Consider the following 72,089-nt stretch of genomic DNA (forward strand, 5'->3'; position numbering starts at 1 on the left):
AAAAAAAAAAAAGTTATAACTCTCATTTTAAAAATGTTTAACCCGAGGGCTAGGGGTAGAGGACGAGGGCGGGGACGTTGGCGTCCAACTACTGCAGGGGTCAGAGGCCGTGGTCCTGGGCGGGGTGAGACACCACCTGCTGATGAGGGAGCAGGGGAACGCCGCAGAGCTACACTCCCTAGGTTCATGTCTGAAGTTACTGGGACTCGTGGTAGAGCACTGTTGAGGCCAGAACAGTGCGAACAGGTGATGTCGTGGATTGCTGACAATGCTTCGAGCAATTTGTCCACCACCAGTCAGTCTTCCACGCAGTCCACCCATGTCACCGAAATCCCCACTCCTCCAGCTCCTGCACCTCAGCCTCCTCCCCCCCAGTCTGCCCCCTCCCAGGAAAATTTGCCATTTGAACCGGCATACTCTGAGGAACTGTTTTCTGGACCCTTCCCACAGTCACAAACCACTTGTCCGGTTGCTGCTGAGCAATTTTCCGATGCCCAGGTTTTCCACCAGTCACAGTCTGTGGGTGATGATGACCTTCTTGACGTAGTGGAAGTGTGTAAAGAGGTGTCCGACGATGAGGAGACACGGTTGTCAGACAGTGGGGAAGTTGTTGTCAGGGCAGGAAGTCCGAGGGGGGAGCAGACTGAGGGATCGGAGGATGATGAGGTGACAGACCCAAGCTGGGTTGAGAGGCCGGGTGAACACAGTGCTTCTGAGACGGAGGAGAGTCCTCGACCAGAACAGGTTGGAAGAGGCAGTGGTGGGGCCAGACGGAGAGGCAGGGCCAGAGCTGGTGCATCAGCGCCAAATGTGTCAACTAGTGAAGCTCCCGTGGCGAGGGCTCTTGCGGCGAGGGCTAGATCTTCAGAAGTCTGGAGGTTCTTTAAGTAAACACCGGATGACCGACGGACTGTGGTGTGCAACATTTGCCAAACCAGGCTCAGCAGGGGTTCCACCACTACTAGCTTAACTACCACCAGTATGCGCAGGCATATGAATGCTAAACACCCCACTCAGTGGCAACAAGCCCGTTCACCTCCGGCCGTGCACACCACTGCTCCTTCCCCTGTGTCAGCTGCTAGTCAGCCCCCTGCCCAGGACCCTGCCACAAAAACCCCATCGTCGCCTCCACGATCCTCCACAGCATCCACCAGCGTTCAGCTCTCCATACCCCAGACGCTGGAGCGGAAACGCAAATATAGTGCAACCCACCCGCACGCCTAAGCCCTTAATGTGCACATCTCCAGATTGCTTAGCCTGGAGATGCTGCCCTATAGGCTAGTAGAGACCGAGGCCTTTTGCAACCTCATGGCGGCGGCCGCCCCTCGGTATTCGGTCCCCAGCCGCCACTACTTTTCCCGATGTGCCGTCCCAGCCCTGCACCAGCACGTGTCAGACAACATCATCCGTGCCCTGACCAACGCCGTTTCTGACAAGGTCCACCTGACCACGGACACGTGGACGAGTGCTGCCGGGCAGGGCCACTATATATCGCTGACGGCACATTGGGTTAACTTGGTGGAGGCTGGGACCGAGTCTGACCCTGGGGCTGCTCATATACTGCCGACGCCGAGGATTGCGGGGCCTACCTCGGTCCAGGTGTTTCAGGCCTACTATGCCTCCTCCTCCTCCCACCCCTCCTCCACCTCTTCCTCCGAACTACCATCCGTGGGCACGGCGCCATCAGTCGGTAGCTCTAGGCACAGCAGCAGTGCCGTCGCTAAGCGACAGCAGGCGGTGCTCAAACTGCTGAGCCTAGGCGACAAAAGGCACACCGCCGAAGAGCTATTACAGGGCATCACGGCGCAGACTGATCTGTGGCTGGCACCGCTGAACCTCAAGCCGGGAATGGTTGTGTGTGACAACGGCCGTAACCTGGTGGCGGCTCTGCAACTCGGCAGACTGACACATGTGCCATGCCTGGCCCATGTGTTAAATCTGATAGTTCAGCGTTTCCTCAAGACATACCCCAATCTGTCTGATTTGCTCACGAAGGTGCGCCGCATCTGTGCGCATTTCAGGAAGTCCAGCCCAGATGCTGCCACTCTCAGGGCAGCGCAGCGCCGCCTCCAACTGCCCACTCACCGACTGTTGTGCGACGTGCCCACGAGGTGGAATTCAACACTGACCATGTTATCCAGAGTTTACCAGCAGCGCAGAGCGATTGTAGACTGCCAGATGTCAACTTCCACCAGAACTGGTAGTCAGGTCAGTCAGCTTCCTCAAGTCTACAATGAGGAGTGGACGTGGATGTCTGATATCTGTCAGGTGCTGAGTAACTTTGAGGAGTCAACACAGATGGTCAGTGGCGATGCCGCCATCATCAGCCTCACCATCCCGCTGCTTGGCCTGTTGAAAAACTCTCTGGTCAGCATGAAGTCGGAAGCTTTGCGCTCGTCACAAGAGACAGGGGAAGAATATTCCCTTGTTGATAGCCAAAGCACCCTCAGGTCTGTTTCTCAGCGCATATCGGAGGAGGTGGAGGTGGAGGAGGATGAGGAGGAAGAGGAGGAGAATGTTGGCGAGACACAAGAGGGGACCATTGTTGAGTCCTTCACTGTTCAGCGTGTATGGGCAGAAGAAGAGGAGTTGGAGGAGTTGGAGGAGGAGGAAATGGACAGTCAGGCCAGTGAGGGGAGTGAATTCTTACGCGTTGGTACTCTGGCGCATATGGCAGATTTCATGCTAGGCTGCCTATCCCGTGACCCTCGCGTTCAAAGAATTTATTCCAGCACCGATTACTGGGTGTTCACTCTCCTGGACCCACGGTACAAGCAAAATCTTCCCACTCTCATCCCTGCAGAGGAAAGGAGTGTGAGAATGCATGAATACCAGCAGGCCCTGGTGCACAAGCTGAAACAGTATTTCCCTTCTGACAGCGCTAGCGGCAGAGTGCGTAGTTCTGCGGGACAAGTAGCGAGGGAGAGTAGGCGAGCAGGCAGCTTGTCCAGCACTGGCAAGGGTACGCTTTACAAGGCTTTTGCCAGCTTTATGTCACCCCAGCAAGACACTGTCACCTGTCCCCAGTCTCGGCAGAGTAGGGCTGATCTTTACAGAAAGATGGTGAGGGAGTACGTAGCTGACCATACCATCGTCCTAAATGATCACACAGCTCCCTACAACTACTGGGTTTCAAAGCTGGACATGTGGCACGAACTGGCGCTGTACGCCTTGGAGGTTCTTGCCTGCCCTGCCGCTAGCGTCTTGTCCGAGCGGGTTTTCAGTGCAGCTGGTGGCATCATCACCGATAAGCGTACACGCCTGTCGACTGACAGCGCTGACAGGCTGACGCTTATTAAAATGAATAAAGGCTGGATTTCTCAGAATTTCCAATCTCCACCAGGTGAAGGAAGCTCAACCTGAATAATTGATCCACTCCTCCTCCTCCTCATTTTCCTCCTTCTCCTCCTCTTTGTACAGTAAAGCAGAGGAAAATGGCTATTTTTTGACAGGGCCCACTGGCTCTTGCTATAGTACTTCATGCATTTAATTTTTCTGGAGGGCCACCTACCCGGTCCTCTGTTTGAAACAATTTTTGTGAGTGCCACATACAGGCACTCAATCTATTCCATTTTTCTGGAGGGCCACCTACCCGGTCCTCTGTTTTAAAAAATTTTTGGGACTGCCACATACAGGCACTCAATCTATTCCATTTTACTGGAGGGCCACCTACCTGCTCCTCTGGTTTGAAAAATTTTTGGGACTGCCACATACAGGCACTCAATCTATTCCATTTTACTGCAGGGCCACCTACCTGCTCCTCTGGTTTGAAACATTTTTGGGACTGCCACATACAGGCACTCAATCTATTCCATTTTACTGGAGGGCCACCTACCTGCTCCTCTGGTTTGAAAAATTTTTGGGACTGCCACATACAGGCACTCAATCTATTCCATTTTACTGCAGGGCCACCTACCTGCTCCTCTGGTTTGAAACATTTTTGGGACTGCCACATACAGGCACTCAATCTATTCCATTTTACTGGAGGGCCACCTACCTGCTCCTCTGGTTTGAAAAATTTTTGGGACTGCCACATACAGGCACTATCCAAATTAAATTGTCTCCATAGCAGCCTCCACACGTTGTCTCCATTGCTACCTCCAAAAGTCGTCCATATAGCTGCCTCCATACATCGTCCCTTTATCAAACGAGGTGTGTCAGGCAGAAATTTGGGTTGTTTTCATGGATTCCACATCAAAGTTGTTAACTTTGTCGCCACCCTGCTGTGTTATCCACAAAATATACTGGCAAACTTTTACCATTTAGGGATATTATTTCAGCGCTTCTTGCGCATCTGTTTACATTCCCCTCACCCGGCATATCCTAAACTTATAAGAACGCTACTACACTTGATCTTATACAAAAGGTTCTTAGAAGTGCTGTTTGGGGAGTAGCCTAGAGACAGGGGCTTGGATTGGCGAAAGCTCGCCTGGCAGCGGAGCGCCAGCTCCATGCGCATCATGCGCTTCTTGCGCATCTGTTTACATTCCCCTCACCCGCCATATCCCAAACTTATAAGAACGCTACTACACTTAACTTGGTGCAGGCTGGGACCGAGTCTGACCCTGGGGCTGGTCATATACTGCCGACGCAGAGAATTGCGGGGCTTACCTCGGTCCAGGTCTCAAAGGCCTACTATACCTCCTCCCACCCCTCCTCCACCTCCTCCTCCGAACTACCATCCGTGGGCACGGCGCCATCAGTCGGTAGCTCTAGGCACAGCAGCAGTGCCGTCGCTAAGCGACAGCAGGCGGTGCTGAAACTGCTGAGCCTAGGCGATAAAAGGCACACCGCCCAAGAGCTATTACAGGGCATTCCACATCAAAGTTGTTAACTTTGTCGCCACCCTGCTGTGTAATCCACAAAATATACTTGCAAACTTTTACCATTTAGGGATATTATTTCAGCGCTTCTTGCGCATCTGTTTACATTCCCCTCACCCGCCATATCCTAAACTTATAAGAACGCTACTACACTTGATCTTATACAAAAGGTTCTTAGAAGTGCTGTTTGGGGAGTAGCCTAGAGACAGGGGCTTGGATTGGCGAAAGCTCGCCTGGCTGCAGAGCGCCAGCTCCATCCCAAGATCCAACTAACATAGTTGCAGCACCTTTAATCTACTACTAGTTCACTGCCTCCATAATAATAATAATAATAATCTTTATTTATATAGCGTCATCATATTCTGTAGCGCTTTACAAATCATAGGAAACAAATACAAATGTAATGTAACAGAGCACAACATTTGTATGGAACAACAGGAGTGAGGTCCCTGCTCGCCAGAGCTTACGGTTTATGAAGATGATGGGGTAACACGAGGTAAAAGAATATTTAATGGTCAAGCCATTCTTCTTAGGGAATAGAAAAAAATATAATAAATGGAATTGCTGACGCTTGAACCACTCAGCCGTCATCTTATATACCAGGTCCAGGGTGAATGGGACTGCAGAGAAGTCTGGTGCCTGTTGGTTGCTGGATAACAGATGGGAGGACGACACAGGACGGGTTAGTAGAAGAGTTAAAACTTCATGCAGTTAATGAGTGTTATAGGCTTGCCTAAAGAAATGGGTTTTAAGAGCACGTTTGAAACTTTGGAGGTTAGGTATTAGTCTGATAGTCCGGGGCAGAGCATTCCATAGAATTGGTGCAGCTCTAGAGAAGTCTTGGAGACGCGAGTGGGAGGTCCGCACTAGGGTAGAGGTTAATCTAAGATCACTGGCGGATCTAAGAGCACGGGTTGGGCGATAGACTGAGATAAGAGAGGAGAGGTAGGGGGGTGCAGCATTATACAGAGCTTTATGGATGAGGGTTATTATTATTTTAAACTGTATTCGAAAGGAGACTGGCAGCCAGTGCAGCGACTGGCATGAACTGTAAGCATACATGGTCCCCTTATCAAACGAGCTGTGTCAGGCAGAATTTTGGGTTGTTTTCATGGCTTCCATGTTAACTTTGTCGCCACCCTGCTGTGTAATCCACAAAATATACTGGCAAACTTTTATCATGTACCGATATTATTTGAGCGCTTCTTGCTCACCTCCTTTGGTTCCTCTCTGACACCCATTGGTTTGAAGCCTGAGTCCATTTAGGGTATGTCGCCATGACACTCTCTAGCCTGCTGCCGCTGCCTCTGCATGCCGTCCCCTATAGTGTCAGGGTCAATTATTGGATGTTTTAGATGCTATCTAGCTTCATTCTGTCACTCTGTCATGGCCATGCTGTTGCCCATAATTTTGGCATAATGGTGCGATTAGGCAGCCTCAGAGGCATCCATGCATGCTGCCCCTGCTGTTTCCTGTCCATTTCCGTGGTGTTTCCATCCTTTTCTGAGGTTCCCAGGTGTTTGGCCAAGCTTCCCTGTGCAGAGCCTTGGTCCCCTTGAAAAATGCTCGAGTCTCCCATTGACTTCAATGGGGTTCGTTATTCGAGACGAGCACTCGAGCATCGGGAAAAGTTCGTCTCGAATAACGAGTACCCGAGCATTTTAGTGTTCGCTCATCTCTAATCCCCATACATGTGTTGCTCCCCTTTTTTCACGTGATCCCCTTCACTCCGGGATCGGCTTTCACCATTTCCCCTTAATCACCATGCACACCTAAAATACCTCCTTTCACACATTTTTCCTCATTCTCACACACGACATTTTACACGGCTGGTCTTCACACAACCCAGCCCACTCCACTAGCATCTTCATACACACCCTCTGGGTGCCTGTCACCTTTTCTTCCCCTTCTTGGTCCCATTTCCCACATAGCGTTTTCCCTTTGCTCAGGGTTGCACCATTACCGTGCATACCCTCTTCTCCCCCTGTGCTGTTTTTGGTCTCGTTGACAGATCCCCCTAAACTAAATATCTTTTCCATCTGAGTTTCAGAAGGACATTTGCCATTACAACAATGCTGCCCTCATGTTTGGCCGGACTGCACCCTACAGTACCTATATGCTGACATCACGACCCACCGAATGATGGAGGATTTGAAACATTTGACTCTGAACCCAGCTTGGCTCCTCTTTTCACATTGGTCCGGACTAGGATCTGCATGGACCCAAAGAAATAAACTTTAAATACTTTATTATTTTTATTATTTTTATTATTATTTTCATTTAATCAAATTTTTTATATATATTTTTTTTTTTTTTTTTTTTTTTTTCATTTGGTTTGGGATTTTATAGGAGACAGTTGTGGTCTTTGTATTAGTCCTTGTATATATTCACATTTGGATACCCCTCCGGAGATGCATATTTGATATTGACTTTTGATTCAGTGCCAGCCCTTAGGAGGCCTTGTATTTATCACGTTTCCTCAGTTACCATCAATGTTTCGTCCTCTGTACCACCATTCCTTTGCCCTGGCACACCTGTCGATTACGACTTTGCTGTGCTAGCACGCGATTATTGTGCGTTTGCATGGGCTCAAATTTACTGGCCCACCTAATTATTTTCCAGCGTGATTACTACCCGCCCACCCACCATTGTGTTACCATCTTGTCCACTCTTGCACTTGTCCGGTGTATAGTCTTTGCAGCAGGTTACAGGGAGTCGGTTTAAGTCATCCCGGTCTGCCTATTATTACGTCGCATTAGACTTATCCTTTGCTCGTATTTCATTTCATGTTCATTACATTTCATGTGCGGCTGTCAATTGTGTAAATCTTTTGGACTTTTTTTCATATAGACAGGCACATTTAGGAGCCAGCACTAGCACTTTAATGCACTAGTTCACCACTGTTTGTGCACGTGTGTAAATACACTATGAATTTTGGCTTAATGAATCATGTACTTCATTCATTCTAATTATCAAATTACTTAAGCTTTGGCGCCTGCCTTTTACGTATTCTGCACGTCTTAAAAGTTTTTTTCATCCTGTATTGTTTTAAACACCATAATCGCCGGATTGGCAGTTGCGCCGCACTGTCTGGTCAGTCTGTTATTATGTGTAATCAATTCGGTTCTCGACAGTCTTTATTTAGGCATAACTAATTTCATTTAATTTTCAATAATGTATATCTATATAATAAATCTTGAGTGCATACTCAAGGAATAGTATCCAGGGACCACTGTATATCTCCTCCGTATTTTCGTCTATTATTGTGATTACAGGCGCCATACCTCTCACTTATGTGTCTGATTTTCTAGTTACGTGGATCCACGTCTCTGGGACAGCACGAACACATCGTGTATTGTGCACCCAGGGTCTTTGTTGTTTAGAGCTGAGGACGCGTCTTTTCACAATTACTGAGTTTGATTTATATTTGTACTTAAGCTCGTCTCATGGAGATACTTACCTTCTATCATGCTCTCCATGATGAACCACCTGTCATAACCTTGTTCCCTACTATAGTCGATTGCGGTACATTTTTCTTGCTTATTCTTGTTGTTTTTTTCTGGCCGATTCCGATCATGTGATTCAGTCCGTCCACGTGACTTCTCACGTGATCGGAACACTTCCGCATATGCGCGGTACATTGTTGGGCACGCCGACTCCCGCCTCCTGCTAGCATCGACATCACTGGTCAGTGTATATGACCAATCATGCACCTCAACTTTCTATGACGAGGTGGGCGGGCTTTTCACGCTGGATATTTAACAGGACATCGACAACCTAAACACCACTTACCCCTGAGGAAGTCACCAGTCAGGTGACGATACGCGTGGGGTCTGCTCCGCATCCCTCCCCGTCTGACCAGGTCTGCCTGCAGCACTGGTCCTCATCTTTCTACACAGATAGGTATCGTTCATGCACTGCCCTATTTAGTGGCACTGCATTCCTACACAGGCAGCCTTGTCCTGAACTCCAGGTATTTTATATACCCAGTTCCACTTGGTTATTTGATTTTTATCAGATATTATACTGTTGATTGTTATGTAGATACCTGGTGTCATTTTGTACATCTTTTCATATACATTTTCATTCTGGTCTGGACGTGGGAGGGACCATAGGGCTCATTGACCCTTGGCAGCTAGATACACCTCAGTGTGTATCTTTTTAAGTGTTTTTAATAATTTTTTCCTTGTCCTGTTTACATGTGTGATTATTTTCTAATAAAATATTTTGTTACATATTATTAGTCCTTTGTACGTATCCCATCTTTTCTCTCCATGTTGTTACATATTGCATCCAGGGATACGTGGACTACAGGCTCTGACGCCTTTTTCCAGTAGTGCCCGCTCACTTTTTGTTATATACATGTAAAGGATGCCTACTGTCTACGGTGATGGTAGAACCGTCTCTATTCTAGGTGTAGAGAATGTCCCCTATCTATGGTGATGGTAGAACCTCATCTAGGTGTAGAGGATGTCACCTTTCTATGATGATGGTAGAACCTCCTCTCCTCTAGGTGTAGAGGATGCCCCCTGTCTATCATGATGGTAGAACCGTCTCTCCTCTAGGTGTAGAGGATGCCCCCTGTCTATCATGATGGTAGAACCGTCTCTCCTCTAGGTGTAGAGGATGCCCCCTGTCTATCATGATGGTAGAACCGTCTCTCCTCTAGGTGTAGAGGATGCCCCCTGTCTATGGTGATGGTAGAACTGCCTCTCCTCTATGTGTAGAGGATGCCCCCTGTCTATGGTGATGGTAGAACCATCTCTCCTCTAGGTGTAGTGGATACCCCCTGTCTATGGTGATGGTAGAACCGTCTCTCCTCTAGGTGTAGAGGATGCCCCCTGTCTATGTTGATGGTAGAACCTCCTCTCCTCTAGGTGTAGAGGATGCCCCTTTCTATGGTGATGGCAGAACCTCCTCTCCTCTAGGTGTAGAGGATTCCCCCTATCTATGGTGATGGTAGAACCTCCACTCCTCTAGGTGTAGAGGATGCCCCCTGTCTATGGTGATGGCAGAACCTCCTCTCCTCTAGGTGTAGAGGATTCCCCCTATCTATGGTGATGGTAGAACCATCTATCCTCTAGGTGTAGTGGATGCCCCCTGTCTGCGGTGATGGTAGAACCATCTCTCCTCTAGGTGTAGAGGATGCCCCCTGTCTATCATGATGGTAGAACCGTCTCTCCTCTAGGTGTAGAGGATGCCCCCTGTCTATCATGATGGTAGAACCGTCTCTCCTCTAGGTGTAGAGGATGCCCCCTGTCTATCATGATGGTAGAACCGTCTCTCCTCTAGGTGTAGAGGATGCCCCCTGTCTATGGTGATGGTAGAACTGCCTCTCCTCTATGTGTAGAGGATGCCCCCTGTCTATGGTGATGGTAGAACCATCTCTCCTCTAGGTGTAGTGGATACCCCCTGTCTATGGTGATGGTAGAACCGTCTCTCCTCTAGGTGTAGAGGATGCCCCCTGTCTATGGCGATGGTAGAGCACGCCCGGCTCTTCAGGAATTTAAAGGCCCAGCCTCCTCCTTATTTGTGCTGGCATCAAGGCTCTGCTAAATAGCCAGGTGACTCCCAGCATCCCCAGCCGGATCTTCATGTCCTGTTACTGAAGAGAAAGCCCTCTGTGTTCCCCGGCGTTTTCAAACGCCTCCGTGGATTCTGTGATTCCCGTGTTCTGTGTTGTTTCTGTGTCCTGTGGCGGTCCTGGTGTCCTGTGGCGATCCTGTTATCCTGTGGCGGTCCTGTTATCCTGTGGTGGTCCTGGTATCCTGTGGCGGTCCTGGTATCTTGTGGCGGTCCTGTTATCCTGTGGCGGTCCTGTTATCCTGTGGCGGTCCGGTAATCCAGTAGCCATCTGAGGTTCTGCCAGCCATCCGAGGTCCTGCCTTCCCGTGGTCCTGCCTTCCTGTCGTCCTGCCTTCCCGTGGTCCCTGTGTCCCTACCTTCGCTGCCACCACGGGCCAAGTCGCACCCGCAGAGCGACCTGGTGACTCCCCGCCGCAGCTAGACCATCCCGCTTTGCGGCGGGCTCTGGCGAAGTCCAGGAGTTCACTTAGACTCCACTCCCGGATTGCGGCTAGTGTTGTTATCCCCCGCGGTGGTCCAGGGAGTCCACTGACTATCCCTTGTGACATGTAGGTAAGCTGATGCTTGTCTTGTTTAGGCCCAGAAATAAGCAGTTTCGCCCATTCGGCGCTCATGTGCCCAGGCACTTGGTTAGTAGCATAACTATTCACGTGCCTTGCATGCTTCACCGAGGATCACTGGCACATGTGCACTGTATCTTCATTGTGCACGGCTGTCCGCTTTGCGGTGCGGCCATGCAAAATGAAGATGCAGTGCGCAAGCGCCAGTGATCCCGAGAACTCGGTGACGTCACCGGCTCTCGCGGGGTGGCAGAACTCTCAAGCATGTGAGGCACGTGAATAGTTATGCTACTAACCAAGCGCCAAGCCGCCTTCCTTGTAAAATTATCCAGCCCCTTCCTGTGTCCCCTGCCGGATCTTTGTGCCTCGTGCCTAAGCGAAAAACTGTTTGATACCCTGTGCGTTTATACTGATTTCCCGTTGTGACTCCGCTTCATTCCTGACTTTGCTCCTCTGTTGCCTGCCCTGACCTTCTGCTTTGCTATTGACTTCGATCCCATGCTGCCTGTCCTGACCTCCTGCCTGACCCCAACTATGATTCTGCTCTATGACTTTGTACTTCGCCTTGGCCACCACCGCGAGCAAAGTCGCACCTGTGGAGTGACCTGTTGGTGTCCCATCGCAGCAAGACAAACCCGCTTTGCAGTGAGCCCTGGTGAAAACTGGGTGCCACTTAGATTTCGCTCCCAGGTGTCGCCTAACATCACCGCTCGTGGTGGTACAGTGGGTCCACTTACCGCTGACAACAATCCTGACAACAATTTGACATAATGGAGAAGAATCAGTATTTCTTACATGTTTCTCTCCTCTCTACAGGGTCCTAGCTCCTACACCTCTCCTACTCTCTAACTGGATCCTTACCAAACACTATGGGGCTCATTTACTAAGGGTCGCGGTGCACACTTTTGTCGGACTTTGCACCATTTTCAGGGATTACACGGCTTGCACAGGTATCCTTTTTTGGCACAGCTGTGCTGCTTCCATGTGAGACAAATCAGGGGGCGGGGCATCTGACAATCCGACTCATTCGGACTGAGGACAGGATTTAACGTTCAAATTGTGTTGCAACCAATGCACTTACATGCACCCGGAAGAAGAAGGTGAACTCCGGGGACCTGAGCGGGGAAACGACACATTCAGGATATCGGGTGCACAATCTTAATGAATCGCGGCACAGCGCATTATACACGGACAATGCACTTTCGGGGAACTCCGCAGACAGGTAAATGTGTCCCTATATGTCTCAATGGTAGCTGCTACGGATGGCTGAAAGTGTCAAACCTTAGCTCCTTTGAACTTCTCCATTTGTACAATACAGCAAGGGAAAGATGCAGGACCGAAGCTAAAAAAAATGATGGAACTCAGCTCATCACCGAGGGGTCTGTATAAGAATCACTCAAAGATTGTTGCAATTTCATAAGAAATATGAATGCAGCTCGGAATTTAGCTTGAACAAAATTTACCACTAAAATCCATCCTGATATCCAGGGACATTACCCATAGATCCAGGCACCAGGACTGCGGTATCTTCTTATATTTGTTATCCATGGCCTCCTTCCTTCTAATATCAACTTTTAGAATTATGTTACTGAAAGGCTCTGGGTGTGTCTTCAGAGCCCCTCTGTGCTGCAGACATTCTGAAGGCGCACTTCCCCCTCTCACTGTGTGCTCCCTGCTGTAAAGATTAGAGGAAGTGCAGGGGGAGGGTAAGACTGAGATCTGCTGCTGCACAGTGTAACAGTTGGTGAATCATGAGCGCAGAAGGCTTCTGTAACATCCCCATAGTTAGCATAATTATAAAAGTTGATGTTAGAAGGAAGGAGGCCATGGATAACACATATAAGAAGATACCACAGTCCCGGTGCCTGGATCTGGGAGTAAGGTCCCTGGTTTATAGGGATGGTTTCAGATTTTCTTTAAGTATTTCTACATTCACTCAACTTTTTGCACTTTATGGCTCAACTTCAGTGACCAACAATGTATTGTGATGTTCTGTTACAGAAATAAAACGCTGAGAGCATCAGCAGATTATAAACCAGGGAGAAAAACATTATAATAATGCAATAAAAATAGATGTCATGTTATTATTCCCCTGTGTTACCACTTCCCATAGAGAAGAATAGACAGAAGACATTATATATACTGCTCTCTGTGTCTGACCTGGTACACAGCAGGTGGGTGACCCCACACCCTGCTTCAGGTATGTACCTCTATCACCTATCACCTATAATAAACTATTTCAGCCTTTCTGTTGTTGTGGAGTTATCTGAGGGTTAGACCATATTCCATGGTAGTCACCCTTAAAGGAACTTGTCACCAGAATTTACCCAATTAAACTCCCAGCCCCCTCAGGTAGAGGTGAAATGTCCCTTCCCTTCCCTCCTTTATGTAAAATTTATTTTAAAAAAATAAAGAAATCCTGACCTAGAAATGATCTCCTTGAAAATGTGCCGAGAGGAGTCACTTCACACTGCCATGTGTTCAGTTCTGTAGCACATAGAAACATGCAGCTGGTGTCATAGTAAAGATACGAATCTCATCTTTCAGGTCCCGTCAGCATCCTGTGTTTCTGTGATAGAACCAGAGATACAGACAGTATTTAAAAAGGCAGCAATTGGATTTCTATACGCAGCTCTGTATCTCCAGTTCTGTAGCGGACAGAACCAGAAGCCTGATGTCATCTAAAAGATGTGATTCATATCTTTAATATGTTTAAAGGGGCCATAGAAGTGAAGATAGGGGCATGTGAAGCCTCTAAACCGGACTGGACTCATTGTCACATGACTTTTATGTCACATATATGAGGGACATGTAGTTTGGTAAGTCCTCGCAGGATTTGAGCACAACAGTAGAAGAGGCTTAGGTTGGGTGCACAAACTAGAGGCAAGTGGAAGATGGGATCAGTGTGAATGTACCTGTAAGGTCATGATGATCCCTACAGATCTTGACCTCATTTCAGAATGTGACCTTTTCCGTGTTCATGGGGTTGAAATGCGTCTCGTTACTTTGGTTCCTCCTTGTCTCGATCCCTGGTTCTGTCGCCCTGGTTGTCTTCTCTCTGTAGACTTCTCCTGATTGTGACTCTTCTGGTGAGAATAAGCTGCTGTCATGCGATAATAATTTGCGTTATATCTACAGAATAAGAACATTGTATTTATGAAAAACCAATCGTCCGTTCCCATAGTTTTCCAGCTTTTACCATTTTCCGATCGATCTGATAGTCCGGCGTTGGCTCTCAGCCTTCTCACCATCATCTACCTGCTTGGTCTCCTCCTGAACGTTCTGATTGTTACTCTCATCTTCCTGGATAAGCAGCTGCACGCTCCCATGTATCTGTTCCTCTGTAACCTGGCCGTCATGGACACGTGCTTCACATCGACCATCATCCCCAAACTCCTACACATCCTCTCATCTGGAAACCACAAAGTGTCCTTCAGACAATGCTTCACCCAGGTCTACTTCTTCTTCATGTTTGTTGGGATAGAAGACCTTCTCCTGTTCACCATGGCCTATGACCGCTACGTTGCGATCTGTAAGCCTCTGCACTATCACTCCATACTCAGTAAGAAAGTCTGCGCGGTCTATATTGTTACTATTTGGCTTTATGCTGCCGTAAACTCTGTTTTTATTACGTCTCTGGCCATGAAGATGTCCTTCTGTAATTCCACCACAATTCACCAATTCTACTGCGATGCGAAAGCCTTGACCAAGATCTCCTGCGCCGGGAGAGAAATCTTCTACCTGGTGATTTATTCCGAGTCGTTTCTTTTTGGTCTTTGCCCCTTTTTATGCAGTTTGACGTCTTATGTAAAAATCTTACAGGTTATATTTCATATAAGATCTGAAGATGGGAGGAGGAAGGCCTTCTCCACCTGCTCGTCCCACCTCATAGTCATCGCCCTCTACTACAGCTCCGCCGCCTCCGCATACTTACTGCCGTCCTATAAGAACTCGGATTTTCTGGACCAGGTCTTCATGCTGTTATATACAACAGTCAGCCCCATGCTAAACCCTCTGATTTATAGTCTCCGAAATAAAGAAGTGAAGACGGCGGTGATGAGATTATTACAATTAAAACATAAAACATAAGGAGAAAAATCCCCGTAATTTAACTTTGTGTTGACTTTAGATATAAATTTCAGAATGAAGTAATTAAAAAAAACTTTATTGACCCTCAAATATTTACAGCAAACACAGGGGGAAAATCATAAAGTTTGGATTTTGAAACATCTTAAAATTCTCCCCCAACGGAGCTCCGGAGCCGGCTACGGACCTAATACCAGGTCTAACCTGGCGGAGTTCTTGTCATCATTATTCCCATTAGACACAATGGGGCTCATTTACTTACCCGGTCCAGTCACGATCCTGCAGCGCGTTGTCCAACGAGGATTCGGGTTCTGCCGGGATTCACTGAGGTCGTGCGCCCGATATCCAGCAGGTGCCGCTGCTGCGCCGGGGTCCACCGGAGTTCACCTGCTTCTTCCTGGTGCATGTAAGTGCTGATCTTGCAACACAAAACGTTTTTTTAAATTCTGCGGTTTTTCCAAATCTGTTGGGTTGTCCGCTGGCCACACCCCCCGAATTCTGTTGCATGAAGGCTGGTGCCGATGCGCCACAATCCGCGCAAAACGGAAATATTCGGGAAACCCGTCGAAAGTGCGTCGTTCAGACCCTTAGTAAATGAGCCCCATACAGTATGTATATATATATACAGGAATGGCTGTATATCAGTCAGTGTTGATAATGTATAATGTTAGTGCTGGGATCCTGAGCACCCAGAAATCTCTCCGCACATAGACCTGTGCCGGTTTACCATAAAAGCCCCCCCCACAACCCCCAATATGCAGGGCCCTCCCATCCGGCTGATTCTCGGATGGATCCAAGTAATGAAAGACCAGACATGGAGACAGGGCCGGTTCTAGACAAAGTGGGGCCCTGGGCAAAACTAAAAGTGGGGCCCCAAAATAAAACTATTTTATGACCAGTCACAGTGAGTTAGAGGCTCCTTTAGTCTGGTAAAACAAACTGTAATATGGGAGAATTTTATAGGAGATAGATAGATGATAGGGAGATTGATGGGCAGCACAGAGGCTCAGCGGTTAGCACTACAGCCTTGCAGCGCTGGTCAACATCTGCAAAGAGTTTCTATGTTCTCTGTGTGTTTGCCAGGGTTTCCTCCAGGTCCTCCGGTTTCCTCCCACACTCCAAAAAAATTACTGGTAGGTTGAATAGATTGTGAACCCCATTGGGGACAGGGATAGATATGACAAGTTCTGTGCAGCGCTACGATATCTGTGTGCGCTATATAAATAAAGGAATTATCAATTATAATTATTATGTTATAAGATGAATATGAAAGATGAGAGAGATTTCTAGATGCAGAATATAAAGTAGATGATATATACAGGAGATGGATGAGAGATAAATACAGTAGAAGAGAAATAGATAAAAAAATAGATAGAGAAAAAGTGAGATACATAAAGGGTCAGATTATAGGAGATAGATAACTAGACAGATAGGGGCAGATTTACTTACCCGGCCCATTCGCGATCCAGTGGCGCCTTTTCTGCTCTGGATTCGGGTCCGGCCGGGATTCACTAAGGTAGTTCCTCCGCCGTCCACCAGGTGGCGCTGCTGAGCTGAAAAGCATCTGAACGCGCCGGAATGCACCGAGCTGGACCAGGTGAAGGTAAGCGCTTCCCAAGTGACACATTTTCGGTTTTTAAATGCGGCGGTTTTTCCTAATACGTCGGGTTTTCGTTCGGCCACGCCCCCCGATTTCCGTTGCGCGCATGCCGGCGCCGATGCGCCACAATCCGACCGCGTGCGCCAAAATCCCGGGGCAATTCAGGTACAATCGGCGCAAATCGGAAATATTCAGGTAACACGTCGGGAAAACGCAAATCGGGCCCTTGGTAAATGACCCCCATAGATGAGAAGCTTTTTCACCTGGGAAGACAACCAAGGGGTATTAACCCTTTCACCACTCGGCATTTCTGGATATTTTATCGCGTTATTGACCAGAGCAATTTTTTACAATTTTGAGGTTTATAAATAAAATCAAAATTACAGCAAAAAGAATTAAAGTAAACCCAAAAACCACACATTTTCCGAAAGCAGACACTTGCCCCATTTTCAAAATTGCGTTAAAGAGTTTATAGACATAGGCGCCTTCATGCAATTTTGATTCAAACTGAAAAATTTTATTAAAAATACTTAAAATTTGACTTTGATGGCAAAAAATGCGCTCCGAACAGAAAATATTTCCCTTCACATCTCCTAAATGTAATAGATGGACATGTGTAGAGCTCACAAATGTCCCATATTGATCTGTTCACTAATACTGTAATAACTAGATATCTGCTTTTCAGCTACAAATTTTAAGACACAACCTGCAAAATATAGAAATAAAACAAAATAAAAAGTAACCTATAGAATAGAAAGCAGACAACCAGGCGATGCATTTGGCAATTAACATTTAAAATTTCCTCTAAAATATGTACAAATCCAGATACTTATATAAAGAGAATATACTTTCCTGAAACAGTAAGATGTGAGGAGATCGTACAGACCCCACATGTGGATATTCACCAAAATATGCAGCAAGGGGAACGTTACATCCACAGGGGACACCAAACATTGTATGTTCCCTTACACAATGGTCACCCAAATAATTCACTATGGGGCAGATTTACTTACCCGGTCCATTCGCGATCCAGCGGCGCGTTCTCTGCGCTGGATTCGGGTCCGGCCGGGATTTATGATGGTAGTTCCTCCGCCGTCCACCATCTGAACGCACCGGAATGCACCGAGCTGGACCAGGTGAAGGTAAGCGCTTCCCAAACGACACTTTTTCGGTTTTTAAATGCAGCGGTTTTCCCGAATACGTCGGGTTTTCGTTCGGCCACGCCCCCCCCGATTTCCGTCGCGCGCATGCCGGCGCCGATGCACCACAATCCGATCGCGTGCGCCAAAATCCCAGGGAAATTAAGGTACAATCGGCGCTAATCGGAAATATTCGGGTAACACGTCGGGAAAACGTGAATCGGGCCCTTAGTAAATGACCCCCTATATATCCATAGCTAATGAGATAATAAAATTTAGATGTGCGCCAATGTATCATCCGCACAATAACAGAACCCTCCACGCTCCATAAGAATCTGAGTGAGAACTTCATAACATAGGTGTAAGTAATGGAGGATGGTGGGAAATAAAAACAACATGTGGGTGTGTTTTTGGTGTTACATATAACTTTATGGACACGTTCTGGATCACCACATTAATATGTAGCGACATCAGGCGAAGAGGATCGAATGTTCCTCGTATCAGTCAATTTTTGCAAAAAAAAATAAATACTATCACAAAATAAAAGGCAATAAGAGAGAAAGTGTGCTCTTAGATAGTTCTGCATAGAGAAGGGCTAAAAACATGAATATTAGTTGATATTATCCCTTCTCAGAATGTAAAGTGAATATTTCCATTATCTGTGAGGTGCAGCGGCTCCTGTGTGCAGCAAATTCTCCCTGTATCCTGATGGCTAAGAATATGGAGGGGGCTACACATCAGGGGGCTGTATCTCTGGCTCTGTGACACATAGAACCTCACTTCTTTTTTCCTATGAAAGGAGAGAGTCTCCTCTTTTATATGAATATGTGTTTCTATGTGCCAGGAAAACGGAGATATTAACTGTTAAACTGCCGTTGGGAGATATATACAAATGGCACCTGATATTCTCACTTTAAACCTGAATATCTCTAAATCCCTGGCACCTAGAAACACAATTCAAGATTCATTTGAAAGAAGAGATTCTCCTCTTTCAGCTGGGCAATTGCCCACTTTGCCTACCCATAGCGCCGGCCCTGCAATAGACACAGCAAACAAATATGTGAAGACATAAAATTACCGTATATACTTGAGTATAAGCCGACCCGAGTATAAGCCGAGACCCCTAATTTTACCACAAAAACCTGGTAAAGCATATTGACTCGAGTATAAGCCAAGGGTGGGAAATGCATTGGTCACAGCCCCTTCCCCCAGGTATATAGCCAGAAAGCCCCCAGAAGTATATAGCCAGCAGCCCCCCAGTATATAGCCAGACAGCCCCCAGTAGTATAGAGCCAGCAGCCCCCCAGTATATATCCAGCCAGTCCCTGCCCCACAGTATATACCCTGCCAGCCCCTGTGCCCCAGTATACAGCCTGCCAGCCCCTGTGCGCAAGTATATAGCCTGCCAGCCCCAGTATATAGCCTGCCAGCCCCTGTGCCCCAGTATATAGCCTGCCAGCCCCAGTATATAGCCTGCCAGCCCCTGTGCCACAGTATATAGCCTGCCAGCCCCTGTGCCCCAGTATATAGCCTGCCAGCCCCTGTGCCCCAGTATATAGCCTGCCAGCCCCAGTATATAGCCTGCCAGCCCCTGTTCCCCAGTATATAGCCTGCCAGCCCCTGTGCCCCAGTATATAGCCTGCCAGCCCCTGTGCCCCAGTATATAGCCTGCCAGCCCCTGTGCCCCAGTATACAGCCTGCCAGCCCCTGTGCCCCAGTATACAGCCTGCCAGCCCCTGTGCCCCATGAAATACAGCCTGCCAGCCCCTGTGCCCCATGAAATACAGCCTGCCAGCCCCTGTGCCCCGGTATATAGCCTGCCAGCCCCTGTGCCCCGGTCAATAGCCTGCCAGCCCCTGTGCCCCGTTATGGAGCCGGACCCCCGCCCCATTGATGTAAAAAGCGCTGACGTCAGCCGTAGCCACTGACATCACGGCTGCCGGCACACACAATACTATTGCAGCAATGGCGGCGGCTGATGTCAGTGCCTGTGACATTGCACGGACCTGCCGCTGACCGACGGATGGCACAGAAGACCCGAACGGGCCCCCGGAAAGGTGAGTTTTGATTTCTTTTCTTTTTTTTTGTATACATTTTTTGTTTGACTCGAGTATATATTTTTACATCTGTTGCAGGGATAAACACAATGAGGGGGGGGGGGGTTATTAACCTGTCCATGACAGAAGTCTGTTGTAGTTTGCACCACATTTATAAAGGGTTTTAGACAGTTTTCTGTCTCTCCTACGACTAGCTCTACAAAGGGGCGTGGCCTGAGGGAAGGGCGTGGCCTCGCGCCAAAAAAGGTTTGTGCCCCAGAAATACCGCTGACGTAAAGTAAGCCAACTAATAGGAGGTGCAGAGTAGGACTTATACCAGGACACATTTATCATCCAGCATTGGACACTTTTTATAAATCTGCCCCAATATTGATAACAGGTTCTTCCAGGTTAGGAACGTTGATCATATTATGGAGAATTTCACGTCTGTTCCTACAGAGTTTTATATTTTGCCATTTTCCTATACGGCTGATAGTCGGCCATTTCTCTCCGGCCTGTTCTCTGTGATCTACCTGCTTGGTCTCCTCATGAATGTGCTGATTGTTACTCTCATCTATGTGGATAAGCAGCTGCACAGCCCCATGTATCTGTTCCTCTGTAACTTGTCCCTCGTAGATCTGTGTTACACAACAACCATATGAGAAGACAAGTACTAGGAGTAACATATATATATATATACATATACAGGCAGTCCCCGGGTTACATACAAGATAGGGACATAGGTTTGTTCTTAAGTTGAATTTGTATGTAAGATGAAACTGTATATTTTGTAATTGTAGATCCAGACAGAATAATTATTTGGCCCCAGTGACAATTGGATTTTCAACATTTTTTGCTGTAATTGGACCAAGGATTATCAATAAAGCTTCATTACAGACACATTACAGCTGCTCATTGCAGCTGGAGACTAAGGTAATGTATCCAGAGAGGTCACCAGAGGTCAGAGGGGTCTGTCTGTAACTAGGGGTTGTCTGTAAGTCGGGTGTCCTTAAGTAGGGGACCGCCTGTACCAGAACAAGTACCATAAACCATAAATTATATTCGGGGGTCTGGCACAGACTTTGCACTGGGGCTCAGCAGCTTCATGTTCCTGCACGACCCCCATGTCAGAATAAATGATGGGACCCTAATTATAAAGCCACAACTTAATTTTTCTGTATTACAGAGATGTGTCTGCTGGACACAATGGGGGTTATCAACTAAGGGTCCACGGACCACAAATATTCGGGTCTTCCTGAATATTTCCGTTTTGGGCCGTTTTACGCCGAACCAACCCAGGTTTTTGCCGCACGTGATCGTATTGTGTCGCATCGGCGCCGGCATGCACACGGCAGATATTGGGGGGGGGGGGCGTGGCCGTCGGACAAACCAACGGATTCGGACAAACTGCGGAATTTCAAAAACGAAATGTGTCCCAAGATCAAGCACTCACATGTACCGGGAAGAAGAAGGTGAACTCCGGCGGACCTCGGCGCAGCAGCGACACATGCAGGAACTCGGGCGCATGAGCTTAGTGAATCGTGCCGGACCCAAATCCATGTCGGACAATGCACCGCGGGATCGCGACAGGACCGGGTAAGTAAATATGCCCCATTATACCGAGCCGCCCCGTAATACTCCATTGCACTGGGAAGCTGGAGAAAAATTCTGAATGTAGTACTAATTTTTCTTACAAGATTTTGGGGGGAAAATATATGGTCAGTGGTGGTCACTTAAAAAGACGGTCAGAGACAGAGAAAGTCAGAGACGGTCAGAGACAGAGAGACAGAGAGAGTCAGAGACAGACAGTGAGTCAGAGACAGAGAGACACAGAGACGGTCAGAGACAGACAGTCAGTCAGAGACACAGAGATACAGAGAAAGTCAGAGACGGTCAGAGACAGACAGTCAGTCAGAGACAGAGAGACACAGAGAGAGTCAGAGAGAGAGAGAAACATCTAAAATATTTTTCGCTAAACCATAAGAGCAGCGATTTCTTATCCCGGGAAGCGCCAGGATTTATACATAAAATTTGGAGATTTTCTATGATACGTTGAGGTTTATGTGTGACACATTTCAAGTCAGAGGACATTCTATTGCTACCATTTTGGGAACGTTTTCATCCCTTTTATTGTATTTTGGGACGTGTTGTTATTTAGTTTCAGATTTTGTTGATTTAGTGATATGTTTTTCTCTAGTGAAAGGCGCTGATTGGGGCCCATTCGCGATCCAGCGGCGCGTTCCCTGCACAGGATTCGGGTCCGGACGGGATTTATGAAGGTAGTTCCTCCGCCGTCCACCAGGTGGCGCTGCTGCGCTGAAAAGCATCCGAATGCCCTGAAATTCACCGAGCCGGACCAAGTGAAGGTAAGCGCTTCCCAAGCGACACATTTTCGGTTTTTAAATGCGGCGGTTTTTCCGAATACGTCGGGTTTTCGTTCGGCCACGCCCCCCAATTTCCGCCGTGCGCATGCCGGCGCCGATGCGCCACAATCTGATCATGTGTGCCAAAATCAGGGGAAATCGGCGCAAATCGGAAATATTTGGGTAACACGCCGGGAAAACGCGAATCGGGCCCTTAGTAAATGACTCCCATTGTGTTTAATTATTTTTACTTATACCCCCGGCAGGCTGCAGTACAGATCACTCACTGATACTGACCGAACGAAAACCCAACGAATTCGGAAAAACCGCCGCATTTTAAAAAAAAAAAAGTGTCGCGGGACTCGCACTTACCTTCACCAGGTATAGGCCGGTGTACTTCAGTGCATTCCAACGGCCTCCGGGAACTTCAGCGCAGCAGCGCCACCTGGTGGACGTCAGAGGAACTACCTTAGTGAATCCCGTCCGGACCCGAATCCACCGCAGAGAACGCGCCGCTGGATCGCGAATGGACCGCGTAAGTAAATCTGCCCCAATGTGTCCGACTGACCCTTAGTAAATGAACCCCAATGACTATAAATACTTAAGGGTTAAATAGTGCATTTAAAAGCTTCTCACAGATTAAAGCACAAAAATGTCCCTTACAGAAAGGCCAATGTACAACTATTAGGGGTCCGGGGGCATCTGAGTCCCTACTCTTTGAGCTGAGCCCACAGGGGCGCTACATCGCATTCACTATAGTGTCCATATAGGCACCAAACACAAAGCAATACAATGGTATCAAAAATATCACAGCTAAAGTAAATACATTAAGGTCTATTGATAATAGAACACCCGACTTACAGACGACCCCTAGTTACACACGGACCTCTGGATATTGGTAATTTCCTGTACTTTAGTCCTAGGCTACAATAATCAGCTGTAACAGTTATCACAGGTGCCTGTAATTAAGATTTATTGTTACTCCTGGTTCTTATGACAATCCAACATTTTTAAAATCCAATGAAAAATCAAAAAAAAATTTGACTGGGGTTATAATTAGAGATGAGCGAACACTAAAATGCTCGGGTACTCGTTATTCGAGACGAACTTTTCCCGATGCTCGAGTGCTCGTCTCGAATAACGAACCCCATTGAAGTCAATGGGAGACTCGAGCATTTTTCAAGGGGACCAAGGCTCTGCACAGGGAAGCTTGGCCAAACACCTGGGAACCTCAGAAAAGGATGGAAACACCACGGAAATGGACAGGAAACAGCAGGGGCAGCATGCATGGATGCCTCTGAGGCTGCCTAATCGCACCATTATGCCAAAACTATGGGCAACAGCATGGCCATGACAGAGTGACAGAATGAAGCTAGATAGCATCTAAAACATCCAATAATTGACCCTGACACTATAGGGGACGGCATGCAGAGGCAGCGGCAGCAGGCTAGAGAGTGGCATGGCGACATACCCTAATTGGACTCAGGCTTCAAACCAATGGGTGGCAGAGAGGAACCAAAGGAGGTGAGCAAGAAGCGCTCAAATAATATCGGTACATGATAAAAGTTTGCCAGTATATTTTGTGGATTACACAGCAGGGTGGCGACAAAGTTAACATGGAAGCCATGAAAACAACCCCAAATTCTGCCTGACACAGCTCGTTTGATAAGGGGACCATGTATGCTTACAGTTCATGCCAGTCGCTGCACTTGCTGCCAGTCTCCTTTCGAATAGTTTAAAATAATAATAACCCTCATCCATAAAGCTCTGTATAATGCTGCACCCCCCTACCTCTCCTCTCTTATCTCAGTCTATCGCCCAACCCGTGCTCTTAGATCCGCCAGTGATCTTAGATTAACCTCTACCCTAGTGCGGACCTCCCACTCGCGTCTCCAAGACTTCTCTAGAGCTGCACCAATTCTATGGAATGCTCTGCCCCGGACTATCAGACTAATACCTAACCTCCAAAGTTTCAAACGTGCTCTTAAAACCCATTTCTTTAGGCAAGCCTATAACACTCATTAACTGCATGAAGTTTTAACTCTTCTACTAACCCGTCCTGTGTCGTCCTCCCATCTGTTATCCAGCAACCAACAGGCACCAGACTTCTCTGCAGTCCCATTCACCCTGGACCTGGTATATAAGATGACGGCTGAGTGTTTCAAGCGACAGCAATTCCATTTATTATATTTTTTTCTATTCCCTAAGAAGAATGGCTTGACCATTAAATATTCTTTTACCTCGTGTTACCCCATCATCTTCATAAACCGTAAGCTCTGGCGAGCAGGGACCTCACTCCTGTTGTTCCATACAAATGTTGTGCTCTGTTACATTACATTTGTATTTGTTTCCTATGATTTGTAAAGCGCTGCAGAATATGATGACGCTATATAAATAAAGATTATTATTATTATGGAGGCAGTGAACTAGTAGTAGATTAAAGGTGCTGCAACTATGTTAGTTGGATCTTGTGATGGAGCTGGCGCTCCGCTGCCAGGCGAGCTTTCGCCAATCCAAGCCCCTGTCTCTAGGCTACTCCCCAAACAGCACTTCTAAGAACCTTTTGTATAAGATCAAGTGTAGTAGCGTTCTTATAAGTTTAGGATATGCCGGGTGAGGGGAATGTAAACAGATGCGCAAGAAGCGCTGAAATAATATCCCTAAATGGTAAAAGTTTGCCAGTATATTTTGTGGATTACACAGCAGGGTGGCGACAAAGTTAACAACTTTGATGTGGAATGCCCTGTAATAGCTCTTGGGCGGTGTGCCTTTTATCGCCTAGGCTCAGCAGTTTCAGCACCGCCTGCTGTCGCTTAGCGACGGCACTGCTGCTGTGCCTAGAGCTACCGACTGATGGCGCCATGCCCACGGATGGTAATTCGGAGGAGGAGGAGGTGGAGGAGGGGTGGGAGGAGGTATAGTAGGCCTTTGAGACCTGGACCGAGGTAGGCCCCGCAATTCTCTGCGTCGCCAGTATATGAGCAGCCCCAGGGTCAGACTCGGTCCCAGCCTGCACCAAGTTAAGTGTAGTAGCGTTCTTATAAGTTTGGGATATGGCGGGTGAGGGGAATGTAAACAGATGCGCAAGAAGCGCATGATGCGCATGGAGCTGGCGCTCCGCTGCCAGGCGAGCTTTCGCCAATCCAAGCCCCTGTCTCTAGGCTACTCCCCAAACAGCACTTCTAAGAACCTTTTGTATAAGATCAAGTGTAGTAGCGTTCTTATAAGTTTAGGATATGCCGGGTGAGGGGAATGTAAACAGATGCGCAAGAAGCGCTGAAATAATATCCCTAAATGGTAAAAGTTTGCCAGTATATTTTGTGGATAACACAGCAGGGTGGCGACAAAGTTAACAACTTTGATGTGGAATCCATGAAAACAACCCAAATTTCTGCCTGACACACCTCGTTTGATAAAGGGACGATGTATGGAGGCAGCTATATGGACGACTTTTGGAGGTAGCAATGGAGACAACGTGTGGAGGCTGCTATGGAGACAATTTAATTTGGATAGTGCCTGTATGTGGCAGTCCCAAACATTTTTCAAACCAGAGGAGCAGGTAGGTGGCCCTCCAGTAAAATGGAATAGATTGAGTGCCTGTATGTGGCAGTCCCAAAAATTGTTCAAACCAGAGGAGCAGGTAGGTGGCCCTGCAGTAAAATGGAATAGATTGAGTGCCTGTATGTGGCAGTCCCAAAAATTGTTCAAACCAGAGGAGCAGGTAGGTGGCCCTGCAGTAAAATGGAATAGATTGAGTGCCTGTATGTGGCAGTCCCAAAAATGTTTCAAACCAGAGGAGCAGGTAGGTGGCCCTCCAGTAAAATGGAATAGATTGAGTGCCTGTATGTGGCAGTCCCAAAAATTGTTCAAACCAGAGGAGCAGGTAGGTGGCCCTGCAGTAAAATGGAATAGATTGAGTGCCTGTATGTGGCAGTCCCAAAAATGTTTCAAACCAGAGGAGCAGGTAGGTGGCCCTCCAGTAAAATGGAATAGATTGAGTGCCTGTATGTGGCAGTCCCAAAAATTTTTTAAAACAGAGGACCGGGTAGGTGGCCCTCCAGAAAAATGGAATAGATTGAGTGCCTGTATGTGGCAGTCCCAAAAATTTTTTAAAACAGAGGACCGGGTAGGTGGCCCTCCAGAAAAATGGAATAGATTGAGTGCCTGTATGTGGCACTCACAAAAATTGTTTCAAACAGAGGACCGGGTAGGTGGCCCTCCAGAAAAATTAAATGCATGAAGTACTATAGCAAGAGCCAGTGGGCCCTGTCAAAAAATAGCCATTTTCCTCTGCTTTACTGTACAAAGAGGAGGAGAAGGAGGAAAATGAGGAGGAGGAGTGGATCAATTATTCAGGTTGAGCTTCCTTCACCTGGTGGAGATTGGAAATTCTGAGAAATCCAGCCTTTATTCATTTTAATAAGCGTCAGCCTGTCAGCGCTGTCAGTCGACAGGCGTGTACGCTTATCGGTGATGATGCCACCAGCTGCACTGAAAACCCGCTCGGACAAGACGCTAGCGGCAGGGCAGGCAAGAACCTCCAAGGCGTACAGCGCCAGTTCGTGCCACATGTCCAGCTTTGAAACCCAGTAGTTGTAGGGAGCTGTGTGATCATTTAGGACGATGGTATGGTCAGCTACGTACTCCCTCACCATCTTTCTGTAAAGATCAGCCCTACTCTGCCGAGACTGGGGACAGGTGACAGTGTCTTGCTGGGGTGACATAAAGCTGGCAAAAGCCTTGTAAAGCGTACCCTTGCCAGTGCTGGACAAGCTGCCTGCTCGCCTACTCTCCCTCGCTACTTGTCCCGCAGAACTACGCACTCTGCCGCTAGCGCTGTCAGAAGGGAAATACTGTTTCAGCTTGTGCACCAGGGCCTGCTGGTATTCATGCATTCTCACACTCCTTTCCTCTGCAGGGATGAGAGTGGAAAGATTTTGCTTGTACCGTGGGTCCAGGAGAGTGAACACCCAGTAATCGGTGCTGGAATAAATTCTTTGAACGCGAGGGTCACGGGATAGGCAGCCTAGCATGAAATCTGCCATATGCGCCAGAGTACCAACGCGTAAGAATTCACTCCCCTCACTGGCCTGACTGTCCATTTCCTCCTCCTCCAACTCCTCCAACTCCTCTTCTTCTGCCCATACACGCTGAACAGTGAAGGACTCAACAATGGTCCCCTCTTGTGTCTCGCCAACATTCTCCTCCTCTTCCTCCTCATCCTCCTCCACCTCCACCTCCTCCGATATGCGCTGAGAAACAGACCTCAGGGTGCTTTGGCTATCAACAAGGGAATATTCTTCCCCCGTCTCTTGTGACGAGCGCAAAGCTTCCGACTTCATGCTGACCAGAGAGTTTTTCAACAGGCCAAGCAGCGGGATGGTGAGGCTGATGATGGCGGCATCGCCACTGACCATCTGTGTTGACTCCTCAAAGTTACTCAGCACCTGACAGATATCAGACATCCACGTCCACTCCTCATTGTAGACTTGAGGAAGCTGACTGACCTGACTACCAGTTCTGGTGGAAGTTGACATCTGGCAGTCTACAATCGCTCTGCGCTGCTGGTAAACTCTGGATAACATGGTTAATGTTGAATTCCACCTCGTGGGCACGTCGCACAACAGTCGGTGAGCGGGCAGTTGGAGGCGGCGCTGCGCTGCCCTGAGAGTGGCAGCATCTGGGCTGGACTTCCTGAAATGCGCACAGATGCGGCGCACCTTCGTGAGCAAATCAGACAGATTGGGGTATGTCTTGAGGAAACGCTGCACTATCAGATTTAACACATGGGCCAGGCATGGCACATGTGTCAGTCTGCCGAGTTGCAGAGCCGCCACCAGGTTACGGCCGTTGTCACACACAACCATTCCCGGCTTGAGGTTCAGCGGTGCCAGCCACAGATCAGTCTGCGCCGTGATGCCCTGTAATAGCTCTTGGGCGGTGTGCCTTTTGTCGCCTAGGCTCAGCAGTTTGAGCACCGCCTGCTGTCGCTTAGCGACGGCACTGCTGCTGTGCCTAGAGCTACCGACTGATGGCGCCGTGCCCACGGATGGTAGTTCGGAGGAGGAGGTGGAGGAGGGGTGGGAGGAGGAGGAGGCATAGTAGGCCTGAAACACCTGGACCGAGGTAGGCCCCGCAATCCTCGGCGTCGGCAGTATATGAGCAGCCCCAGGGTCAGACTCGGTCCCAGCCTCCACCAAGTTAACCCAATGTGCCGTCAGCGATATATAGTGGCCCTGCCCGGCAGCACTCGTCCACGTGTCCGTGGTCAGGTGGACCTTGTCAGAAACGGCGTTGGTCAGGGCACGGACGATGTTGTCTGACACGTGCTGGTGCAGGGCTGGGACGGCACATCGGGAAAAGTAGTGGCGGCTGGGGACCGAATACCGAGGGGCGGCCGCCGCCATGAGGTTGCGAAAGGCCTCGGTCTCTACTAGCCTATAGGGCAGCATCTCCAGGCTAAGCAATCTGGAGATGTGCACATTAAGGGCTTGGGCGTGCGGGTGGGTTGCACTATATTTGCGTTTCCGCTCCAGCGTCTGGGGTATGGAGAGCTGAACGCTGGTGGATGCTGTGGAGGATCGTGGAGGCGACGATGGGGTTTTTGTGCCAGGGTCCTGGGCAGGGGGCTGACTAGCAGCTGACACAGGGGAAGGAGCAGTGGTGTGCACGGCCGGAGGTGAACGGGATTGTTGCCACTGAGTGGGGTGCTTAGCATTCATATGCCTGCGCATACTGGTGGTAGTTAAGCTAGTAGTGGTGGAACCCCTGCTGAGCCTGGTTTGGCAAATGTTGCACACCACAGTCCGTCGGTCATCCGGTGTTTCCTTAAAGAACCTCCACACTTCTGAAGATCTAGCCCTCGCCGCAAGAGCCCTCACCACGGGAGCTTCACTAGTTGACAGTGGCGCTGATGCACCAGCTCTGGCCCTGCCTCTCCGTCTGGCCCCACCACTGCCTCTTCCAACCTGTTCAGGTCGAGGACTCTCCTCCGTCTCAGAAGCACTGTGTTCACCCGGCCTCTCAACCCAGCTTGGGTCTGTCACCTCATCATCCTCCGATCCCTCAGTCTGCTCCCCCCTCGGACTTCCTGCCCTGACAACAACTTCCCCACTGTCTGACAACCGTGTCTCCTCATCGTCGGACACCTCTTTACACACTTCCACTACGTCAAGAAGGTCATCATCACCCACAGACTGTGACTGGTGGAAAACCTGGGCATCGGAAAATTGCTCAGCAGCAACCGGACAAGTGGTTTGTGACTGTGGGAAGGGTCCAGAAAACAGTTCCTCAGAGTATGCCGGTTCAAATGGCAAATTTTCCTGGGAGGGGGCAGACTGGGGGGGAGGAGGCTGAGGTGCAGGAGCTGGAGGAGTGGGGATTTCGGTGACATGGGTGGACTGCGTGGAAGACTGACTGGTGGTGGACAAATTGCTCGAAGCATTGTCAGCAATCCACGACATCACCTGTTCGCACTGTTCTGGCCTCAACAGTGCTCTACCACGAGTCCCAGTAACTTCAGACATGAACCTAGGGAGTGTAGCTCTGCGGCGTTCCCCTGCTCCCTCATCAGCAGGTGGTGTCTCACCCCGCCCAGGACCACGGCCTCTGACCCCTGCAGTAGTTGGACGCCCACGTCCCCGCCCTCGTCCTCTACCCCTAGCCCTCGGGTTAAACATTTTTAAAATGAGAGTTATAACTTTTTTTTTTTTTTTTACTTCTTTTTGTTTTTTTTTGTGTTTTTTTGTGTTTTTTTTTTTTTTGTGTTTTTTGTTTTTTTTTGAGTTTTTAAAACCAAACAATCCTATCCTATTGCTATGGCTATTTTCTAGCCAAGTATCAAAGGAAGCACACTACTATGCCAGATGAGATGACACTGAGTTAGTGCCTAATAGAAATCCAACCCCTACTGAATTTTGCCACTTCGGCCTTTGCTATGGATATGTGCGCCACTAAGCGCAGAACACAGCGGTCGCAAGTCTCACTACAAATTGCTCAGAATTGGCAAGTACATGCACTGCAGAAACTACAGCCACCAGCAGATCAACCAGAAATCAAATATATAGAACGCTACTGTAGGCTTCAAGAAGCTGTTTGTATTCTCCTATGGCTATTTTCTAGCCAAGTATCAAAGGAAGCACACTACTATGCCAGATGAGATGACACTGAGTTATTGCCTAATAGAAATCCAACCCCTACTGAATTTTCCCACTTCGGCCTTTGCTATGGATATGTGCGCCACTAAGCGCAGAACACAGCGGTCGCAAGTCTCACTACAAATTGCTCAGAATTGGCAAGTACATGCACTGCAGAAACTACAGCCACCAGCAGATCAACCAGAAATCAAATATATAGAACGCTACTGTAGGCTTCAAGAAGCTATTTGTATTCTCCTATGGCTATTTTCTAGCCAAGTATCAAAGGAAGCGCACTACTATGCCAGATGAGATGACACCGAGTTATTGCCTAATAGAAATCCAACCCCTACTGAATTTTGCCACTTCGGTCTTTGCTATGGATATGTGTGCCACTAAGAGCTAAACACAACGGTAGCAAGTCCCCCTGCTAATTCCTCACAAAATGGTAATAGATGCAAATTAAAATAAAAAAAGTAGAACGTTATTGTAGCCCTAAGAAGGGCTGTTGGGTTCTTTGAGAATCACTCCTGCCTAACAGTAAGCTAATAGAACACCCTAACGCTTTCCCTGACCAGCAGCAGCTCTCTCCCTAGCGGCATCCAGAGACAGAATGATCCGAGCAGCGCGGCCAGCGGCTAGTCTATCCCAGGGTCACCTGATCTGGCCAGCCAACCACTGCTATCGACGTGTAAGGGTACCACGTCATGCTGGGTGGAGTGCAGAGTCTCCTGGCTTGTGATTGGCTCTGTTTCTGGCCGCCAAAAAGCAAAACGGCGGGAGCTGCCATTTTCTCGAGCGGGCGAAGTATTCGTCCGAGTAACGAGCAGTTTCGAGTACCCTAATGCTCGACCGAGCATCAAGCTCGGACGAGCATGTTCGCTCATCTCTAGTTATAATAATAAAGTAAACGGTTCCAACTTACATACAAATTCAACTTAAGAACAAACCTGCATAACTTATCTTGTAAGTAACCCGGGGACTGCCTGTAGTCCTGAAGCCGGACATTGACAGGTCTCCTGTCAGGATCAGGGGTAGAGGACCCATTGGAGCACCACGAGCGATGACATAAGCCGACACCAGATTCTAAGTCGCACCCGGTTTTCACCAGAGCCCCCGCAAAGCATGTTGGACTTGTAGCGGCGTGGTACCACCAGGTCATTCCACAGGTGTGGCCACACCCAAGAACAGAGTCGCAAGACAGAATCGTGGTCGGGAACGGGCAGGAACGGAATCGAGGTCACAACGCACAGAGCAAGGAGTACAGGATTCCCATGGGCATGGACGCACAAATATCTGAGACGTATCCGTTTTACCATTTATGGGGCAGATTTACTTACCCGGTCCATTCGCGATCCAGCGCCGCGTTCTCTGTGGTGGATTCGGGTCCGGCCGGGATTCACTAAGGCAGTTCCTCCGATGTCCACCAGGTGGCGCTGCTGCGCTGAAGTTCCCCGAGGCCCGCCGGAATGCACTGAAGTACACCGGCCTATTCCTAGTGAAGGTAAGCGCGTGTAGAGTGACACTTCTTTTTTTAAATGCGGCAGTTTTACCATATCCGTCGGGTTTTCGTTCGGCCACGCCCCCCCCATTTCCGTTGCGTGCATGCCAGCGCCGATGCGCCACAATCCGATCGCGTGCACCAAAATCCTGGGGCAATTCAGGGAAAATCAACGCAAATCGGAAATATTCGGGTAACACCTCGGGCCCTTAGTAAATGACCCCCTATGTTTTAATTTGCCACTTTTTTGTTCAATGATTGTTTCAATAAATGTAATTGTCTTCATTTAATCCCTAATCTGGAGTAATTTCAACAAAATATCACCAATTGAGATCCTCCTATATGAATTGGCTTATTAGCGCCCCCTAAATTTTTTCCTCTTCGTACCTCGGGGGCTGGTGCTCATTGGTGCGCTGGCCCTTTAAATCTCAGACAGCCGGCGTGCATGCGCCCTAGGAGGCAGGGACGCATGCGCTGGAACGAGGAGACCGTCGCTGGAACGTGGCAAGGTGAGAGAAGCTGCCGGGCTCCGGGGCACAGGGGGGCACACGGGTGCGCCTGGGACATATATCTTGTGTATCTGTACACGTCTGAAAATTGATCAAATGTTTTGAGGAAAAAAAGAAACAAAGAATTATCTACAACTCATTCCTCAAATTGTAACATTTTACTCTTACCTTGTATGAGGTGCACGGCTCGTTATATCACACAGGTGCGCGGCTCGTTATATCACACAGGTGCACGGCTCGTTATATCACACAGGTGCACGGCTCGTTATATCACACAGGTGCGCGGCTCGTTATATATCACACAGGTGCGCGGCTCATTATATCACACAGGTGCGCGGCTCGTTATATAACACAGCTCTGATTACTCTCTGTGATACTAAGGAGCCGCGCACCTGTGTGATATAACGAGCCGTGCACAAGTGTGAAATCACATGACCAGGGATATATAACGAGCCGTGCACCTGTGTGACATCACATGACCAGGGATATAACAAGCTGTGCACCTGTGTGACATCACATGACCAGGGATATAACGAGCAGTGCACCTGTGTGACATAACATGACCAGGGATATAACAAGCCTTGCACCTGTGTGACATCACATGACTAGGGATATATAACAAGCAGTGCACCTGTGTGACATCACATGACAAGGGATATAATGAGCCGTGCACCTGTGTGACATCACATGACCAGGGATATAATGAGCCGTGCACCTGTGTGACATCACATGACCAGGGATATAATGAGCCGTGCACCTCTGTGACATCACATGACCAGGGATATAATGAGCCGTGCACCTGTGTGACCATGGTCCCATTTCTGTCCACTGGAAGTAACATAGAAGCTTCTATAGCAGGACAACAAGCAGAGATCTAGAGAACAGTGAGGAATTGATACAGAAAGTGTATTGGAAAATTGTAGAACTATTTATAATACAACATAAGTTGCTGAAATGGGAACACCCCTTTAAGTGTATCATTTACAGCTGCATTCTCTATAAAATAACTAAAAAACAACAAGTATCTCTATCAAATATCAGGAAAATCCGGACTAAATGTAAAATTACAATATTGTACAAAAAAACTGTCCAAGATCTGCAGAGAATAATAAGATTATATCCCAGGGAATCCTAATAATCCTCATAATGAAGACACAATGTAAATAGATGTTATAATTATTCCCTATGGGACTGTCTCGTGATAGAATAGACGGAGCAGTGACATTATAAATCCTGCTCCTTCCTCTATGACAGACGTCGGGTGTGTGATGGGATCTCCTCCTGTGCACACCTCTGGTTCCGGTCCAGTCCCAGCACTTGTTCTGGTCTCATGCAGGAGCCTGTAAGGAAAATGTTACATATATATGAACATTTACATTGTATTTTATTATGAACCTAAATATTTTATTACTTTTCAGTATAATCAGTTCTAAGACATTATCACCTGCTGATTCCATCTTGTAACTACTATGGGAGGAAGTGGTTTTCTACATGTCCTTTCCTTTCTTAGGTTTCATTCTGTTCTCAGTAGTCTGAACACGGCTTTACTCCTTTCTTCCTCCACACCGGTCTGTCTCCTGCTGATGCTGCTCAGGGCTGCAAACAAATAAAGTTATCTGAGATGGACTGAATTTTTCTCCACTCACACCCCTCCCCCGCTGGTCTGATTTTGTCTGGTTGTAAGGGATCTTGTCCAATCACCTTCTGGGTCGAGACCTTGACATCTCACAAAGGCTTTCCTGCCTCTCCCCTGTGATCGCTACACATCTTATTTTAAGCTTTCTGGCTTTTGTTTTAACTTCTGTATTTTGGGTTCCTTGACCCTTTGCCTGTTTTCTGACCTTTAATTTTTTTGATTCTGTACTGCATTGTCCTCTTGGTTCTGACCTGTATTTGCTGACTGTTCTTCTATGTTTGTATTGTCCACTCTTTGTCTCAGTGTTAGCAGAGAAAAGGAACAACAACCAGTAGTCAACTACTGCTTAGAGTTGGTTGGGCAATTAGGTAGGGACAACTGTGAAGGGGATTTGGCCTTAGGGCGTCCTGTCCTTGTTTGTTCTCTAGTTACTTGTTATGTCGGTGCCTGCGTTTTCCTTCATTTGCATTAATAGGTTGTGGAAACACTGACTGCTCCGGTGGTTTCCTTTGTTCTAGTGAGGGGCTGTCTCTCTGCCGAATGACTCTGGACCAGCAACAGTAAACCCCGTATGACTGTGAGTACCATCCCCTACCACCGGGGGCAGGACTTCCTCCTCATTATAAATATCCTGCACACAGTTCATTCTTTGTTGGTCAAATTCTTTGCAAACTTATTTTCTGCTTTGTTGTATTTGCTACTTCTGATCTCTTGGTATTTTATTCTTGGCTTTGTTTAGTGACTTCTTTTAAATATTCGTTTTTGATTCTGTTTCTTGTATGTTCTTTCAATGACCCGAAATTACTACCCATTATTGTGTTTTTCCCTTTATTTGTTATGTGTGTGCACAGTAGCATAATAGGGATTGTCTTAGTGGTTGACCTGTATCATTAGGATACGCAGAGCCAAGTAGGCAGGGCTGTTGGATGGCTGGAGTTTGGGGCTCACTGTCCTGTTTGACTCTTGACTCCTATTACAATTCTCATTTAATATTCACAAGGGAATTTGAACATATTGGGGAAATTAACCTACCCGTCCTGCGCGATCCCCGATCCGTACTGTCCGAAGAGGATGAACTCTGCCGCGATTCATGAAGACCGTGCGCCCAATTTCCTGCATGTGTCGCTTCCCCGCTCAGGTCCACCGGAGTTCCCCTTCTTCTTCCTGGTGCATCTAAGTGCATTGTCCGTGTATAATGCGCTGTGCGGGGAGTCACTAAGATCCTGCGCCCAATATCCTGCATGTGTCACTTCCCCGCTCAGGTCCCCGGAGTTCACCTTCTTCTTCCTGGTGCATGTAAGTGCATTGTCCGTGTATAATGTGCTGTGCGGGGAGTCACTAAGATCATGCGCCCGATATCCTGCATGTGTCTCTTCCCCGCTCAGGTCCCTGGAGTTCACCTTCTTCTTCTTGGTGCATGTAAGTGCATTGTCCGTGTATAATGTGCTGTGCGGGGAGTCACTAAGATCATGCGCCCGATATCCTGCATGTGTCTCTTCCCCGCTCAGGTCCCTGGAGTTCACCTTCTTCTTCTTGGTGCATGTAAGTGCATTGTCTGTGTATAATGTGCTGTGCAGTAGTCACTAAGATCGTGCGCCCGATATCCTGCATGTGTCGCTTCCCTGCTCAGGTCCCAGGAGTTCACCTTCTTCTTCCTGGTGCATGTAAGTGCATTGTCTGTGTATAATGTGCTGGGGGTATTATTGGGGGTCATTTACTAAGGGCCCGATTCGCGTTTTCCCGACGTGTTACCCGAATATTTCCGATTTGCGCCGATTGTACCTGAATTGCCCCGGGATTGTGGCGCACGCGATCGGATTGTGGCGCATCGGCGCCGGTATGCGCGCAACGGAAATCGGGGGGCGTGGCCGAACAAAAACCCGACGTATTCGGAAAAACCGCCGCATTTAAAAACCGAAAAAGTGTAGCTTACCAAGCGCTTACCTTCACCTGGTCCAGCTCGGTGCATTCCGGCGCGTTGAGATGCTTTTAAGCGCAGCAGCGCCACCTGGTGGACGGCAGAGGAACTACCTTCATAAATCCCGTCCGGACCCGAATCCTGTGCAGAGAACGCGCCGCTGGATCGCGAATGGGCCGGGTAAGTAAATCTGCCCCATTGTGTTTTTCCCTTTATTTGTTATGTGTGTGCACAGTATCATAATAGGGATTGTCTTAGTGGTTGACCTGTATCATTAGGATACGCAGAGCCAAGTAGGCAGGGCTGTTGGATGGCTGGAGTTTGGGGCTCAATGTCCTGTTTGACTCTTGACTCCTATTACAATTCTCATTTAATATTCACAAGGGAATTTGAACATATTGGGGAAATTAACTTACCCGTCCTGCGCGATCCCCGATCCGTACTGTCCGAAGAGGATGAACTCTGCCGCGATTCATGAAGACCGTGCGCCCAATTTCCTGCATGTGTCGCTTCCCCGCTCAGGTCCCTGGAGTTCACCATCTTCTTCCTGGTGCATGTAAGTGCATTGTCTGTGTATAATGTGCTGTGCGGGGGAGTCACTAAGATCATGCACCCGATATCCTGCATGTGTCGCTTCCCCGCTCAGGTTCCCGGAGTTCACCTTCTTCTTCCTGGTGCATGTAAGTGCATTGTCCATGTATAATGGGCTGTGCGGGGAGTCACTAAGATCCTGCACCCTATATCCTGCATGTGTCGCTTCCCCGCTCAGGTCTCAGGAGTTCACCTTCTTCTTCCTGGTGCATGTAAGTGCATTGTCCGTGTATAATGTGCTGTGCGGGGAGTCACTAAGATCCTGCATCCGATATCCTGCATGTGTCGCTTCCCCGCTCAGGTCCCAGGAATTCACCTTCTTCTTCCTGGTGCATGTAAGTGCATTGTCCGTGTATAATGCGCTGTGCGGGGAGTCACTTAGATCCTGCGACCGATATCCTGCATGTATCGCTTCCCCGCTCAGGTCCCCGGAGTTCACCTTCTTCTTCCTGGTGCATGTAAGTGCATTGTCCGTGTATAATGCGCTGTGCGGGGAGTCAGTAAGATCATGCGCCCGATATCCTGCATGTGTCGCTTCCCCGCTCAGGTCCCCGGAGTTCACCTTCTTCTTCCTGGTGCATGTAAGTGCATTGTCCGTGTATAATGTGCTGTGCGGGGAGTCACTTAGATCCTGCGACCGATATCCTGCATGTGTGGCTTCCCCGCTCAGGTCCCCGGAGTTCACCTTCTTCTTCCTGGTGCATGTAAGTGCATTGTCCGTGTATAATGTGCTGTGCGGGGAGTCACTAAGATCCTGCGCCCGATATCCTGCATGTGTCCCTTCCCCGCTCAGGTCCCCGGAGTTCACCTTCTTCTTCCTGGTGCATGTAAGTGCATTGTCCTTGTATAATAAGATCCTGTGCCCGATATCCTGCATGTGTCGCTTCCCCGCTCAGGTCCCAGGAGTTCACCTTCTTCTTCCTGGTGCATGAAAGTGCTTGGCTTGCGACACAATATTTAAGTTAAATTCTGCGGTATGTCCGATTTGTGTTCACCGATTTGTGTCGCATGAAAACCGGCGAGATTGCGCCAAAATCCGGTCGCGTGCACCAATAAACCCTTTTAAATCCCTGTCCCAGTGGTGCAAAACAGAAATCATCGGGATGTCCGACGAAATTTCGGTCCGTGGGGCCCTTAGTAAATGGGCCCCATTATCTGTCGATTCACTTGACTAAATTGCAGCACTTCTGTTCTTCTTAAAATTGAACAAAGACCACAGTACAGAAGTTATAGTGCAGAATAAGTGACAGAAATCGTATATAAGAGACTGGTTAAACGTTAAATAAATTTGGGGGTTTTTTTGTCTATGAATCTATATAATGGTAAGAACATGGGTTTGGTAACATATGAGGTACAGTATGGGGCATAGATATACAGGATGATAGAAAATCATGAATAAGTCCAGTTATGGATTTACAATTATGTTTTCATAATTTTTGGATATTTTGAATCATATTTAATAAATTCAGGTGAAATGATATTGTTTTTTCTAGCTTCGGGGATATTGCACTATGGAGAACTTCACGTCTGTTCCTACAGATTTTAACATTTTGCCATTTTCCTATACGGCTGGTAGTCGGCCATTTCTCTCCGGCCTGTTCTCTGTGATCTACCTGCTTGGTCTCCTCATGAATGTGCTGATTGTTACTCTCATCTATGTGGATAAGAAGCTGCACAGCCCCATGTATCTGTTCCTCTTTAACTTGTCCCTCGTAGATCTGTGTTACACAACAACCATCATCCCAAAACTCCTACACATCCTCTCATCTGGAAATCCAAAAGTGTCCTTCAGACAATGCTTCACCCAGGTCTACTTCTTCTTCTTGGCAGCTGGGACAGAAGACCTTCTCCTGTTCACCATGGCCTATGACCGCTACGTTGCGATCTGTAAGCCTCTGCACTATCACTCCATACTCAGTAAGAAAGTCTGCACGGTCTATATGGTCACTATAGGGTTTTGCGCCGCTTTAAACTCCTCTCTGATTACAGTCCCGACCATGAAGATGTCCTTCTGTAATTCCACCACAATTCACCATTTCTATTGCGATGCGAAAGCCTTGACCAAGATCTCCTGCGCCGGGAGAGAAATCTTCTACCTGGTGATTTATTTTGAATTATTTTTTTTCGGCCTTTGCCCATTTTTATGCAGTTTTTGGTCCTATGTGAAGATATTACAGGTTATATTTCACATTCATTCTGGAGATGGAAGGAAAAAGGCCTTCTCCACCTGCTCGTCCCACCTCATCGTCATCATGCTCTACTACAGCACAGCAGCATTGGTCTATTTATTACCTCCTTCCAAATACTCCGATATCCTGGACCAGGTCTTCACCTTGTTATATGCCACGGTCACCCCAATGCTAAACCCTCTGATTTACAGTCTTAGAAATAAAGAAGTGAAGACGGCGGTGAAGAGATTATTGTGGTCAAAGTCTTAGACGTAGAACTTTAATCATCCACTTGCCGTAACATCGGTCATCAATGGAAGATCTACTGTCCCCGGTCTCATCCCCACAAGTGAAATTCTTCGTCTCCATTCAATAGATTTCACATATTGTTAACTTCTTGAGACAAATCCATTAACTTGTCCTACTTTATAGCTTTGAGAATTGTTCTGGGAAAAATAACATCCAAGAATTAGCACATACTGTACCCACAAGATAACCATGCAGCCGAGATCACTTCTGTCTTGTAATTTTTGTAACAGACAGTGGGGGTCATTTACTAAGGGCCCGATTCACGTTTTCCCGACATGTTACCCGAATATTTCCGATTTGCGCCGATTTCCCCTGTATTGCCCCGGGATTTTGGCGCACACGATCGGATTGTGGCGCATCGGCGCCGGCATGCGCGCGACGGAAATTGGGGGGCGTGGCCGAACAAAAACCCGACGTATTCGGAAAAACCGCCGCATTTAAAAACCGAAAATGTGTCGCTTGGGACGCGCTTACCTTCACTTGGTCCAGCTCGGTGTATTGAAGTGCTTTCAGATGCTTTTCAGCGCAGCAGCCCCACCTGGTGGACGGCGGAGGAACTACCGTCATAAATCCCGGCCGGACCCGAATCCAGCGCAGAGAAGGCGCCGCTGGATCGCGGATGGGCCGGGTAAGTAAATCTGCTCCACTGTTCCCACGTAATGGTTTGGGGTTAGGCTTATTCCAAGGGCGTTATCCAAGTGTCCCAATCAGTTATCACCCTTTCACCCGTTACAGGGGCATAAGGCCACGCCCGCTCAGAGAAGTATTGTAGTAGGTGACAGCTCTCTTAATTGGGTGAAAGTAGGCACATGCAAAGCAACATGGGTCAAAAAATTAGAGACAGTCCACAATCAGGGCAGGCAGCAGGCAGGTAAAATCCAAAATGCCAGCCATAGGTCAGAGCGGGGAGAAAGCAGACATAATCCAAGGTATCAAAGAAAAAAAAGACAGTGAACAAAAGAAATCACGCTCACCCAATATCCTAGCCAACATGTAGCCGGTGCAAGGACTTCTGAGCCGAGGTCAGTGTTGCAGAGAAAAAACAAGGGTTTTGTCCAGTTTCCAGGCATGAAATCCAAGGTACATGAAATCAAAGTCGGATCAAGATGGGGTTGTAAATAGAACAGAGCCGCAATTAGGTTCCTACAAATATTTCGGTCCACAGATGCTACAACAATAAAAATCCTCAGACCAAAACTCTTAATAATCCAAGAACAAAAACATTTGGTTGGGTCAAACATGAGTCAACTTCAACACATCTAGTGTATCCTTCTGAGATATGGACAGCCAGAGGGTTAGTTGATTGGCTGAAGATCTTGTATGTAGGGACAGACAGTATTCCAAAGAACTGTTGGATCTGATGCTCTTCAGAAGTTGGTCTTGTGTTCTCCAAAGTTGTCCAAAGCTGTTACTGTTTGCATTTGACCACTTCTTTAGTACAGTTGATCGTGGTCCATTGTTGGGAGTCAGGAGAGACCAGGTGACACTGGAGGCTATGGTGGGGGTGGTTATGGAGATTGTGTCACCGAACTGGAGACAGAGTGGGCAATGGCAGGGGACGACTGCTACTCTGAGGCTTCTAGGCCTTGCTTGGTATGAGTAAGAGTCTCAGACTTGAAGAAGAAGTTTCAGACTTTGATCTCCCAAACACTCTTCCAGACCTTCAAAGGGTCCACTAAAGTTCTTGAATTTGCACAAAAGATTACTCCATGCAAAATTGTGACCGCAGGTTTAAGATTGCCACTCCCAATATGGCCTTTTAAGGGTCGGTCTTTGAAGCTTTGGGACAGGGTAAACCTGATCAAAACTGACCTGCTTCTGTTGCACACTAATGTGGGAAAAATATTCATGGAACATCTCTGGCATTTCTAGATCAGTACAGGATAGGTAAGGACATGTATCTACACAGTGGGGCAAATTTACTTACCCGGTTCTGTCGCGATCCAGCGGCGCGTTCTCCAACGAGGATTCGGGTCTTCTGGCGATTCACTAAAGTCGTGCGCCCGATGTCCACCAGGTGTCGCTGCTTACCTCTCCGCATACCTGCTCCCATCCCGGCTGGCCAGCGTGCGCTTTCTCGCTCCCTAGGGCGCTTGCGCCGGCACTCGCAGATTTAAAGGGCCAGCGCACCTCTGATTGGCACTGGCCACTTCCGGGTTGCCCTTATAAGCCGGCTTCTCCCAGCAACTGCCGCCAGATCTTGTGACCCTAGCCTATAAGAAAGCTTCCTTCTGTGTTCCTTGTTCCTGCTCTGATCTCCTGTTGTGACCACGGACCTGACCCTGACTTTGCTCCTTCGCTGCCAGCCTTAACCTCCTGCTCCGTTCCCGAGCTTGCATGTGTGCCACCTGCCTCGACCATCTGCCTGTTCCTGACCACAAGACTGCCCAGTGATACCTCGACCATGGCTGCCACAGCCAGCAAGTCACACCTGTGGAACCACCTGGCATCACGCTGCAGCAAGACCATTCTGCTTTGCGGCAGGCTATGGTGAAGACCAGGTGCTACTTAGATTCCAGTCCCAGGTGTCGGCTTGTGTCATTGTCCGTGGTGGTCCAGGGGGTTCACTAACCCAAAAGCCTTACAGTAAGATCCGGCCATGGACCCCGCCCAGGTACTGCTTCCGAAACTGGCTGATCTTACTACCGTTGTGGACCAGCAGTCCCATCAGATTGCTTTGCAGGGAACAGCTAGGACAGGTCACCACCACGCTGCAACAGTTGCTTGTCATTCCTGCAACTTCTCCTGCAACCCCGACTTGTCTTCCTGCCGCTGAACCTAGGCTAAGACTGTCTATGCCCGACAAGGATGATGGGGACCTCAAGCTGTGCAGGGGCTTTATTACTCAGTGCTCCTTGCACATAGAACTCATTCCGTTTCAGTTTGTCACTGAGCGATCCAAGGTGGCATTCATTGTCAGTCTCCTCACAGGGAAGGCCCTGGCCTGGGCTACTTCTCTGTGGGACAGAGGCAATCCGGTCACGGCTATGCACACGGCTTTCCTGGCGGAATTCAGGGCTGTGTTTGAAGTCTCAGCTGAGACTGCGCTGCTGAACCTGTGCCAAGGGGTCTCATCTGTTGGAGAGTATGCTGTTCAGTTCCACACCCTGGCCACTAAACTCTCCTGGAATGATGCGGCTCTGTCAGAAACCTTTAAGAAAGGACTTTCGCCTCAAGTTGACACATTTCGCGATCGTGACCTGCTATCATCCCTGAGTGGCCTCATCAAACTCGCCACTCGCATTCATGTGCATTTTTTTGGAGTGTGCCGAGGAGCTACATCACAAGCATCCCCAAGGCCGCCCTCAACGTCTACCTCACCTGGCCTCTGCCCGCTCCAACCTCCAGCCGTACCATCTGCAGAGGAGCCTATGCAGCTGGATAGAGCCCGACTCTCCTCCCAGGAACGCTCCAGATGATGTCAGAAGAATCTTTGACTGTACTGTGCCACTCTGAAGTACTTCATTGGGGCTTGTCCGGTCCATCCCCAGCGTCCGTGAAACACCAGCACCTAGGGTTCTTGGGAGAAGCGTCCCTAGGTGTGCCTGTGCTTCTCTGTTTCAGCTCCCGCACTTCAATTCACGTTCCAGCTTTCTTGGACTCCGGTTCTGGGGGGAACTTTGTGGATGCCGCTCTGGTCTCCCGGCATCACATTCCAGTGGTGCCTCTCATCATCTCCTCAGTCAGCGTACATATCCTTTCATATCCTCACTGAGCCTATCTCTTTGCAAGTAGGAGCCCTTCATAAGGAAAGACTGTCCTTTTATGTGCTGCCACGCTCATCTCTCCTGCTGGATCTCCCAGGGCTGCAACTCCACGCTCCGGTCCTTAGCTGGAAGATGGGGGAGGTCCTTAGTTGGGGATGAGAATGTCAGTCCCGCTGCATGGTGGTGCCTCTGCCTGTCCTGGCTTTCTCCGTGACTCCTAAGACCTTAAGGTCTACCTATGTGTTAACTGGACTTTGACAATGTTTTTTCCAAAAAACAAGCAGAAACTTTGCATCCGCATTGTCCCTATGATTATCCTGTGGATCTCCTGCCTGGTGCCTCTCCTCCCAGCGGTCGTGTGTATCCTCTTTCAGTTCCAGAGACTGCTGCTATGTCAGAGTATATTTAAGAGAACCTGCAGAGATGCTTCATATGCAAATCCTACTCTCTCTGGCTAGTGCAGGCTTCTTTTTCGTGACCAAGAAGGACGGCTTTCTCCGTCCTTGCATAGACTATCATGGGCTTAACAAGGTCACGGTTAAAAAACGCTAGCCTCTGCTGTTGATCACAGAGCTCTTTGACTGCCTGCACGGTTTCAAGGTGTTCTCCAAGCTGGATCTTTGTGAGGCCTACAATCTCATCCGGATCCACAAGGGTGATGAATGGAAGACAGCGTTTAACACTCGTGATGGACATTTCGAGTACCTTGTGATGCCATTTGGACTATGTAATGCTCCTGCTGTCTTCCTGGAATTCGTTAATGACATCTTCAGAGATCTGCTGTATATGTGTTTCTACCTAGACGACATCTTGGTGTTCTCCCCAGACCTTGAGACCCATCTGTCCCACGTATGGCAAGTTCTTGGCTGCCTTCAGGCTAATCGTCTCTACGCTAAGCTCGAGAAATGTCAGTTTCACCAATGGAGCCTTCCTTTTCTAGGCTATATAAACTCCAACAGAGACCTCCAGATGGATCCTGCTAAACTGTCTGCAGTTCTACAGTGGCCACGCCCAGAAGGTCTCTGTGCCATTCAGAGGTTCCTGGGTTTGTGAACTATAATTGACAGTTTATTCTGCATTTCTCTACTCTAGTGTCTCTCATCGTGCGCTCACCAAGAAGGGCGCTAATCCCCACCTCTGGTCCTTGGCGGCTGTAGAAGCCTTTTCATGGTTGAAGTCCACCTTTGCCTCAGCTCATGTTCTCTCCAGGCCTAACACAGAGAAGCCCTTTCATCTTGAGGTTGACGCATCCTCCGTAGGTGCTGGGGTGTTGCTCACCCACAAAGGGTCTAAGGGCCATACTCTAACTTACGTTTTTTTTATATATTACTTTTTCTTTTTCTTAGTGCTCCGCAGAGAGAAATTACTCTATAGGAGATAGAGAACTATTGGACATCAAGCTTGCTCTGGAAGAATGGCTATATCTACTGGAAGGAGCTCTCCATCTGGTTTGTGTATACACAGACCATAAGGACCTCCTGTATCTCCAGATAGCCCAACATCTTTATCCCAGGCAAGCCCGTTGGTCGCTCTTCTTTTCACGCTTCAACCTGTTGATCCATTATGTCCGGCGGAGAAGAATATCAAGGATGAAGCCCTTTCTCGTGCCTCTGACGTCATTGGAGAAGAGCCGGTCCCTCAGCATATTATCTCTCCTGAACAACTGGTTGTTGCCGCTCCGGTGGATCTTTGGCAGCTTCCTCCCGGCAAGACCTAAGTTTGACCTGCACTCTGGAAGAGGATTTTGTCTTGGGGACATTCGTCACGTCTGGCTGGACACCCTGCGGTGCAACACTATGTGGCCCTGATCTCCCACTACTACTGGTGGACTGACCTGGTCAAAGAAGTCCGGGATTTCGTGGGATCCTGCACTTCCTTGTTGCTTCCATTGCCGATACCCAGTCACCCGTGGTCTCACGTGGCTATAGACTTTGTCACAGATCTTCCACCTTCCTTTGGCAATACCATCATCTGGGTGGTGACTGACCAATTTTTTAAAGATGTCCCATTTTGTTTCCCTTCTAGGTCTTCCATCTGCTCCACGTCTTGCCAGTTTGTTCTTCTGGCATATCTTCCGGCTTCATGAACTGCCTCAACACATCGTGTCTGACTGAGGGGTCCAGTTTATGTCCAAGTTCTGACATTCCTTGTGTAACCAGCTGCAAGTAAATCTGGACTTTTCTTCTGCTTACCACCCACAGTCGAATGGTCGAGTAGAAAGGGTGAATCAGATTCTGGGAGGTTACCTCCGGCACTTCATCTCTGCCCGTCAAGTTTATTGGTCTTATCTGCTAGCATGGGCTGAGTTCTCCTATAACTCACTGGACTCTGGGTCTGCTGGGGCAACTCCTTTCTTTGTGGTCTACAGACAAATGGCTCGCCCACCTCTTCCTCTAGCCGTTTCCTCTTATGTCCCTGTGGTAGAGGAGCTGATTCCGGATCTCAAATCTATCTGGGAACAGACCCATCATTCTCTCTACGGGCCACTGCTCACACCAAGTCCCAGGCTGATAAGAGATGTAGGACTCCTCCTGTCTTCTCTCCCGGTGACAAGGTGTGGTTATCCTTCAGATACATCTGGCTGAAGATACCTAGCTAAAAGCTTGGTCCTCGCTTCCTTGGTCCCTTTGAGGTGATTAGACACATAAATCCGGTGGCGTACAAGCTCCACCTTCCTCCTACGAACTCCTTCCACGTCTCCCTCCTGAAGCCTGTCATCTTGAACCACTTCTCTCAGCAATCTCCTCCACTTGCATCAGAGGCTGACTCCACGGACATCTACTAGGTTAAAAAGGTGCTGGACATGAAGCCCGTGAGAGGTAAGTGGTTCTTTCTTGTCGACTGGAAGGGGTTTGGGCCAGAAGAGAGATCCTGGGAGCCTGAAGAGAATATTCTGGACCGTAGTCTCCTCCAAAGATTTCTTCAGACCAAGAAAAGGGGGAGCCCAAAGGGGGGGGGTTCTGTCACGTGTGTCTCTGCGATACAACTTATGGATTTCAGGCACACCCCCTCTCCGTGGCTGTGCCCGAGCTCACTTACCTCTCGGCATTCCTGCTCCCGCCCCGACTGGCCAGCGCGATTGGCACTAGTCACTTCTGGGTTCTCCTTATAAGCCGGCTTATCCCAGCAGCCGTAACTTAGTGCTCCTAGCCTATGAGAAAGCTTCCTTCTGTGTTCCTTGTTCCTGCTCTGGTCTCCCATTATAACCACGGACCTGACCCTGACCTTGCTCCTTCGCTGCCAGTCTTGACCTCCTGCTCCGTTACCGACCTTGCATCATTGCCGCCTGCCTTGACCATTTAATCTGCCCAGTTAATCTGTACCTCGACTTTGGCTGCCACATCTGGCATTCGCACCTGTGGAACGACCTGGTGGCATCACAGCGCAGCAGGACCATCTTGCTTTGCGACAGGCTCTGCTGAAGACCGGGTGCCACTTAGATTCCGGTCCCAAGTGTCGGCTTGTGTCATCGTCCGTGGTGGTCCAGGGGGTTTACTAACCCAAAAGCCTGACAATGTCATGTATAAACACAGTGGGGCAGATTTACTCACCCGGTCCATTCGCGATCCAGCGGCGCGTTCTCTGTGGAGGATTTGGGTCTTCCGGCGATTCACTAAGGTAGTTCCCCCGATGTCCACTAGGTGTCGCTACTGCGCTGAATTCCGTCGGAGTTCACTGAAGTTCACCAAGCCAGGCCAGGCGCAGGTAAGCGTGTGTCAAGCGACACAATTTTTTTTTTAAATACGGCGATTTCTCCGAATCCGACGGGTTTTCCGACGGCCACGCCCCCCGATTTCCGTCGCGTGCATGCTGGCGCCGATGTGCCACAATCTGATCGCGTGCGCCAAAATCCCGGGGCAATTCAGGGAAAATCGGCGCAAAACAGTAAAATTCGGGTAACCCGACGTAAAAACACGGTTCGGGCCATTAGTAAATGACCCCCAGTGACTGCAGCAGCAGAATATCCTGGAGTATAATACAGTATATAACTCAGGGTTAGATTCATAGTAGAATAGTTATTTCCATTATTAGAGCAGAACAGTAAAAGTATTAGAAATGTTGGATACCAGAAACGATGGACATAAAAGCAGGTAAATAACTTGACTCCTTTTGGAATAAATTACAAACCTCCAAGGAAATAACGAGAACACAATTAATCCCATAACGATGCAGATACAATGTAATAGATGTTGTAGTGATACTATTTCCCTCTGGGAATTTCCTAGGGAATAACAGACGGATCATGTTATAAATTCTGCTCTTTGTACCTTCACGGACAGACAGCGGGTGGTGGCAGGACGTCTTCTCCTGTGTATATACAGTATGTACATATATATGGTCTGGGATGTAGGATCCTGGATGTCTAATGACGTGTGATGGGACATGTCAGTGTTTCCCGGTTGTGTCCTTATCTTTGACCATACACATAGTCACCTCAGGATGATTCTTGGTGTACGATGGAGCTGAGAGACGTCTTGGTGAACCTCACCTCAGCAGGATATTTCCTCATTGTGCCCTTTTCTAGCACAGCGGAGGATAAACCTCTCATCTTGGTGGTGTTCACCTTGTTGTATGTATGTGGAGGACTGGTCAATGTGGTGAGCATAGCAGTGATACTCAGAGACCACCACTTACACACCCCCATGTACTTCCTCCTGTGTAACCTCTCCATAGTAGACATCTGCTACACAACCGTCATTATTCCCAAACTGCTGGACATGTTACTCTCTGGGAACAACTCCATGTCCTCAGCCCAATGCTTCACTCAGATGTTCTTCTTCTTCTGGACTGGAAGTACGGAGGACCTGCTATTGTTTGCTATGGCCTACGACCGCTATGTGGCCATCTGCTCCCCGCTGCACTATCCAACCATCCTGAGCCGCAGTAATTGCATCCTGATGATCGTCTCCATCTGGTTATGTGGATGTCTAAATGGATTCTTTCTTTTATCGTCCTTTACGGGATTGTCCTTCTGTCATTCTCATACAATCCAACACTTTTTCTGTGACTCAAAGGCCCTCACGAAAATCTCCTGCGGAGGGAATAGCTTGTTCACTATTGTCATGTGTATAGAGTTTGTTATGTTTGGGGTTTGTCCATTCGCTTGCACCGTGACCTCATATGTGAAAATCATCAATGTCATCCTGTGTATAAAATCTATGGCCGGACGGAAGAAGGCCTTCTCCACCTGCTCCTCTCACCTCAACGTCCTCCTCATCTACTACGTCACCGTGGCGGTGGTGATAGTGACACCAACCTCACAGCACTCAGATCTGGTGGAGCAGGTCTTCACGTTGCTGTACACCACTGCCGCCCCCATGGTCAATCCACTCATATACAGTCTTAGGAATAGAGAAGTTAGGAGGGCTCTGAGGAGATTAGGAGGGTTCAAGTAAAGTAGAATATTGGTACTAAAATAATAATTTGGTCATCACCAAACTTTATGAACAGATTCATCTCAGATGCCTCATCACTTACCTTATTCAATACAACATCTGAAGCTTTTCTGCGCCAATTCTTGAAAATTGTATCACACAACACAGAAAACACATTCAGAGGTTTCTCTCCTTGACAAAACTTGTCAATGTCACGGCACAAAACTGTCACAGGGCTGGTGGCGAGAAATGGCTGGTCTTGGCGGAGGTGGCATGAATCTCCAGTACAGACCGAAAGTTTGCACTCACCTTCTCGTTCAAAGAGTTTTCTTTTTTTTCACGACTATAATAATTGTAGATTCACACTGAAGGCATCAAAACTATGAATTATCACATGTGGAATTGTATACTTACCAAAAAGGTGTGAAACAACTGAAAACATTTCTTATATTCTAGGTTCCTTTTGCTGTGATTACTGCTTTGCACTTTATTGGCTTTTCTTGGTGAGCTTCAAGAGGTAGCCACCTGAAATGGTCTTCCAAGAGTCTGGAAGGAGTTCCCAGAGATTCCAGGCAGTTGTTGGCCCTTTTGCCTTCACTCTGTGGTGCAGCTCATCCCAAACCATCTCAATTGGGTTCAGGTCAGGTGACTGTGGAGGTCAGGTCATCTGGAGTAGCCCCCCATCACTCTACTTCTTTGTCAGATAGCCCTTCCACCGCCTGGAGGTGTTTGGGGTCAATGCCCTGTTGAAAGATAAACTATGGTCCAACTAAGCGCAAACCGGATAGAATAGCAGCGCTGCACGATGCTGGTGGTAACCATGCTGGTCCAGTATAATCCCAAACAGTGAAAATACAGAAAACTCTTTGAATGAGAAGGTGGGTCCAAACTTTTGGCCTGTACTGTATAAGTTCTTGTGTTGTCACATTTAGGTAAAATTAATAAAACAAACTACCACAAAAATAGGCAAAGCAGCTATCATAACATTTGTAACAGGTCTTCTACAGGAAGGGGAGGGGTACACTTTTTATAAACTTTTTTTAGGTTCTATAGGTCGTTAGACGCCCCGAGGTCTCATTGCTCATACAATAAATGGAATCAATCTAAGAGAAATGGAATTAATAAGATCCATGTGACCTCTGCCCTCGACTAGACATCATGGAAACAGGAGATGACTTGGATACAGGATACAAGTTCCCTCCTAGCTTTAGTCTATGTACAAGCGCAAGTTCAGGAAGATCAAATAGAGTTAAAAACAATAAAAAACCCAAGTGGAACATTTGTTCATCTCCTGCTCCAGTAGAAGTCGGCTGGAGAAACGTGACACAAGCCCCTGCTCAACATCGATGGTTGGCTGGTTTCAGCTCAGTTTTGATCCTGAGGGATTTGCTCATCAAAGAAATATCTCAAATTCTCAAAATCTCAATCTCAAAATCTCCTAGTGATGTTTACACAATATAGATCATTTTTAACCCCTTACTTTACAATTTTAGTCAGTTTTAGCTCCTATCACTCAGTGATGGTCGGTGTAAGATTCTCTGAGCAGGCACATCATGATCCCTCTGTGCTATGAGATGCTGTGAGCTGATAATGTGCTTAGATTATCAGGGTACAGGGTTTATCTACACTTTCATTTACCTTCTGAACATTCACTGGTATCTGACACATAGAAAGAGAGATGAGACAGATCAGAGATGATGAGATCTATGAGATGCATATTACACACAATGAAACTCTGCTAGCTCATCTGTAAGACACACTCCGCTCTGCTATCTCACCAATAACACACACCCTTTTAACTGACAGCGTGTCTTTTAGTATATTAAATATATGAGTGTTGTGTTTTCTATGAGTATTTTGAACCAACCTTCACACCTTGCAGCAGACGGCTCCTACAATCCCCAAAGCTGGTGAAACTATTTGTCCTTTGTTGTGGGTTCAGTACTAGGATCAATGCCTTACAGGTTACAAAACGTTTCTTCAGTGAGTAGCATCTCATATATATTTATCAGGTCAGAAAAGCCATCGTGACTCTTCATGACAACAAAGAGTTGTGTGTGCGAAATTTTTTGGAGGACTCAGTTATTATCGGTTGCATCAACGAGGGCAACGATGAGAAGTACAGAAATACCATCAGTGACTTTGGTAAGTGGAGTGAAAGCAACAATCTAGTGATAAATGTTGAAAAAACAAAGGAGATGGTCATCGACCTAAAGAGGAACAAAATGGCCGCAGTACCAATTAGGATAAATGGGCGAGAAATAGATCAAAAAGTCAACACCTACAAGTACCTGGGGGTGCACATTCATGACAGGCTTGAATGGAGGCTCAATATCGACTGGTTATGTGGATAGGCCATGACCTTGTTGAGGAAGCTGAGGTCATTCTAAATCTTCACCCTAATATTAAAAATATTTTACCAAACAATGATGGAGAGCGTATTGTTCTATGTAGTTATCTGTTGGGGAGGAGGCTTAAACAGTAGAGAAAAGATCCGACTCAACAAGTTCATCCGGAGAGCCCAGAGCACTACTGGGAAGATGCTGCATCCGCTAGAGGAAGTCTGGCAAACCAGATGCCTTAGGAAATTTGACACCATTGTGAAAAACGGCAGCCACCCACTACACGAAAAATTACTACAGCAACGGAGCAACAGGAGTTATCGCTACCGCCAGGTGTATTGTCGTACCACGAGGTTCCACAACTCCTTCATCCCGAAGGCAATAGAACTATGCAACCATACGACGGCTAAAGCGAAGGACTAAGTCACACCCTCATTCCCCCTCCCACCAAACCCTCTCCCCACCACCCAAAATTAATGTAGTAACTGAAATGTTGTGTTGTTTAATATGTGAAATATGTAATGATGCACAAAACAACGGGAATAATAAAGTTTTATTCTATTCTAAAAAGTGGTTTAAAAAAAGTTACTCAAAACAAGATCAAAGAAGAACAACACTTCTCGCAAAAAGTAAGCCCTTTACCAGATTAAACATTTTCTCCACATTCATTTTTTATTCAGTAAAAATGGGGGGAAAATAAAAAATCTATATAGCCGAGGTATCTCCATAATTGTGGCAACCTATAGCATAAAAATAATATATTGGGGCAAATTTACTTACCTGTGCCTCGGAGTTCCCGAAAGTGCATTGTCCGACGATCATGCCCTGTGCATTCACTAAGATTGTGCGCCCGATATCCTGCATGTGTCGCTTCACCGCTCAGGTCTCTGGAGTTCACCTTCTTCTTCCTGGTGCATGTAAGTGCATTGTCCGTGTATAATGCGCTGTGCGGGGAGTCACTAAGATTGTGCGCTCGATATCCTGCATGTGTCGCTTCCCCGCTCAGGTCCCCGGAGTTCACCTCCTTCTTCCTGGTGCATGTAAGTGCATTGTCCGTGTATAATGTGCTGTGCGGGGAGTCACTAAGATCATGCGCCCGATATCCTGCATGTGTCGCTTCCCCGCTCAGGTCCCCGGAGTTCACCTCCTTCTTCCTGGTGCATGTAAGTGCATTGTCCGTGTATAATGTGCTGTGCGGGGAGTCACTAAGATCATGCGCCCGATATCCTGCATGTGTCGCTTCCCCGCTCAGGTCCCCGGAGTTCACCTCCTTCTTCCTGGTGCATGTAAGTGCATTGTCCGTGTATAATGTGCTGTGCGGGGAGTCACTAAGATCATGCGCCCGATATCCTGCATGTGTCGCTTCCCCGCTCAGGTCCCCGGAGTTCACCTTCTTCTTCCTGGTGCATGTAAGTGCATTGTCTGTGTATAATGTGCTGTGCAGGGAGTCACTAAGATCCTGCACCCGATATCCTGCATGTGTCGCTTCCCCGCTCAGGTCCCCGGAGTTCACCTTCTTCTTCCTGGTGCATGTAAGTGCATTGTCCGTGTATAATGCACTGTGCGGGGAGTCACTAAGATCCTGCGCCCGATATCCTGCATGTGTCGCTTCCCCGCTCAGGTCCCCGGAGTTCACCTTCTTCTTCCTGGTTCATGTAAGTGCATTGTCCGTGTATAATGCACTGTGCGGGGAGTCACTAAGATCCTGCGCCCGATATCCTGCATGAGTCGCTTCCCCGCTCAGGTCCCTGGAGTTCACCTTCTTCTTCCTGGTGCATGTAAGTGCATTGTCCGTGTATAATGCGCTGTGCGGGGAGTAACTAAGATCCTGCACCCGATATCCTGCATGTGTCGCTTCCCCGCCCAGGTCCCCGGAGTTCACCTTCTTCTTCCTGGTGCATGTAAGTGCATTGTCCGTGTATAATGCTCTGCGGGGAGTCACTAAGATCGTGCCCCGATATCCTGCATGTGTCGCTTCCCCGCACAGGTCCCTGGAGTTCACCTTCTTTTCCTGGTGCATGTAAGTGCATTGTCTTGCGACACAATTTGAATCTTAAATCTTGCGCTCGGTCCAAATCAGTCGGATCGTCCAACGGCACCGCCCCCCGATTTATGTTGCATGTCGCGTGCGACACAATCCATGCTAAATCCCTGTCACACCAGCACAAATTCCGAAAACGTTGGGAAGTCCGACGGAAATGCGATCCGCTTACCCTTAGTAAATAAGCCCCATTATTTTTATGGTATGGTAATTGGAAAAAAAAATAAAAAATATTACCAAAAATTGATTGATTTTCATTTTCTCCACCAACAAAGAGTTAATAAAATGTCACCAATTAGCTATAGATGCCCCAAAATTCTGTACCAGAAAAGTGCATCTCATGTGGCAAAAAAATAAGCCCCTATAGGTGCACATTGAAAAAATAAAAAAATTATAGCCTGTACAATGTGACATAGCAAATCTGATCTGGATGACACCTCCTTCCCTTCATTGCCCGGCCGTGCGCCCATACAGCAGGTTACCAGCACATATGGGGTATCCGTGTACTCGGGAGAAATTGGGTATCAAACTTTGTGGAGCCTTTTTTCATTTAATCCATTGTAAATGTTTAATTTTCCACCCAAAATGAGTGTATTGTGAAAAACTATTACAATTTGTAGACTGCACCTCCATTTTGTTTTAACCCTTATAAAACACCTCACGGGTTAACAAACTTCTTAAAAGGGCTTTTTCATAAAGTGAGGGGGTCAATTAGAAGTTGAGCAGGTACATCTAAATACGGGTTTCAGAGATTTTCTAAAAAATGTTTATAATGGCCCCAAATTCTGAGCCTCATAACATTCTAGTAAAATACGTGGAATCTTAAAAAACCATCCAACATAAAGCAGACATTTGGGAAATGTAAGTTATGAATTTATTTGGGTGCTAGGACTGTCTGCTTCATATGTAGAGAATTTAGAATGTTGAAAAAAAAGAATTTTTCAACATTTTTGCCAAATTTCCATTTTTTTCATAACTAAACACAGAACATTTCATCCAAATATTTAAACTACATTAAAGGACATTGGGGCAGATTTACTTACCCGGTCCATTCGCGATCCATTCGCGGTTTTTCCGAATCCGTTGGGTTTTCATTCGGCCACGCCCCACGATTTCCGTTGCGTGCATGCCGGCGCCGATGCGCCACAATCCGATCGCGTGCGCCAAAATCCCGGGGCAATACAGGGAAAATGGCCGCAAATCGGAAATATTTGGGTAACACGTTGGGAAAACGTGAATCGGGCCCTTAGTAAATGACCCCCAATGTGTCACGAGAAAACAATCTCAAAATCCCCTGGATATCTTACAGCGTCCACAGGGCAGATTTGAAAAATGAGACTGCGTCCTAGAGGCCAAAATAGGCTGAGCCCAGAAGGGGTTAAAGAAAATGGCAACGTAAAAGCTATTTTTTAAATAATGCTTTGATTGCATAACACTAGAGAAACAAAACAAAAATGAATAAATTAGATATAATCAGCGATCGCTCTGATCTTAACCCATGTATTACATTGTATGGATTGTACATTGTAATAGATGATGCCCATATATTGCTATACTGTAGTACGGCAGAATATGGTAGGATCAATCAGGCAACCTAGGGTTAAAGTACAATAGGGGGTCTGAAAAATAGTAAAATAAAATATATTTACATTAAAAAAGGAAGGAAGGAACATTTGTTGCCAATTGTATATGATTGTTGCCAATTAGAGTCAAAGTTGCCTAATTGTATATGATTCTGATTGTAGACAATGGGGCAGGTGCCTGAAAAATAGAAAAATAACCATTAATATGACTCCTTACGTTGTAATTTTGGTATAATTTGTATTGTCTGTATAGATGTAGCACATATACTGGTGTAAATATTGGTATCTGGTGGTCTTTGTTTGGCGTCTTAGTATAGTGATAATACGCAGTCACTATGGGGGTCATTTACTAAGGGCCCAATTCGCGTTTTCCCGACGTGTTACCTGAATATTTTCGATTTGCGCCGATTTTCCCTGTATTCCCCCGGGATTTTGGCGCACGCGATCGGATTGTGGCGCATCGGCGCCGGCATGCACGCGACGGAAATCGGGGGGGGGGGGGCGTGGCCGAACGAAAACCCGACGGATTCGGAAAAACCACCGCATTAAAAAAAAAAAAAAGTGTCGCGGAGCTTGCACTTACCTTCACTAGGAATAGGCCGGTGAACTTGAGTGCATTCCGATGCTCTTCAGCACAGCAGCGCCACCTGGTGGACGTCGGAGGAACTGCCGGCCGGACCCGAATCCACTGCAGAGAACGCGCCGCTGGATCGCGAATGGGCCGGGTAAGTAAATCTGCCCCTATGTATTGAGGTAACGGTCATACTGTGACAAGTTCCGCAATTATTCGTATACAACATGTTTCGGCCTAGTACATGAGCCTCCTTCAGGAATAAATTGTTATTTTACTGCAGACAAGGGGGGAACCCTCTGCCCTCTATCTCCCTTTTCAGCTGCTGTGATTTAGCTTTATGGTGGCAGTTGAGGGGTTAATCTGCTCTGCACAGAACATTGGGGATCATTTACTTACCCGGTCCTGTCGCGATCCCGCGGTGCGTTGTCCAACGAGGATTCGGGCGCGATTCACTAAGGTCATGCACCCGAGTTCCTGCATGTGTCGCTTCCCCGCTCATATCCGCCGGAGTTCACCTGCTTCTTCCCGGTGCTTGTAAGTGCTGATCTTGCGACACAATTTTAAATGTTAAACCCCGCGCGTTGTCCGAATCCGAACCCAGTCCTGTTGCGATCCAGCGGCGCGTTCACCGACGAGGATTCGGGTCTTCCGGCGATTCACTAAGGTCGTGCGCCCGATGTCCACCAGGTGTCGCTGCTGCGCCGAGGTCCGCTGCGGAGTTCACCATCTTCTCACCGGTGCATGTAAGTGCTTGATTTAGTTTTTAAAATTCCGCAGTTTTTTTTTCGAATCCGTCGGGTTTTCGACAGCCACAGCCCCCGATTTCAGTCGCGTGAAAGGCGGCGCAATCCGATTGTGTGCGCCAAAATCCTGGTGTAATTCGGTGCAAAACGGAAAAAGTCAGGAAACCCGATGAAAGTGCGGCCACGGAGCCCTTAGTAAATGAGCCCAATATCTCCGCGCAGGGCAGGTGCCGCAGAGACCAGGCTGTGTACAACTGATTGCGAGTGCACTTTATCAGTGACAACCGGATCACTAGGACGGGAATTCTAATTAGGACGAGCATTCTCATCCTTAGTCGGCAAAAGGTTAAGCGAATATTGTGTTGGCTTCTCTAGCCCCTTAACGCTCTGTGCTGTAGCTCTACGGCGCAGAGGTATAAGGGATGTATGAAGAGGGCTCACGGGCTGAGTCCTCTTCATACAGAGGTGGGGGTTTTTGCATAATGCATAAAACCCCCACCGCTAATAACCGCGGTCGATGCTTGCACCGATCGCGGCTATTAACACCTTAGTTGCCGCTGGCAAAGTCGCAGGCGCCGCCATCTTTTTTTCGATCGCCACGCCCCCGAACGTCATCGGGGGGCGGCGATCGGTTACCATGGTAGCCTCGGGTCTTCGTTTGACCCGAGACTATCTGGCAGCTGCAGATTCGTTACAATGAGCCAGTGGCTCATTCTAATGAATGTGCTGCAAAAATGCCATATATTGCAATACAGAAGTGTTGCAGTATATAATAGGAGCGATCTGACCATCTAGGGTTAATGTACCCTAGATGGTCTAAAAGATAGTGAAAAAAAAAAGAAAAAAAAAAGTTTAAAAAATAAAACAAATTAATAAAATATTAAAAATTCAAATCAGCCCCCTGACAGTAAAAATCACAAACATATTAGGTATCGCCGCGTCCCAAAATGCCCGATCTATCAAAATCTAAAAACGGTTACGGCCGGCGGTGACCTCCGAGGCGGGAAATGGCGCCCAAATGTCCGAAATGCGACTTTTACACCTTTTTACATAACATAAAAAATGTAATAAAAAATTATCAAAATGTCGCACAGACCTCAAAATGGTAGCAATGAAAACGTTGCCTCATTTCGCAAAAAATGACCCCTCACACAGCTCCGTGCGCCAAAGTATGAAAAAGTTATTAGCGTCAGAAGATGGCAAAAAAATTTTTTTCTTTTTGTACACATTCGTTTAATTTTTGAAAATGTATTAAAACACAATAAAACCTGTATAAATTTGGTATCACCGCGATCGCACCAAACCAAAGAATGAAGTAGGCGTGTTATTTGGAGCGAAGAGTGAAAGTCGTAAAAACTGAGCCCACAAGAACGTGACGCACGTGCGGTTTTTTTTCAATTTTTCCACATTTGGAATTTTTTTTCAGCTTCGCAGAACACGGCATGTTAAAATAAATAACATTACGGGAAAGTAAAATTTGTTATGCACAAAATAAGCCCTCACACAGGTCTGTACACGGAAAAAATGAAAAAGTTATGGATTTTTGAAGTTGGAGAGCGAGAAATGAGGCGAAAAACCCTCCGTCCTTAAGGGGCTAGTGATACCAGTCTATAGTGATTATAGAGCAATGTCTATAGAATATACGCCGGCTGTGATTTTCCATACTGTGTGAAGTACAGAGGGTAGTGTATAGTATAGGGTACAGAGTAATCTGTCATGCACCCTCAATGCACGGACTGGGGGCCAATCAGTCTGGAAATATATTTTGGAATTTCTGTACCTATATTCTGGATGTTACATAAAAGTCTCCAGCAGTTTCCCAGAACTAGCAGGGGGTTCAGGTGTAACATCTGTCACGGGTGCCCCTGCGACTCATGTCTTAGGTCACAGACGCACCCCTGTGCCTCAGTGTGCCTCTTTCTGCCCGTTGCCGTCTCCCTCGGCCGGTTTTGTAAAGTTTAAAGGGCGAGCGCATCCCTAATTGGCGCTTGCCAGCCGCTGACCTGTTAAATAGTCAGCCTCTTCCTATGACCCCTGCCGGATATTTGTGCCTCGTTGCCATTGAGAAAGCTTTGTTCCCTATGTCCTTTGCATTTATAGTGAATTCCTGTTGTGACCTCAATTTCATTCCTGACTTCACTCCTGTGCTGCCTGTCCGGATCTTCTGCTACGTCCCCGACTCTGATCCTGTGCTGCCTGTCCTGACTTCCTGCCTGTCCCCAACTCCATCTCTGCCTCACGACTCTGTACCTCGCCTTGGCCACCACTGCAAACAAAGTCACACCTGGGGAGTGACCTGGTGGTACCACGCTGGAATGGGCAGGCTCTAGTGAAATTAGGGTGTCACTTAGACTCCACTCCCAGGTGTCGGCTTACATCATCATTTGTGGTGATACAGTGAATCAACTACCCTTGAATCCTGACAGTAAGATCCGGCAATGGATCCCACCAAGATCCTGCTACTTGGCCTGGCCGATCTTACTACGATCGTGGCCCAGCAGTCCCAGCAGATTGCCAGGTTAGCAACTCGGACAAGTCACCGCCATGCTGCAGCAATTGATGGCTACTAAGCAGCAGCGTCAGGTTCCTGTGGCTCCTCCTGTTATTTAAGCAGAACCTAGGCTGAGACTCTCCATGCCATCCAAGTATGATGGGGATCCCAAGTTGTACAGGGACTTAATCACCCAGTGCTCCTTGCACATTGAACTCATGCCTACTCAGTTCCTCACACAATGGTCTAAAGTAGCCTTTATCATCAGCCTCCTTCTCAGGAAGGCCCTGGCATGGCTTACTCCCCTCTGGGACAGGAAAGACACAGCCAATATCACCCCCTTTTTTGCTGAATTCCGCTCCGTCTTTGAGGAACCTGCCCGGACGTCTTCTGCTGAGACCGCCCTGCTGAATCTACGCCAAGCGGACTCCTCAGTTGGTGGCTACGCGATGCAGTTCCGAACTATAGCTCCTGAGCTGTATTGGAATGAGGCGGTCCTGTTCGCTACCTTTAGCTATGGAGTTTATTACGGATCTTCCATCTTCTTCCAGTAATAAAGTCATCTGGGTGGTAACGGATCGCTTCTCCAAGATGTCCCACTTTGTGCCTCTCTCCACGTCTTGCCAGCTTGTTCTTCCGTCACATCTTTCGGCTTCATGGGCTTCCTCAACACATCATCTCGGACTGAGGGGTTCATTTTGTTTCCAGGTTCTGTGCAGCCAACTGCAAGTTAAGCTGGACTTCTCTTCTGCATATGATCTGCAGACTAACAGGCAAGAGGAGAGGATTAACCAGACTCTGGGCTGCTATCTATGGCACTTTGTCTATGCTTATCAGGACAATTGGTCTACTTTCTTACCTTGGACAGAATTCTCATATAATTTTCTGTACTCTGAATCTGCGGGTGCCACTCTCTTCTTTGTTGTCTTTGGATGACATCCACGCCCACCTCTCCCTCTTTCCGTGCCTTCAGATGTTCCTGCCATAGAAGAATTGGTTCAAGACCCCAAGTCCATCTGGGAAGGGGTTCGGGCCAGAGGAGAGGTCCTGGGAGCCATAAGACAACATTCTGGATCATAGTGTTCTTCAGAGGTTCCTTCAGACCAAGAAGAAGGGGAGGCCAAAGGGGCAGGGGGGGGGGCTAATGCCATGTGTGCCCCTGCGACCACTGTCTCAGGTCACAGACGCACCCATGTGCCCCTCTGTGCCTGCTGCCTCACTTACCCCTCCAGGTTCCAGCGGTGTCTACCGCGGTTTGGCGCAACTTCGACTTCGCTCCTGTGTTGCCTGTCCTGACCTTATGCTACGTCCCCTACTCTGATCCTGTGCTGCCTGTCCTGACCTCCTGCCTGTCCCAGACTCCACTCTGCCTCACGACTCTGCACTTCCCCTTGACCGCCACCTTGGACAAAGCGACCTTGTGGTACCCTGCCGTAACAAGTCCGACCTGCTTTACAGCGGGTTTTGGTGAAAACCGGGTACCACTTAGATTCCGCTCCCAGGTGTCGGCTTACGTCATTGTCCATGGTGGTCCAGAGGATCCACTAACCCTGAATCCTGACATCATCCATAAGACTAGAGCTATGATGTGTCCTGTTATTCCTCACAGTTGGGATGGTTGGAGAGTTATATTTACAGGGATACTGAGGGGCTTTAGAGTTACAGGAAAAAGAAACCACATTGTGATTCTCAGTTCAAAATAAATTATAAAAGAAAATAATTAGACACCAGAGGCCGCTCCTGAGGGAGTCATTACCTTGTATTTCTCTATGAGATAAATCATCAGCAAAATGAAAAACATACAACCTATAAATTCTCCCGATGCAGCGAGGCTGCAGCATCACCTGGCGCCTGTCATGTCACTGCTGGATTTCTACATGGCTTCATATCAAATACATAACATCCCCATCAGTAACTCTACATTACATGTATGGATAGCCAGGACCATCTGATGTGTACGGGGTCCTCCACCCCTTCTCTAAGTCCTGGTGTGAGATAATATACAGTAAGGATGTCACATGATTCTATGCTAAGAAAGACGAGTTCTCTCCGCTCCCCGCTCCCCGATTAGGTCCATTTCTACTGCTCAGAGAATGGAGCTCATTTACTTACCCGGTCCTGTCGCATCCAGCGGCGCGTTCTCCGATGAGGATTCGGGTCTTCCGGCGGTTCACTGAGGTAGTATGTCCAACTTCCTGCAGGTGTCGCTGCTGCGCCGAGGTCCGCCGGAGTTCACCATCTTCTCCCCGGTGCATGTAAGTGCTTGATCTTGCAACACAATTCGTTTTTTAAATTCCGCGGTTTTTCCGAATATGTCCAGTTGTCCGACAGCCAAACCCCCCGAATTCGGCCGCGTGCAAGCCGGCGCCGGTGCGCCAAAATCCGATCGCGTGCGCCAAAATCCCGTAGCAATTCGCCGCAAATCGGAAATTGCCGGGAAAACCCGATGAAACTGAGCGTTTCGGACCCTTAGTAAATGAGCCCCAATGTGTCTGTAATGTCAGCTGTGTATATGTGATATATGTATATGTAATACAGTATATGTGATATATGTATAAGTCAGTTATGTGATGTATGTATATAGCTGCTGACATCTACCTGATGTGTGTGGTCGGCATTCGTCTCAGGTACGAAACTATATTTCTCTCTAATGCAGCAATTGTCATAAAGGTAAGAACATTAAACCATTAAATATTAAACCAGCGGAATATAAGTGGATGATAATGAATAACACTTAATTACTCCCCAAAATAATAATTACTCCCTGGTTAATAATTCTAATTTCTAATTATTCTAATTTTCTGAGATAATGGGGCAGATTTACTTACCCGGTCCATTCGCGATCCTGCGGCGCCTTCTCTGCGGTGGATTCGGGTCCGGCCGGGATTCACTAAGGCAGTTCCTCCTCCATCCACCAGATGTCGCTGCTGCGCTGAAGAGCATCGGAACGCACTGGATTACACCGAGCCCGGCTGAGTGAAGGTAAGTGCAAGCTCCGCACTTCCGAATCCGTCGGGTTTTCCTTCGGCCACGCCCCCCGATTTCCGCCGCGTGCATGCCAGCGCCGATGCGCCACAATCCCGGGGCAATACAGGGAAAATCGGTGCAAATCGGAAATATTCAGGTAACACGTCGGGAAAACGCAAATCAGGCCCTTAGTAAATGACAGAATCATCGACATTAACAGAAATAATACTTGAAAAAATCCTCTCTGTTTGTAATGATTCTCATTAATAAAAAAAACTTTTTGCAGATATTCTAATTATTGTAAAGTTTTTTTATACATGATTCACGGTGAGCAGGTTGCATTAACATCTCCCCTCGTCCACTAGCCTACGCTCCTCCATGTGCATTACTCAAGTCCACCTGCACGGGGGCTCAGGTGATTTCATAAGACGCAGAAGTATTTGTGTAAGTTGTGGGGAACACTAGAATTTACAGATCTGTTTGCTTTTACCGTATATACCCGAGTATAAGCCGAGACCCCTAAATACTGGAAAAACCTATTGACTCGAGTATAAGCCGAGGGTGGGAAATGCATTGGTCACAGCCTCCCCAGTATATAGCCTGCCAGCCCCCTGTTGTATACAGCCTACCAGCCCCCTGTTGTATACAGCCTGCCAGCCCCCCTGTAGTATACAGCCTGCCAGCCCCCCGTTGTATACAGCCAGCCCACAGTAGTTAATAGCCTGCCAGCCCTTAAAAATAATAAACTCAGTACTCACCATTCAGACGGCCCGGACAGCTCCACTTCCATCTTCATGTCCGCGGCGGGTCCGCGGCAGCTCCGTCTGGAGCGCCTCTTCTTCTTCAGGCCGGCATTAGGACCACGCCATCTCCGTACGCACGGCCCGGCCGGCACACAACTATGACATCACAGTTGCTGACGTCACAGTTGTGTGCCGGTTGGGCCGTGAGTACGGAGATAAGCCGAGTGGGGAATTTTCAGTACAAAAATTGTGCTGAAAAACTCGGCATATACTCGAGTATATACGGTAATTGTTTCTTTATTGTACAACTAAAAACCCACATAAAAGAAAGTTGTTTTAAGCTCAGACTTAGCCCTCATTCACACGGCCGTTGGGGGACGTAAATACGGCCGACATATATATGTCGGATATAAGTCTCCCATAGGCCGGCAATGAGCACACGGTGCTGTATGGAGCGGTACGGTGCCGCATGTTCCGTAGCTGGGAGAAAGATGGGACATGTCCTATCTTTCCCCGGAATACGGCGCCGTGCCCTATATTTCTCTATGGAGAGGGGCGGGGTGAGCGGCGCTCATCCGCTCCTCCTCTCCTCGGCGCCGACGTGTGCACGCCGTTCTACGGTACGACGGGCACACGTTAGTGTGAATTTAGTCTTAGATCAGGTATATACTGCACTATACACGTGTGTGAAGTGGTAGTGTGCAGTATGTTCCGGATATTGGGGCTTGCATGCAACAGAAATGGGGGGGCGCGGCCGTCGGACAACCCAACGGATTCGGACAAACCGCGGAATTTAAAAAAGGAAATGTGTCGCAAGACCAGCACTTACATGCACAGGGAAGAAGAAGGTGAACTCCGGCTGACTCGACGGGGAAGCGACACATGCAGGAAATTGGACGCACGACCTTCGTGAATCACGGCAGACCCGATTCCTCGTCGGACAACGCACCGCGGGATCGCGACAGGACCGGGTATGTAAATCTGCCCCTTTGTCTTTAATCCAATGTTTTCCATCAGTTTATTGTTATTTCCGATACAAAACACAAAGTTAAATTTCCTTTGACTGGAGTCTTTAAACCTTGGATTGTCTCTTCCAGAGGCGGCCATCTTGTTTGGTATTTGTTGATGACGATCTTTCTTCTTTTACAGTACAATCAACAATGGAGAACATTTCGGACTTCAGTGAATTATACATTTTGCCCTTCGGCTCTAGGCCCCAGGATAAGCCGTTCCTCTTCAGTCTATTCCTCTTTATCTACTCGTCGGGAGTCTTGGTGAATGTGGTCAGTATTGCGGTGATCTACCTGGACTCCCGCTTACATACTCCCATGTACCTATTCCTGTGTCTGCTCTCTATTGTAGACATCTGCTATACATCAGCCGTCACCCCCGGCCTCCTGGACATGCTGCTCTCCGAGAGTAATAAGGTTTCCCTGCAGCAATGTTTCACACAGATGTTCTTCTTTTTTACGGCATCCGGGGCGGAGGATATCCTCCTGTTCATCATGGCCTACGACCGATACGTCGCCATCTGTAGACCTTTACATTACAACCAAATCCTAAGCAGGAAGAACTGTTTCCTGATAACCATCGCCCTCTGGATATGCGGCTGCCTGAATTCTGTATTATTTACCACAGCGGCTTCTTACATGTCCTTCTGCCGATCCAACACAATTCACCAAATCCACTGCGACTCCAAAGCTCTGACCAAGATCGCCTGCACCGGCACCGAACTCTTCCACATCGTCATCTATCTGGAAACAATTGTACTTGGACTTGGGCCACTTCTGTGCAGTCTGATGTCTTATGTAGAAATAATCAAGGTCATCTTAAGAATGAAATCCAAGGATGGAAGGAGGAAGGTCTTCTCCACGTGCTCGTCCCACCTCACCGTCCTCCTTCTGTACTATGACACAGCAGGTTGTGTGTACTTGATGCCCTCAAAGAAAAATGTTTATCTTCTGGATCAGATTTTTACTGCATTATATTCCACAGTTACACCTGTACTAAATCCTCTGATCTACAGTCTAAGAAATAAGGATTTTAGGGGAGCTCTGCTGAGATTACTAGGGGTCAAGGAAACTGTAAAATAATATAAAAGACATGGGGGGAGATTTATCAGAAGTGTCTGAGGTAAAACTGTTCTAGTTGCCCATGGAAACCAAACAGAGATCAACTGTAATATTATAAACAGTTGTGGGAAAATGAAAGCTGAGACCTGATTGGTTGCCGCAGGCATATAGAACAATTTGGCTCTCAGACACTTGTGATAAATCCCCCCCCCCCATAAAGTTTATCTAAACATTCCTTTTACAAAAGACTCGGGTATTATCCCACATCATATCTATAGTCTTTTTGTAAGATTTTAACCAAACAATGACCCAAATTTATTAATAGTGAGGTTTAGAGTGCACCACATAAATAAAGACCGACACAGAGGGGCAAATTTACTTACCCTGTCCTGTCGCGATCCCAGATTCGGACAGTCCGACGAAGATCAAGTCCGGCGCGATTCATGAAGATCGTGCTCCCCGATATCCTGCATCCGTCGCTTCTGCGCCAAGGTCCGCCGGAGTTCACCTTCTTCTTCCCGGTGCTTGTAAGTGCATGTCTGGCGACACAATTCTAAATGTTAAATCTTGCGCAGTGTCCAACTCTGTCGGGTTGTCCGACGGCCACGCCCCCCAATTTCTGTCGCGTGCAAGCCGCGCCGATGCGCCAAAATCCAATCACGAGTGCCAAAATCCCGGGGCAGTTCAGGGCAAATTGGAAAAATTCTGAAAACCCGACGGAAATGCGTCCGATGGACCTTTGGAAATGAGCCCCATGGTCTCCAATAATCTGGCCCACCCTGCGGGTGCCTAGAGCGCTTACACTAGGTGCACCAGGTTTGGTGCAATAATTTTAAAGGACTTGCTGACATAAATGTGATGCATGCTGGGAATAAGCACCGGATGGCCACTTTAGGTGCACAGTATTGTGGCTCGTCGGGTATAGTGCATCCATGAACACAATACTGGTGGAGACACTACATATATACATGTACAAGCAGCTTGTCCTGTTTTTAACCCAAAAAACAATACATGACATAGAGTGAATCAATTCATATTGTGCTTCATGCCCCAAAGTAAATCAAGAAGTAACTACAGCCTTGTGCTCACCGCACCGAGCCCGAGCGCCATCGAAAAATAAGTGTGACTTATATCCGGACGCAAATTTGTACATCCCCCATACGTTTGTGTTAATGTGGCCCGAGTCTGTAAGGATACGTGTATTGGTCATCATGACAAGGGGCCCCTGAAGTTTAGGGAAGGTGGATACACAGTGGCGCAATGCCTTAGCAATTTTGTTGTAATGGTTAATCATATTTGACTTTATTTGGCAGTGAAAGGGTTAAAATTTACTTCATGAGGTAAAAAAAAAAAAATCTGTGTTTCAGCTTTCCCGCATTTTTCCTGTCAGAAATATCATGAAATGATGAAGCGAGCTGATTGGCTGCTGGTCAGGTCAGCTCTTATTGGTGAACAGCTGGGACAATGGAAATAATGTTTCTAGGCAAAATATTGTTGGCGGCCGGCTGATTGGCAGATGCCCGCACTCACTTACAGATAAAAGGGGCTGCCAAGAAGAAGAGGAGCCCAGACCTCCCATGTATAATGTATATATGTCACTTATATAATGTCACCATTTCTTGTTAGTGGGGGGTTTTGTCTCTCAGCTTTACATTAATGGGGCTCATTTACTAAGGGTCTGAATAGTGCACTTTCGTTGGGTTTCCGATTTGCGCCGGACCTCGGCGCAGCAGCAACACCTACTGGATATCAGGCGCACGACCTTAGTGAATCCTGGCCGGACCTGAATCATCATCAGAGAATGCGCCGCGAACCGCGACTGGACCGGGTAAGTAAATGAGTCCCATTGGTGGTCATTTACTAAGGGTCCGATTCGTGTTTTTGCAACGGCGAATTTTTCAGTTTTGCGCTGATTTTCCCAGTATTGCCCTGGGATTTAGGCGCACGCGATCGGATTGTGGCGCATCGGCGCTGGCATGCGCGCGACAGAAATCGGGCGGGGGCGTGGCCGAACAAAAACCCGACGTATTCGGAAAAACCGCCGCATTTAAAAACGGAAAATCTGTCGCGGAGCCTGCGCTTACCTTCACTCAGCCAGCCTCGGTGTATTGAAGTGCGTTCCGATGCATTTCAGCGGAGCAGCGCCACCTGGTGGACGGCGGAGGAACTACCTTAATAAATCCCGGCCGGACCGGAATCCAGCGCAGAGAACGCGCCGCTAGATCGCAAATGGGCCGGGTAAGTAAATCTGCCCCATAGTGTTTAATTATGTCATTTGAATTATACTATTCTCATTATTATTAATTATTATTATTAAATAAATGTTTATCTCCTTGGTTACCCCTTAATAAAGAATTGTGGCCTTTTTATCGCAAAAATGGTTTTGTTTTATCCATTTATTGGGGAAGATTTACTTACCCGGTCCAGCGGCGCGTTCTCTGCGGAGGATTCGGGTCCGGCCGGGATTCACTAAGGTAGTTCCTCCGACGTCCACCAGGTGGCGCTGCTGCGCTGAAGTTCCCCGGAATGCACTGAAGTTCACCGGCCTATTCCTAGTAAAGGTAAGCGCGAGTCCCGCGACACTTTTTTTTTAAATGCGGCGGTTTTTCCGAATCCGTCGAGTTTTCGTTCGGCCACTCCTCCCGATTTCCATCGCGTGCATGCCAGCACTGATGCGCCAAAATCCGATTGCGTGCGCCAAAATCCCGGGGTAATTCAGGGAAAATCGGCGCAAATCGGAAATATTCGGGTAACACGTCGGGAAAACGCGAATCGGGCCCTTAGTAAATGACCCCCATTGTGCCAAACCCATGCCACTCTTAGACAAACACCCCAAAAATCAGTACGGCAATACCACATATGTGCCAATAATTTACAGACTGGGCACACAGCAGGGCTGAGAAGCAAAGGAGCGAAATTTTGCTTTTGCAGCTGTTTTTACACGTTTGGATTTAGAGTGCCATGTCATGTTTGCAGAGCCCGTGAGTTACCAGTGCAATAGAAACCCCCAAGAAATTATACCATTTTGGAAACTACACCCCTCAAATACTTATCCGGGAACTGGAGGTGAGCATTTTAACCCTCAACATGCTGGTCAAAATCTAATGCAAAGGAAATGGTGCAGAGTAAAAAATGTGTTTTTATCTCAAAAATGTAATTTTACTGCCTAATATATTGTATCCCACCCACGCCACTTTAGACAAACACCCCAAAAATCATTCTGCGGGTCGTCCCCAGTACGGGAAAACCACACATGTGCCAAAAATTGACAGGCTGGGTACACAGCAGGGATGAGAAGGGAAGGAGCAAAATTTTGCTTTTGAAGCTCCATTTTCACCTGTCTGGATTTGGAGTGCCATGTCATGTTCGCAGGGCCCGTGAGGTACCAGTGCAATAGAAACCCCTGAGAAATTATACAATTTTGGAAACTAGACCCCTCAAAGAATTTATCTGGGGTTTTGTCGAGCATTTTAACCCCCAACATGATGGTCAAAATTGAATGCAAAGTAAATGGTGCATATTAAAAATTGCATTTTTATCTCAAAAATGTAGTTTTAGCACCTAATATAATGTGCCCAACCCATGCCACTTTAGACAAACACCCCAAAAATCATTCTGCGGGTTGTCCCGAGTACGGCAATACCACACATGTGCCAAAAATTGACAGGCTGGGCACACAGCAGGGCTGAGAAGGGAAGGAGCGATAATTTGCTTTTGCAGCTCCGCTTTCACATGTTTGGATTTAGAGGGTCATGACATGTTGGCAGGGCCCGTGAGGTACCAGTGCAATAGAAACCCCTGAGAAATTATACCATTTTAGAAACTACACCCCTCAAAGAATTTATATTGGGGTGTGGTGAGCATTTTAACCCCCTTCATGATGGTCAAAATGTAATGCAAAGTAAATGGTGCATATTAAAAATTGCGTTTTTATCTCAAAAATGTCATTTTAGCACCTAATTTACTGTGTACAACCCCTGCCACTTTAGACAAACACCCCAAAAATCATTCTTTGGGTTGTCCCAAGTACGGCAATACCACACATGTGCCAAAAATTGACAGGCTGGGCACACAGCAGGGCCGAGAAGGGAAGGAGCGAAATTTTGCGTTTGGAGCACCCTTGTCACTAGACTGGTGTTGGGGTGTACCAGTACAATAGAAACCCCCAAGTAGTGACCCCATTTTAGGAAAGGGCAGCCTTCAAAGAATTTATCTAGGGTTGTATGAACATTTCAACCCCTGAGATGCTGGGTCAAATGTAATACAAAATGATGGGGGCAGCGTAAAAATTGCATTGTTTTCTCAAATGTGCAAAAGTAGGAAGAAATGTATTCAGCCCAAACTCATCCCACTGTGGATAAACACCCCAAAATCATTCAGTGGGTAACTACGGGTATGGAAATGCCCCATGTGTAGCAATAGTCTACAGGCTGGGGACACGGCAGGCCGGAGAAGGGACAAGCAAAATCTAGCTTTTGGAGCACCCGTTTCACTAGACTGGTGTTGGGGTGCCCCTGAGGTACCAGTACAATAGAAACCCCCGTGTAGTGACCCCATTTTAGGAAAGAGCAACCCTCAAAGAATTTATTTAGGGTTGTATGAGTAGTTTAACCCATAAGATCCTGGCTCAAATGTAACACAAATTGAACGGTGTGGAGTAAAATTTGCTTTGCAATTTCTCTAAATTTGTAATTGTAGTGTCAAAAGTATTTTACCCAATTCATGCAACTGGAGGCAAACACCCCAAAAATCATCGTGCAGGTTCTCCCGGGTACATGCCAATAATCTACAAGATAAAGACACGGCAGGGCTCGGAAGACAATGGCATTTGGAGTACCGTCATTTACAATTTTTTTGGCACCATAAAACATTTGTAGATGCCCTCGGGGATCAGTACAGTAGGAACCCCTGAGAACTGACCCTATTTGAAAACGACATCCCTCCATGAATGAATCTAGGGGTGTAGTGAGCATTTTAACCCCACAGGTGGACCCCAAGGATGATGCATAATGGATAGTACAAAATATCTTTTATGTCATCTTGTGCCCAGCTCCTACCACGGGAGATAAACACCCCAAGAATCATGATGCAACCTCTCTCTTGTACAGCAAGGTATGATGAGAGTAGGCAGGTATAAATGTAGTTCCCAGACACGCCTCCAGCAGCACACTGGAGGAACTGTCAATCAGGCTAGTAACCCTTGCTGGGCAGGGCTGCAATGCAAGGAGCAGGGTGTGGCTCAGTAAATCCAAGCCACAGTTCACACACAACATGCAACATGTACCTAGGCACTTCAGCACTACTACGAAAGAGCCTTCTCGGGGGTTCCTCAGAGACGCTTTATGAGGAAGAGGTACACAAACAAAACACCTGTCCCCACACTCATCCCCACTAGCAGACTCCATATCGGAGGCCATATAATTATATACCTCCAAGTCAGTGACTTCTGGGACATGGTGGGGGTAGTACACAACCTACGCAGAACAACGCAAGCCCCTCCACGCAACGCCTGCCCCTCCACGTTACGCCTGCTCCACCACACAACGCCTGCCCCTCCACACAACGCCTGCGCCACCACACAACGCCTGCCCCTCCACACAACGCCTGCCCCTCCACACAACGCCTGCCCCTCCACACAACGCCTGCGCCACCACACAACGCCTGCCCCTCCACACAACGCCTGCCCCTCCACACAACGCCTGCCCCTCCACACAACGCCTGCCCCTCCACACAACGCCTGCCCCTCCACACAACGCCTGCGCCACCACACAACGCCTGCCCCTCCACACAACGCCTGCCCCTCCATACAGCGCCTGCCCCTCCTCCACAGAACGCATACTCCTCCAAGTTACGCCTGCTCCACCACACAACGCCTGCCCCTCCACACAACGCCTGCCCCTCCACGCAACGCCTGCCCCTTCACGTTACGCCTGCTCCACCACACAACGCCTGCCCCTCCACACAACGCCTGCCCCTTCACGTTACGCCTGCTCCACCACACAACGCCTGTCCCTCCACACTACGCCTGCCCCTCCACGAAACGCCTGCCCCTCCACACAGCGCCTGCCCCTCCTCCACAGAATGCCTACTCCTCCACGTTACGCCTGCTCCACCACACAACGCCTGCCCCTCCACACAACGCCTGCGCCACCACACAACGCCTGCCCCTCCACACAACGCCTGCCCCTCCACACAACGCCTGCCCCTCCACACAGCGCCTGCCCCTCCTCCAAGAATGCCTACTCCTCCACGTTACGCCTGCTCCACCACACAACGCCTGCACCTCCACACAACGCCTGCGCCACCACACAACGCCTGCCCCTCCACACAACGCCTGCCCCTCCACGCAACGCCTGCCCCTTCACGTTACGCCTGCTCCACCACACAACGCCTGTCCCTCCACGCAACGCCTACCCCTCCACACAGCGCCTGCCCCTCCTCCACAGAATGCCTACTCCTCCACGTTACGCCTGCTCCACCACACAACGCCTGCCCCTCCACACAACGCCTGCCCCTCCACACAGCGCCTGCCCCTCCTCCACAGAATGCCTACTCCTCCACGTTACGCCTGCTCCACCACACAACGCCTGCCCCTCCACACAACGCCTGCGCCACCACACAACGCCTGCCCCTCCACACAACGCCTGCCCCGCCACACAACGCCTGCTCCACCACACAACGCCTGCTCCACCACACAACGCCTGCCCCCCCACACAACGCCTGCTCCACCACACAACGCCTGCCCCTCCACACAACGCCTGCCCCTCCACACAACGCCTGCCCCTCCACACAACGCCTGCCCCTCCACACAGCGCCTGCCCCTCCTCCAAGAATGCCTACTCCTCCACGTTACGCCTGCTCCACCACACAACGCCTGCCCCTCCACACAACGCCTGCGCCACCACACAACACCTGCCCCTCCACACAACGCCTGCCCCGCCACACAACGCCTGCTCCACCACACAACGCCTGCCCCCCCACACAACGCCTGCTCCACCACACAACGCCTGCCCCTCCACACAACGCCTGCCCCTCCACACAACGCCTGCCCCTCCACACAACGCCTGCCCCTCCACACAACGCCTGCTCCACCACACAACGCCTGCCCCCCCACACAACGCCTGCTCCACCACACAACGCCTGCTCCACCACACAACGCCTGCCCCTCCACACAACGCCTGCTCCACCACACAACGCCTGCTCCACCACACAACGCCTGCCCCTCCACACAACGCCTGCGCCACCACACAACGCCTGCCCCTCCACGCAACGCCTGCCCCTCCTCCACAGAATGCCTACTCCTCCACGTTACGCCTGCTCCACCACACAACGCCTGCTCCAAAACACAACGCCTGCTCCACCACACAACGCTTGCTCCACCACACAACGCCTGCTCCTCCACACAACGCCTGCTCCTCCACACAACGCCTGCTCCACCACACAACGCCTGCCCCTCCACACAACGCCTGCCCCTCCACACAACGCCTGCCCCTCCACACAACGCCTGCCCCTCCACACAACGCCTGCCCCTCCACACAACGCCTGTCCCTCAACACAACGCCTGTCCCTCAACACAACGCCTGCTCCACCACACAACGCCTGCTCCACCACACAACGCCTGCACCTCCACACAACGCCTGCGCCACCACACAACGCCTGCCCCTCCACACAACGCCTGCCCCTCCACGCAACGCCTGCCCCTTCACGTTACGCCTGCTCCACCACACAACGCCTGTCCCTCCACGCAACGCCTACCCCTCCACACAGCGCCTGCCCCTCCTCCGCAGAATGCCTACTCCTCCACGTTACGCCTGCTCCACCACACAACGCCTGCCCCTCCACACAACGCCTGCCCCTCCACACAGCGCCTGCCCCTCCTCCACAGAATGCCTACTCCTCCACGTTACGCCTGCTCCACCACACAACGCCTGCTCCAAAACACAACGCCTGCTCCACCACACAACGCCTGCTCCACCACACAACGCCTGCTCCTCCACACAACGCCTGCTCCTCCACACAACGCCTGCTCCACCACACAAAGCCTGCCCCTCCACACAACGCCTGCCCCTCCACACAACGCCTGCCCCTCCACACAACGCCTGCCCCTCCACACAACGCCTGCCCCTCCACACAACGCCTGTCCCTCAACACAACGCCTGCTCCACCACACAACGCCTGCTCCACCACACAACGCCTGCACCTCCACACAACGCCTGCGCCACCACACAACGCCTGCCCCTCCACACAACGCCTGCCCCTTCACGCAACGCCTGCCCCTTCACGTTACGCCTGCTCCACCACACAACGCCTACCCCTCCACACAGCGCCTGCCCCTCCTCCACAGAATGCCTACTCCTCCACGTTACGCCTGCTCCACCACACAACGCCTGCCCCTCCACACAACGCCTGCGCCACCACACAACGCCTACCCCCCCACACAACGCCTGCCCCTCCACGCAACGCCTGCCCCTCCACACAACGCCTGCCCCTT

The 72,089-nt window shown here is 48.4% G+C and overlaps 3 protein-coding genes across 3 annotated transcripts; all 3 read left to right on the forward strand.

The window, feature by feature from the left end:
• The first annotated feature begins 14,125 nt into the window (after positions 1-14,125).
• On the forward strand, positions 14,126-15,058 carry LOC140076125 (olfactory receptor 1496-like). The gene has a single exon (XM_072122631.1). It carries the CDS (start codon positions 14,126-14,128, stop codon positions 15,056-15,058), a length of 933 nt encoding a protein of 310 aa, XP_071978732.1.
• A 22,936-nt stretch (positions 15,059-37,994) lies between these two features.
• Positions 37,995-38,921, forward strand: LOC140076126 (olfactory receptor-like protein OLF4). Its single transcript, XM_072122632.1, has one exon. It carries the CDS (start codon positions 37,995-37,997, stop codon positions 38,919-38,921), a length of 927 nt encoding a protein of 308 aa, XP_071978733.1.
• An 8,203-nt stretch (positions 38,922-47,124) lies between these two features.
• Positions 47,125-50,396, forward strand: LOC140076127 (olfactory receptor 1L4-like). The gene is made up of 2 exons (XM_072122634.1): positions 47,125-47,988; positions 50,055-50,396. Exons 1-2 carry the CDS (start codon positions 47,125-47,127, stop codon positions 50,394-50,396), a joined length of 1,206 nt encoding a protein of 401 aa, XP_071978735.1.
• The last annotated feature ends 21,693 nt before the right edge of the window (positions 50,397-72,089 follow it).

The sequence above is a fragment of the Engystomops pustulosus genome, chromosome 8 (genome assembly GCF_040894005.1).
Source record: "Engystomops pustulosus chromosome 8, aEngPut4.maternal, whole genome shotgun sequence".
Taxonomy (NCBI): domain Eukaryota; kingdom Metazoa; phylum Chordata; class Amphibia; order Anura; family Leptodactylidae; genus Engystomops; species Engystomops pustulosus.

What these genes read in the sequence shown, in the direction of transcription:
- LOC140076125 (XM_072122631.1), top strand. Translation starts at nt 14,126, where the DNA reads ATGAAAAACCAATCGTCCGTTCCCATAGTTTTCCAGCTTTTACCATTT.
- LOC140076126 (XM_072122632.1), top strand. Translation starts at nt 37,995, where the DNA reads ATGGAGAACTTCACGTCTGTTCCTACAGATTTTAACATTTTGCCATTT.
- LOC140076127 (XM_072122634.1), top strand. Translation starts at nt 47,125, where the DNA reads ATGGAGCTGAGAGACGTCTTGGTGAACCTCACCTCAGCAGGATATTTC. An exon ending in ACACCACTGCCGCCCCCATG is followed by an intron (nt 47,989 to 50,054) that starts GTCAATCCACTC and finishes TATATTTATCAG; the next exon opens with GTCAGAAAAGCCATCGTGAC.